Source organism: Lygodium microphyllum, chromosome 29, assembly GCF_053477565.2.
Source record: "Lygodium microphyllum isolate KBCC chromosome 29, Lygodium_microphyllum_v1.1.10, whole genome shotgun sequence".
NCBI lineage: Eukaryota > Viridiplantae > Streptophyta > Polypodiopsida > Schizaeales > Lygodiaceae > Lygodium > Lygodium microphyllum.
Genome location: NC_141163.1, coordinates 114,822,607 through 114,894,695, shown reverse-complemented (window position 1 = coordinate 114,894,695; position 72,089 = coordinate 114,822,607). Strand labels below are relative to the sequence as shown.

Genomic DNA, 72,089 nt, shown 5'->3' with positions numbered 1-72,089 from the left:
CACTCTGCAAAGATCCACCTCTTTCTCATCTTGTGGAGACTCTGTTGACATCTCTAGTCTCTTTCCCACCTTGTGAAAGCTCTACGTGCATTCTTCAAGTCTCTAGCACCTATCCCACGATGACCTATCCTTCCCTTGCAAAGGCATGTCTCATAAATGATCTAACTAGTCACTCGAGACAAGTAATAACACTATTCAAGCCTGATGAAGTTGGGAGCCTTGTACATGAGAAGTTCTCCATTTACAATGGCCCCAAAGAAGTGAAGCTCTGTAGTAGTGGGAATTGTTGGATCCACAAAAGAAATCACAAGCATGGACTAAGTTTTTCTCTTCTAGAATTTCAATTTGAATTAAAAATACAACAATGTTTCATTAAATTGTAACATGAGTTTCATATATTAAATAAATAAATTTTATGTGAAGGAATAGGATAATAATTATTTATATTATAGAATTAATTATTAAAATAGAAAAATATAAAATAATTTAAATACTAAAGTTTCATTCTAGATAATAAAAGAAAAAGGGATAGTAGAAAAAGATCAAAAAGTAGAAAATTTTGAAAGATATTTTACATTAAGCCAATCACATCAAAATTAAATCGAACAATAACCTTATGAAAAAATCAAATAGAATTGTATACAATCTCAACTTGACAAAAAAAATGCATTGAAAACTTAGGGCCCCTTAAGTTATTTAGAGATAGGAAATGGAAGGTTAAATCCAATAAAAAACTAATTTTTTATTTTGTTAAATGTAAGTAAAGTGTATATAAAACCAACCCCCTTTTCTTTTGATGAAATAAATTACACATGTTATTAAACAAGTTAAATCCTTCATGAAAAAATTGGTATTTTTACTTTAAGCCATTAGTAGACCTTAAGATAACTAAGATAGGCAATGGATGTACAATTCTTAAGCGAGGGGGCAAATACAAGGGTCTATTGATCCTTCCTCAAACATTAGAAACTTAAACCTCTTTGGAAACAAGTTACACCTTTGATAAATTACGTAGCAATGCTCCCTGAGTTCACACTAGAAAGACTCCAAAGTATTGGTTTAGCATTCCTAAAGTAATTTAAGACTTAGTCCTGTTATATCAAGACAAGAGAAATACATCCAAATCAAAGTTTGCAATAGATTGATAATCCAATCTTCAACAAGGGACTTAAGCTGAAAGAGGTTGTCAATCAAGCTGATAAGCTGACTATAGCTAGGAAAAATCCGATATGAGTGATTGGCTTGAAGCTTCAAAACTCCTAGGAACTTCCAAGTGAAAGAGAAACCAAGTTAAAAGGTTAAAAAAATACCTACTAGGTTAAATCCTACTTTTGATTGCTATCTTGTTTGTGATTTGATAGTGCTTTCGAAATATTACGTGATACACTTGGAAAGATTTGTTTGTATTGTACAATTTTTTATCCTAATTGAATCCAATTCACAACAAGATAAAAGAAAGAGACATACTAGACCTCGCCTTCTAGTGTAGATGATGAGAAGAGAGGAAGATGAGGTGTCTTGCACTACGTACTAGAAGATACATCATGTTGCACAGAGGGTGAACAATGGATGACTACCACTCAGGCACAATGACGGAGGGTTTGGAGATGGCATAGGGAGTGAGGGAGAATAGGTCTAGTCCACCAAAGAAGGGCTAGGTAGAGTAGGCGGAAGGGGCAAAAGAGGAGGAGCATGCAAGGGTGGACGCTGGGGCTGAACGAGAAGACGGACCTGTAGGTGGTGGATGGAGAGCTGTGGGGAAGATTGGGGGGCTGAATGGGGGTTTAGGAGTGGCCGAATGGAAGTGGACGAGGGTAGGGAAGATGCGAGAGTTGGAGTTGTATGGTTTTTTGAGAGGGAGCATGTGGAAGGATAGCATGTAGGGCACCTTGTATAGAGCACAACACCTTGAAATGAAGCGTGAGAGGAGAAGATAAAGGAAGAGAGAGATTGTAACCACCTCAACCTCTCACCTCCTCAAATCACCCAACAAGCCTCCTCCTTTTCCTTTCTTGATATTATAGATTTGAGTTTGCATACATTTTGGCTAAGGTCTAAAGACCCTTTATTTTTAGCATGAGACAAAAGGTGTTTGACCATCCATTTTCCTTTCAAAAATTTTTAAATGTGAGCCATTCGACTACACATTTTACATTGCTTCATAAATGACAAAAGCAAAGTATCAATTTGCAAAGGACGTTTCCATGCTAAGCACATTTTTATGCCTTTGTTTGCATTGATTTCCTAGTCATCTGTGTGTCATGACCTTAAATTACATAAACAAACCCTATGTCCTAAAAGATTAATTAAAGAAGCTAGCTTGACATGTTTAAACATAACCATTATAGGTAATTAATTAATTAAAGCTTACCAATTGAAGGTAGGGTGATCTCGATGAGTTGAGAGCTTCTCCAAAATTTCTTACATTAATTAGAAGAAAATTTTGACCATGTAGATATTAGTTAGAACCTTGATTTTGTATCGCTTCAGGGGATTGGAGTGAGACTATGCCCTATGGGTGAGGGATTGACATACCTATACTCCCCCTCATTCCTTACTCTCCTTGAACCAAGTGCAACATGGATCGACAAGTGATCTAGTGTAAGCAGACACTTAAAGAGTGATGCTAGACAAACTAATAGATGACCTTATCTTACTTTAGGAACTTGAATTTAGGTTGATCCTTATAGGTTATGGCCAAGAATCTTCCATTGTGAAGCGGACTCGAGAGAGCCTAGGTCACAAAACTCGTATTATTCTAAGGAGCACCAAGCAACATCGTGTAGGAAAATTCTCTCAAAGGACCACTAAATTATGCTGCTAATAAGGACTCCTTAGTTGGGCATGTTGCAATTCTACTAAGAGAGAAACTACAATAAAGATTGATACATGTAGGATAGGTTAATATAAGAGAAGTCCCTATAATTCTTGGATAGCATGATTTATTTTGTAAATTCTCTTACAACACATGCCATGTTTATGTAACATATTAGTATTTCGATGAATGATAGTAGATAGACTTACAAGGTTCATGATGTCAGCTACAAATAGTTGCTCATTGATATGGACCTCCATTTGAATATACACACGCATGCAAAATTTTGCGACATTGATATGAACCTCTATTTGAACATACACAAAAGTATACAAAAATAAAATTGCGTCAAGAATGTCAAGCTTTCTCTACATACATCAAGTGAATCTTAGCCATATCTTTGTCATAAAAGTCTTCTACACTCCACTTTTTCCTAAGGCCAAGAAGCTCAAACATTTACTTTATGCATGATGGCAAAGAGAAGCACTTGACATGGAAATTATGAACCATTGTGTGAAACTTATAATACATTTTCCTTAAAAGGAGTTGAACCCAAATCACATATAATAGTGTGCTACCAAGAAGTTAGCTTGCAAAATAAAACGAGACAAATACAATAGATTGTATTTGTGTCTCAATCTTAATAACAAAGTTAGTCTCTCCCAAGGGTCTACATTCCATGCACTGGTGTCTCTCTATCAAAGTCACACTCTCTCAAGGTTTTACACTTCATGCATTACTAAAAAAGTGGTAGAAGAAAAGTATATAGATTTTGTGGTTTAGTGTTGAATGCATTTGATTATGATAATTAAATCACACATTTAACCTCAATCAACTTTGGTAAGTTGTTGCCTTCTTCAAAACCTTCATGTTGGCACATTGGAGAGCTTTAAAGGACTACACTTGAGCATAGACTACACCTTTATACTCTTTTTCCCATGGCATTACACTAGAGTATTTACTTGATCATCACACACACTCTCTATGTGTCTTTTTTTTTCATTTCCCTCTCTCTCTCTCTCTCTCTCTCTCTCTCTCTCTCTCTCTCTCTCTCTCTCTCTCTCTCTCTCTCATTTTTTTCTCGCCCTCTCTCTTACCCTCTCCATCTCTCTATATGTTTGTGCATGTGTGTTGATGATGGATTTGTGCAAGTGAGTGCTTGCCACACTTTTAATGCGTGCAAGTGGCTTCTACCTCTCAATGGAGGCTCCATACCAATTAGAAGATCTAATGACAATGTAGCATCTCTTTTTCATATTGAAAAAATGTGAGATAGTATTATAACCATTTATGCATATTCTCTTTGCATGTCAAGCTAGGATGAGGTAGCAATAGTATCATAGGGTGGAGAAGTAATAATTGTCTATCTTTGCCATGGAGGTTGGTTTCCAAAGCTAATTATAGCAAATTAGTAAAAGGAAAGAGAAGAGAAAGCTCAAAGAGACAACAAATATTAAGGAAAAATGTAAAATTTTCCTTACATGGGTTGCTAGCATCTATGTTCCATATCATTTCATATAGAGGATATGAGGCCATGCGACAAAGAGATTAGTACAATTCATGGGACAAAGGGCATCAAGGTGTAGTGCGTTTGCAAGTGATGTCCTTTAAACTTCTCCATCATGGCCATAATGTGATGGTGATGATGTGGGAGAAGAAAATGACTCCCCCCTTAAGAAGAGTAGATTGACATTGGTTTTAAGCTTCAATTATTACTCAAATTCATGTAAGATTATAAATCAAACTTATACACATGTTTCCTTTACCATATTGAGAGAGAGAGAGAGAGAGAGAGAAGAAGAAGAAGAAGAAGAAGAAGCAGCAGTAGCAATAGTAGTAGTAGGAGTAGTAGCAGCAGCAGCAGCAACAACAGCAGCAACATCAACAGTAGTTGTTGTTGTTGTTGTTGTTGTTGTTGCTGCGTTGTTATTGTTGTTTAAGGGTGGAGTGGAAGCAAGAGCTATGGTGGGAGGAGCAAGAGCAAAAGAGAGAGAGAGAGAGAGACATGCACAATATGTGGGAACTCCAGTAGTCACAATGTGTGACCGGTCTTCCCTTTAATCAAAATTCGCTAAAAGAATAAAGAATGAAGTGATAGTGATGGGAGCCCACCACACGTGTAGTATATAGATGTGCAAGTATTGTTAATGTAGTAATATGCAGGCAACCAAACACATACACCTTTACTACTATGCCCTTTAGGTATCTCATGATACCCTTGACGACATTCCCAATTTCATCTACCAAGAACACCTATATAGGATGCCACAACTCCCACTACAAATGCTATGCACTACAAGATATAGGCCTTATACCGACGTTAAAAGTGACAAAAATGTAAATAAAAAAATTTACCCCCGTCGTTGCAAAAAGCGTCATTATTGGCGATACTGTAGAACAGTCGTAGCGTCATTAAAATAGCGACGCTGATAACGACGCTTTGCAACACTAATAACAATGCCAATAATGAGACGTGCAGTAAATTTGCGATGCTAATAGCGATGGTAATAGGGAAAAAAAATTTGTGGCAAGACAACAAGCTGCCCTGCCACATATAGCACTATGTACTTTATTTGGGCCATACAAAATAGTTTTTGCACTGTGTACAATGCTCTGTAAATAAAGACAGTGTACTTAAATCATAACACCGATACATGAAATAAATACATGATCCCATAATGAAAGCGACTAGTACAATCATGCCAAGATATCACTAGTACATAGAAAATGTCTACACAAATCACGTGACCAAAAAAGAAGGTTGTGTGAGCTCTAGGGATCCAAGGGAGAGCTATAGATCATCGCCATCCAAAAGCTCATCCCGCTACAAAGAAGCATCAAATGGACTCTGTAAAAAAAGAAACAATTGCACATAAGTCCACCATACAATAATGCATTCTAATTAAACATGGTAACTACGGACAAGAAAGATGAATGACTTACAGGGCCACTGCGTCTATACAATCAGTCTATCAATGCAGTGAGACCATGCCTCTGTCCATATCGAGTCTCAAGGCTGGTCAGATCGTGATTTGTATTGAAGTGCTACAAAGGAAACAAAATACTAATTGTTAGAAACACGATTGTCAGTACAAAGGATATTGCAAAAAATAAGCAAGCAAAACAAAAGAAAAACTTACAAAGTCCTCTAGATATGTCCTGTGATCGCCACTCCCAAGATGATGGACCACTCCACCTCTAACCATGCCCTTGCCACCTTGTGCTGTTGTCTCCAACGTCCTGGAGAATATGTAGCCTCCTCCCTCAGTTGGCACCAGTCGTCCATGTCTAGCCACTCGGGCTTTGTAGCCCCACTCTTGAGTGCCTTGCATGCGTCCGATTGTCTATGTGACATATATGCACGCATGCACTCCATCATCCAGCCTATAGAAAACCTATCTGCTGCGGCTGGTACCGAAAACTCCTCATGCAAGGATGCTACTATGTAGTCCTTGCTCCCCTCCGGTATGTTTTTCTAATGATCCAAGACATTGTGCCAAAAAACTTGTTGGCACAACTCTCTCATGCGAGCCATCACCCTCCTCCCCTCATCATTCATGATAATTGCTCTTGACCTATCATCTACAAGGTAGGCATACCCCTCTGGGATATGCCTAAGATGGATCCTCTCCCACCTACAACCACGCTCCTGGGCATATCCAAGAGACCCCTATACATCTGGTGTACCGACTGGGATAGTATCTATCGGAGTAGCACCCATAGGGATGCCACTTGCAAACGGCTGAGAGCAAAAGCCAGAGTGACTAGAGTAGATGTCCCCACATGTGTGACGAATCCCAGAGGTGACGCAACTCCAACAAAATGATGAGACGAAGACACCACGTCCATGCCTCCACAGCAACCACCTGAGCCACGCTCTCTGGAACCGCCACAAGAGCGAGGAGTAGCACTAGTATTCCGAGCCAACTGCAGGCTCACTGCATCCGGATCTCTGCAGCATCCCCCTGACCCTGAATCACTCCCTCTGTTTGGCCCAAGTCTGGAGCATCGACCTTGTCTTCTCGAAACTGAAGCATCTGATCGCGCCATAGTAGATCTAATAGAGCTGCCTGACGATGTCCGAGACAGCTCCTGGTCTGCCATGTCTCTGAATCTTGCCATCTGATTTGGAGACATGCGTGTGAAGATATCCTACAACTCCTCATCTCTCATCCCTCGACTCATCCTGATGATCTAAGTATCCACAAAGGTCACCTGCACAGACAAAAAATGATGTTAGCATAATCAATTTAAATCACACAAAGCACGGTAATATAAATCTTTAAAAAATGATATTACTTAAAATGCATATCGTATGTATCCTTATAAGCGATTAGTCAACGAATTGAGTAAGTGGATGCTCCAAGTATGAAGTATCCTATCTATACTTTGAGAAAATTTGGATGGCATCAACTTTGGTTTAGCTTTCTTTGAAAGTGGTCAGCATTCATTGTGTAAGCATGAATTGTGCATGTGTCTTGACTCCTAATGCAAAGTTAATAATTTTTTATCCCTTGATACAATACGTCATAATAAACCCTCTAAAATGCAATATCATTGTGAAAATTTATCAAGTTGATTGCCAGTATTTCAAAATCTACAACATTATTAAACACATCACAACCTTTTATCTGCCCTAAAACACCTGCCAATATCAAAATGTGCTTCTTCACAAACACACAGAATAGACAGAATAGGGAGGGAGGTGTTTATTATAAGCTTGATGGATTGGCTAGCACTAGAGGTTAGATGGGAAACTCGTTAAGTGTTATTAGAGTTGGAGAAGAATTCCACCACCGTACTCAGAAACGTATTCTGTCTTTGTATGTGAGTGGAATGGGCATTCTCAGGGAAAGTTGTGGCAAGCTTGGAGAGGCCAAGGTAGCGATTAGATTGGGACAATAATTCATAGCCTGAAAAGGATAATAATTTGCATATATCATGCTCAAGACATGCCCTTTCTTTTGTATGGGAGTAAGGAACATGATTCCCAGCTTATGTATTTACAGGGTTCTTTCTCAATCCTTTGTCTATGACTTTGTGCATATTTTGACCTTTCAAAGAAATGGCATGGTTCATTATGTAAAATGTAGTATTGTTTCTATAAAATGGTCTTCAAATATTCAAAGCCTGCAGCATCATCTATGAAACAAAGCGAGAGTGTGAGGGGAGGGGAGGAGGCATAATCACTTGATTTCTCCCTCATTGCAAGGCAAGAATATTTCTATGGCAAGAGAAGTTGAATACTTGTTTAAAATATCCAAGAGTGTTCAAATAACTAGACATACTAGACCCTCACGAGGTATCTGTAGCAAAATATACTGGGCAGATGAAAGAGCCCTTAAGCTATGGTACAATTACTTGGGCCTTAAAACAAAGATCAGCATTACTCCTGCTCTAGAATTGGATGAGAGTGCCAGTGAAGACTCGAGTGTTTTATGGCTTGAGACTCAATCTATGAATGGAAAAACATCATGTCCACATCTAGGTCCTATCCCACCCTTCAAGTTCAAAAATGGCATGAGTTTTGGAATTCCTGGCTTTTTTAAAGGCAGGCCAAAACCATTGAATAGTTTGATGGAAGGCCCTAGATTGAGCTGGTGCTTGGATATGATTGCGAACACACTCAAGACTGCTCTACCCTTTCAGATCGGTATGATGCATTGGGCAACTCATTTCAGGTCAATATTGTTGCGTACCATCTTTCACCACTGAAAGAATTATATCCACAAGGTTTAACAGTTCTGTCCTTATTCTCGAGCCTTGGTGGGGCAGAAGTGGCATCGCACAAATTGGGTATAATTTTGAAGGTTGTTGTTATTGTGTAGATGAATGATAAATGTAAAAACATAATAGCCAGCTAGTGGAACAAAACTGGCCAAACAGGCCAATTTCAAATGGAGGATGATGTTAGAGATCTTACTGAGATGATAAGTTGGCTGAGATTGTGGATGAGATTTTCTTTAATAAAACATATATATCTCTCTCTACAACTACTACCACTACCACTACCACTACCACTACCACTACCACTACCACTACCACTACCACTACCACTACCACTACCACTACCACTACCACTACTACTGCTACTACTATAATAAACAAGAAAAGAAGAAAAAACTACTACTACTACTACAAAAAATAAGAAAACTAAATAACAATAAACAAGAAAAGGAAAAAAAAAAACTACTACTACTACTATAACAATAAACAAGAAAAGAAGAAAAAACTAGAAAAGAAGAAAAAACAACTACTACTACTACAAAAAATAAGAAAACTAAATAACAATAAACAAGAAAAGAAAAAAAAACTACTACTACTACAACAACAACAAACAAGAAAACAACAACCTCTCCCTCATTCTTTCTCCCCCTCCCTCTCCCTCTCCCTCTCTTTCTCTCTTTCCCTATTATGTTTAATGTTTTCTCCCTCTCTCTCTCATTCTTTCTTTCCTTTTCTCTCTTCCTCTCCGTCCCTCACCCTCACCCTCTCTTTCTCTCTTTCCCTATTATGTTTAATATTTTTTCTCTCTCTTCCCCCTCTCTCATTTCCTGTTCTCTTTTCCTCTCCCTCCCTCTCCCTCTCTTTCTATCTTTTCCTATTATGTTCAATGTTTTTTCTCTCTCCTCTCCCTCTCTCATTTCCTTTTCTCTCTTCCTCTCCCTCTCTCATTTCCTCTCCCTCCCTCTCCCTCTCCCTCTCTTTCTCTCTTTCCCTATTATGTTTAATGTTTTCTTCCTTTCTCTCTCGTTCTTTCTTTCCTTTTCTCTCTTCCTCTCCCTCTCTCATTTCCTCTCCCTCCCTTACCCTCTCCTCTCTCTCTCTCTCTTTCTCTCTTTTCCTATTATGTTTAATGTTTTTTATCTCTCCTCTCCCTCTCTCTTTTCCTTTTCTCTCTTCCTCTCCCTCCCTCACCTTCACCCTCTCTTTCTCTCTTTCCCTATTATGTTTAATGTTTTTTCTCTCTTCCTCTCTCTCTCTCTCTTTCCCTATTATGTTTAATGTTTCCCTCTTTTTTCTCTCCCTCCCTCTCCCTCTCTCATTTCCTCTCCCTCCCTCACCCTCACCCTCTCTTTCTCTCTTTCCCTATTATGTTTAATGTTTTTTCTCTCTTTCTCTCATTCCCTCTATCCTTTTCTCTCTTCCTCTCCCTTCCTCACCCTCTCCCTCTCTTTCTCTCTTTCCCTATTATGTTTAATGTTTTTTCTCTTTTCCTCTCCCTCTCTCATTTCCTCTCCCTCCCTCTCCCTCTCCCTCTCTTTCTCTCTTTCCCTATTATATTTAATGTTTTTTCCCTCTCTCTCTCGTTCCTTCTTTCCTTTTCTCTCTCCCTCTCCCTCTCCCTCTCCCTATTATGTTTAATGTTTCCCTCTCTTTCCTCTCCCTTCCTCTCCCTCTCCCTCTTCCTCTCCCTCTCTTTCTCTCTTTCCCTATTATGTTTAATGTTTCCCTCTCTTCCTCTCCCTCTCTTCCTCTCCCTCCCTCTCCCTCTCCCTCTTCCTCCCTCCCTCTCTCATTTCCTCTCCCTCCCTCTCTTTCTCTCTCATTTCCTCTCCCTCTCTCAATACACATAAATTTTAACAAAAACAAGTAAAAGAGAAAGAGAAAACACAAAAACAAAGCAAGAAGGAGCAATGCACTCACCGTAAAGGCTCGAAGATAGATTCGGTGGCTCCTCTTCGCAACGGCAGTTCCTCTTTGGCCTCTGTACACTTCCTCCTCTTCTTCACGAACGGTGACGGTGAAAAGCTTTCATTCTCCCTCTTTCTCTCTTTCTCTCCCTCTCCCTCTCAAATGCAAGATGTTCGCTCTCCCTTTTTCCCTCTCTTTCGTGTATGCACACAAAATAATGTGCTCGGGTTTCGGCCCGCATTTTTTTCGTCTAAGCACAGTCACTATTTGTGTCGCTATTAGCGTCGCATTTGCGATACTAATAGTGTTTCATTTATGGCGTTAATAGCGATGAAAATATCGATGCCGCTATTTTACATCGAAAAGTGATGTCGCTATACCTCCATATCCTTGTAGTGATGTCAGGAGGAGTAGCTTTCATGGCATACATCAAACTACCCACAATAGATGCATAAGCGATCTTCACCATGTTGGCCTTCTGCTCATCAGATTGTGGAAAATTGACCTAACTAACCTTCACATGAGAAGATAGAGGACAATCAATAGGCTTACCATCTTGGATATGAAACTTCTCAAGGACTTTCTAGATATACTCCTTTTGTAGGGATAGAAGATATTGCGAATTGGTAAGTATTTTCATTCCTTTCAAAGAAATATTCCCAAGGCAATGATGCCAAAGAGATACATGTGCAATTCTAGCCATAGCCAAAACATGGTCAACTAATCCAGATACAAGCAAAGGATAGAGGCTGCAATAACAGGATTCCTACGAGTTATCTTCTATGAGGAATCACCAAAAGAGACAACATAACCTACATCATCCAAGGCGCATGTAGAGATAATGCTCTTTGTGAGATCCAATACATGGCATATATCATAAAGAGTGAACATGTTGCATGAACCAAAACGTAGCTAGATATCACCAATACAAACTATCTCCAATGCTAAGTCATTACTCAAATGGATAGATCTAGTTAGACTATGATAGGGGTGAAACCACTCTTTATGGGGGGTCACATGAAAGGAATCCCCTGAATCTATTAACTAACACTGCATATATCTTGACAAAGCATCAATCAGCTATGAAGCATCCAAAAAAGAAGTAGCCAAGATAAGATCATTAGATACATCAAGCTGCACCATATTAATATGCTCAATCTCCACACTAGACTTATTAGACACAATACTATGATCATCATTCTTATCTTACACTTTACCCTTTTCCTTTTCCTTTTCCTTGCGCTTGTCTTCATGCATTTTATGGCGTTGTGGTCAAATATGGCATGCTTTCCAACAATAATGATGAGTAAGACCAGACTTACACCATAGGACTTACTCCTTGACTATCCACTTATCCTAGACTGAGACCTGTTAGAGTCTCTACCATGGCCTTTTCCATTCTACAATCTCTCCACAATCAAGGCATATGGCGTACGAGAAGCATCCACATTCTTTCTATTTACCTCTTTTGTTAAGAGGACACTCAATATCTTGCAATTTCAGCCCATCCTTAGCACAAATAGTTGTGCAGAAAGTGTTCCATGACTCAAGTAGAGTAGCAAGTAGAAATAAAGAATGCAAAGTATCCTTTAACTCAATTTCTTGTGAAGCTAAATGAGTGATGATGGAGTGAAATTGATTCAAGTATGTAGACATAGAATTCCCTTCCTTCATGTGAAGTTCCATCGACTATTTCAACCAATACATCTAAGAGATAGGACTTTGCTTGTCATAAAGATTCTTAATATGTGTCCAAAGCTCATATGCAATCTGATTTTTAGTTATAACATTATAGTGAACCTGCTTAGAGAGTGATAAAATGATTATAGACTTGCATAGCTCATCCTATTCATCCCAATCCTAAGCTTTTAAACCAAATAGACAGATTAAAAGCTTTTAAACCTAAGCTTTTAATCCAGTTCATCCCAATCCTAAGCTTTTAAACCAAACTGACAACACCCAAATAGACATAAGTGCTAGGTCCAAGCCAAGAGAACAAATCATCCCATGATAGGGTGGCTTCATCTAATAAATATCAAGAGAGCATTTATAGATCACACAACAAATCCCATTATCTCTCTATAATAAGCTCAAGCTCAATTGCATAAACCAAATGCTCTGTAGTACATCCAAGTGTTAAAGTGGCTCAATACATAAAGCTAAATATCTCTCACTGACAAAAAATTTGAATGACAAATGAGCAAGAAAAGCTCAAAACATCATGGTGATGACATCCAAGATCCATAGAGCATACATTCGAAAGCAAAAAACCCAATATGTACTTTAAGCCCATAGCTGCATAAGCCATTGAAGAAACCAAGACTTGAACCATAGTCAAGATGAATATTTCCAAGCTCAGATCAAAGCTTAAGAGTCTCCAAGATTATATTCTAGTGCATAGACCAATGCTAAGTATCAATATATTTGTATGAAGCATTCAAATGACATCCAAGGATAGTAGGCATCTAGTATTCCTTGAGAAAATATTGCTATCCACTATATTACAATAGTGAAATCTTTGTTGAAACTAAGCCAATGTAAGCTCGATAAAAGCCCAAAATCATTCCAATACATGTACCAAGCATCCCTAAGTGACAAGCTAATAGTCATGCATCAATACCAAGCCTCGAAAGCATCAAATAACAAAAGGCATATCCTTTTCCTACATAAATGACATTCATCTTGAGATGACAAGCTCAACACATGCGGACATTGATGATGGACCGCCTAGTTAGATGGGTCCACACGTCTACACTTAGCACATCGATGGTTATTATGACTCTCACATGGCCACTGACTCATTACTTATTATATTCAGGTCATTACACCTATTTACAGCTGGCATAGTTATAGTGCCAGTCGACTAGTGTAGTCGGTTATGCATTGTTTGACTTAGTAGGCCACTTTCCTTTATGTTGTATCTTATCTGTACTTTGTGTACATTGTAAAGTGTGTGGAAGAAGAAGAAGAAACCAGCAAGAAAATGTTTTGGCTTCCATCTCTCTTCTTGTCTCTTGAGTGAGCTTCTCCTTGTGCATTCTGTGTGTGTTCGGCATAGTATCTTGAGCAAGTCCCCCCACCATACGATTCTTGACATGGTATCAAAGCCACGCCACTGAGAGAGGCTGATTTTGAAGGCTGAAGTGAAGGAGAAGAAGTAAGGTTCGAGCAAGCAAGCCATGGGTAAGAAGCTCTCCCATCCTTCCACTCTTTCTCTTGGATAGTGCCTGTGGAGGCACCGGAAGCAAGGCAGAGCAAAAATCTTAGATTGTAGTGAGATTTGGTGTGCACGAAGACCATGGTGTATTCTGCAAATAAGCTCTTTAAGGCTTTATCCACAGTTATTTTGGGCATCTGAGGCCGTTTCAGGCCCCGTTTTAGAGCTGCAAGGTTACGGACAACAGTTTCAGGGTACACTGTGATTTCGACTGTTTTGACTGAAAGTGGGTGCCCATGTTACAGATTGCAAATCTATAATTCTTGAGGTGGTTGCAGGAAGCAAACATAAGGTTTATCTACAAACAGGTTGCAGATTGCATGTATTGTTGAGCAGACAGTGAAAAAGGCTATCTGGTGTATTACTGTGCACTACAGGTCGAGGGTTGCAGAAGATTTGCTTGTTGTTTGGTATTAGTTTTGTGAAAATGGCAGAGAACAGTGGAAGCCCCATCATTGAGAAGCTCGACAAGAACAACTACCCTTCATGGAAGCTCTGTGTCACGAACTTCCTTATTGGAAAAGGCCTCTACGAGTTTGTTTCATGTGAAGAAAAGGAGCCGGAGGTGAGTGATCCTCCAACTGCAGAAGAGACAAAGGCACGGAAGGAATGGAATGCAAAAGACAAGAAGGTCATGTATTGGCTATCTACAGTAATTGACAATAATATGCTGGGACATATTAGAAATGCACAGAATTCATATGCAGCTTCGACCATACTTGAAAGTATGTTTTCCGTAAATACAAAGGCACGAAAGATTCAACTCAAGCAAGAGTTGAATACATTGAAGAAAGGGAATATGTCTATCAATGAGTATACACTGAAGGTAAGGAGCATTGCAAATGCCTTGGCAGCGATTGATGCAATGCCTGATGATGATGATTTGGTGTCGTCTACCTTGGGTGGACTTAACAATGAAAAGGGTTGGAAGTCTTTTGTAACTTCCGTATATGTCAGAAAGCCATTTCCAGATTTCGATGAGTTGGTCTCCCTTATGATCACTGAAGAGATCAACATGCAGAGTGAGACATCTGAAAAAAGTGGTGAACATGTCCAAGCTTTCTACTCCACTTCAAAAAGTGGACATGGCAGGTTCTCTTCAAGAGGCCATGGTACAGGATGTGGTAGTGACAACCAACAAAACAGATTAAATCAGCAATTTGGCGATATGCAGGTTTCAGGAGGTCATGGTAACTTTAGAGGCAGGGGGAGCTTTAGAGGAACAGGTGGACAGCAGAACAGAGGTTCTAACAACTCTAGTATTGTGTTTCACTACTGTGGCAAAACAGGTCATATTGCAACCCAATGTTATGCTAAGAAAGATGATATTCGCAGTGGCAAGTTGCAGCAAGGAAACTATGCATCGTCTTCACGACAGAATGAAGACAAAAATGAATATTTGTTTGTTATGCAGCATATGTTGAATGCTGTTACAGGAAAGGGAACATATGATGATGTTTGATATGTTGATTCAGGTGCATCCAATCATATGACCAGCCATGTAGAATGGTTTGGAGAGATGCAGGATTTGCAAATGCAGGTTATGTGCAGACGGGTGATGATTCATGCCACCCAATTTCACAGATTGGAAAAGTTCCCTTGTCCTTGCATGATGGTAAGACAAAGAGTCTTTCAGATGTATTACATGTGCCATCTATTACAAAGAACTTAGTGTCAGTCAGTCAAATGGTAGAGCAAGGGTTGCAAGTCAGATTTAATGCAAAGGATTGCTTTGTAGAAGACTTCAATGACAAGTGCAGGTTGGTAGCAAAGGGAAGTAGAGTTGGACGTATGTTTACTCTGGATACTGGAATTCCTACTATGAATGCTGCTATGTATGCTAAAGGAAAAGGTGTTGTTGCAGATATTGAAATTTGGCACAAACGTATTGGACATGGAAATATACAAAGGCTGAAATTAATGCAGTCCAAAGGGTGGTTACAGGTTTGCCTACATCTAGAGTTGCAGAATTTCATAAGGTATGAGAAGCATATCAGTTTGATAAGCAGGCAAAACAATCCTTTTCACATGATAGAGATGTAAGCAGAAATATCCTTGATGTTGTGCATATAGACATTTGGGGGCCTACACAAAATGTATCTCTTGGAGGCAATTCATACTTTGTCAAATTAGAAGCAAATGCTACATGGGAGTTGGTATATTTGCCTAAAGATAAGAATGCAATTGGCTGTAAGTGGGTTTATAAGGTGAAGCACAATGCAGATGGTTGTGTGAACAGATACAAGGCAAGATTAGTAGTCAAGGGGTATGCACAAACATATGGCATTGACTATGAAGAAACATTCAGTCCAGTTGCAACGATGCAATCGTAAGAGCAATCATTGCTATGGCTGCATCAAAGGGATGGTCTTTACGTCAGATGGATGTAAAGAATACCTTCTTGCATGGTGATTTGCAAGAAGAGGTCTATATGGAGCAGCCACCAAGTTATGTGCATGATGTTCATACTGAGTTTGTTTACAGGTTGAAGAAAGCCTTGTATGGCTTGAAGCAAGCACCTAGAGCATGGTCTGACAAGATAGGACAGTATCTTGTCACTATTGGCTTTCAGATTTCCAAGGCAGATTTCTCACTTTATGTGAGAAAAACAGAGAAATGTATTATGCTACTTGTCATTTATGTTGATGATTTGATTATGACAGGTGACAGTGATGAAGATATCCTTCATGTGAAAATGCTATTGAAGCAAAAGTTTGAGATGAAGGATTTGGGAGAGCTGCGTTATTTCTTGGGCATTGGGGTAATTAGATCACCAAGTGGGATATAGCTCTTGCAGAGGCAGTATGGATTGGACATGCTGTCCAAATATGGGATGACAGGCTGTAAGCCTATTTCAGTTCCTTTGGAGCAGAATGTGAAGCTGAGCGCAGATGTAGGTGAGCTTCTGGAAGACCCTACTATGTACAAACGAATAGTAGGAAGTTTGATTTATATGACTATTACCAGGCCAGATTTGAGCTATGCTGTTGGATTGGTAAGTCAGTTTATGCAAGCTCCAAGGAAACCACATTTGGATGCGGCTAGACGCATACTCAGATATGTGAAGTCCACACTGCAGTATGGACTATTTTATGAGACTGGGGTTCAGATACAGTTACATGGATACACTGATGCTGATTGGGCTGGTAGTATTTCTTATAGACGATCTACTAGTGGATATGTGTTCTCTTTTGGGAGTGCTGCAGTCACTTGGAGCAGCAAGAAACAGCCTACAGTTGCCTTGTCGAGCACAGAGGCTAAGTACAGGGGTGCAGCAATGGCTGCATGTGAGGTAGCTTGGTTGTATAAGCTACTTTATGATATGCATCAGCCTATAGATGGGCCAGTTGTCATTTCTTGTGACAACATGAGTAGTATACACTTGGCAAATAACCCAGTCTATCATGCTAGAACAAAGCACATTGAGGTGCATTATCACTATGTGCGGGAGAGGGTTTTACTAGGTCTTATTGATCTAGTTTATGTAAGCACAGAGGATCAGGTAGCTGACATATTCACGAAGGCATTGGGTGCAGAGAAGCTGCGCAAGTTCAGAGACCTGCTTGGTGTGCAAGAATTGGGATTGAGCTCGAGGGGGAGTGTTGAGATATCGAGCTCCACTCGTGATATGCCAGGGTGACCGTTGTGCATTTATGTCACCGACTTGTCAGTTGCAGATGCGGTTGGTACACCGCCCATGAATAATAGCTAGATGATAGCTATCCTTATCTACTCTAGTTCGTGGCTTAGTTAGTATGCCACCTTAGTTAGTTGTCTTTGGTTTGAGATCCATATATAGGGTTCTTCTATTTCTTTGTATGAGAGTTCTTTTGGCTTACACAAGTAAGAAGAGGAAAACTGTTTTTAGCCTCCACCTTTGTGTGTATTCCCCCATTGTGTAAGCAAGAAAGCTACAAGTGAGACTCCTTCCTTCTCTCCCACAAACTTGACAGCATAGTCCCTAATAGTGGGCACTATAAGCCAACTACCAAAGGAAGCAAATTCTTTGTCTATGGGAGAATACCTCCTACCTAAACCCGATTTGACTTCTGATTAACTGATCTTGTTTCCTATTCTCTCATGTCCTATCGCTTTCCTTTATATGTTTCCCTTCTTTCTTCTAGCTCTAATACTATTCCTCTTTTATCCTTTACTCATTCTAGATCCCCTCATATTCTTGTTTTTACTATTTGTCCTTGTATTGATGATCCTACATCATCTCCCCTCCCTTTTTAACTTCCTCCTATAGTTTCTTCTATTCCTTTTGTTTTCTTAGCGGAATTCCTTTAAACGTTTTTTATGAATTCTGTGCCTTTTCCATCTTTCTTATCCCTTCACTTACCTTCATTTTATAACTTGTCTTATCTACATTTGCAATGTTCCCCTCTTATTCCATTACCATCTCCATTTGATTCTATTAACCTTTCTCCCCAATCAGCGCTAGATACACTTGGATATGACAGTGATATTCTTCGTTGAAGGCGATGAACGTTGCATGATTCTTTGACAGGACTGGTGTTTAACTGGCCTTTTATTCTAGGGTCCTGGGGAACGTATGCTACCATGTTTGACTTCTTATCTTCATTTTTCTCAGGTGCATGTTCAATCTAAGGATACTTCTGTATGCCTTGATGCTCACTTTTATTGGTATCTTGCTTTCATGCATCAACAGTCTCATCTGAATGCTCAGAAGAGTATCTCGCAGTTGATCATAAATCCAAATGTGGATGTGATTGTTGCTCAAATGGATGTATTATATTACTTTGCACGTTTTTCCTACCAGGTTCCTTATTATATTGGAAAGGATGTGTTGTTTACAATACAAAATATACCTCAGTATTTTATAGATGAGAGTAAAGCTCTCGAGTGTCTCAAGCTTACCATGTAGTTAAAAAAGAAATATCTTTGTCCTACGTCGAAGTGAAGTCTTTTCTTGTTGTATTATCTTTTCTTAAGGGTTTTTTTTTTTTTGCTCTCCATTTTTTGGGGGCATGTGCCATTCAAACTACCGAGTATTGTGTCTGTATGAATTTTGTGTATGTTCTGTGATGTATGTGGCGTGGTGTATTATCCTCTTATGCGGAGTTGAAGATGAAGATGGACTTGATTGAGAAGTTGATGGATGGTGGTTATAAGTTGGGGTCATGGTTGGATGGTTTATTGGAGATGCTAAAGAAGATTGAGTTGAGCTATTTAATGAACTTTTATTCTCTTTTTCTTAGGTCACAAAGATGCTCCCTTATTAAGTGTGGGATATGTTGAATGCTGAAATGAAGTCTTGGTTTTTTTTATGATTTTTGTTGTTTTTGAGATCTAAATGGTTGATTTTTTATGGATTTTGAATTATGTTTAGTAGTTTTGAAAGCGTTTGAGACTGTTTTGGATATGGTTGATTATGTTTTGAAGGCTCATGGTGTTTTTTAGTAGAGATATGAGGCTCTATGATGTTCTAATTGGTTCTGATAGCTTCTGTTTAGCTTTTGTTTTGTTCTGTTTATATTCTGTATGAAGAATGAAGTGATGATTAATGAAGGTTGAGATTGTTTGAAAGATCATTGAATAGTTTTTGATAGTTTGGAATGGTTTTAGTATGAGTTATGTGGTTTTGATTCTTTCTATTGACCTTCTATAAATCCTCAGTTGAGCTTCTATAGAGCCTCTATTCCTATTCTGTTTTGTTCTATATGCCTCTATAGGTATTCTGTGGAATGTATGTATGACTTTGGAAAAGTTTTCTAGCCTTGGAAAGAGGTGAATGTAAGCTCAAAAGATCTCAAGAAAGTGGAAGAAGTAGTTGTTGAAGACTCAAGAGAAGATTGGAGTGAAGTGACAGTGATGAGTTATGAAGAGTCACTATAGTGGCTCTAGTGACCTTTCATATCAGACACACCTTTTGGGAGGGCAATCCACAACCAAAGAAGGATTATTATGAGTTCTTATTGAGTATTTTAGTGTGGAGATAATATACTATTGATGGAGAGAGAGAGAGTCAGAGGTAGCCAATTTTATGCAAAATAATGTATCTACATATGAGAGATTGTGAGAGAAAATTATGAGATCTTTGAAGATGAATCATATGTGATATTTTTCCATTCAAAGTGGATTATTCTTTTGTGTTTACTATGTCTATCAAAGAATTCTATGAAGAATATGAAGAGAATGATGGATTTTGTTAAAGATAAAGCCGTGGAAGAATTGTTTCTATGAAAGTGCGTGAAGATTTCTTGTTCCTGGTGTTGTTTTCTTTGTTGAGAACATATAAAAGATGAAAAAAATGGTTGTTGATGTTACAAGATATATTTTATTTTAGTGGAAACTCTATTTCCTTGGTATTCCTTTTGGGGCTCCATCTAGCTGATTAGAGAAGCCTACAGATCCTATCAAAGAATATAACTTGGTCAAGGACCTAGATGTTAGATATGCTCAATGCCCCACCCTCATAAGGTTCCACCAATGATCCATGGTGCTCAAATTTGTAAGGCCCCCATTATGAGGAGAAGCCAAATGTGAGCCCGGACATTGGTTGAGTCCTGACTTGTATATCAGATGAGGTCTATGTGATTGGATGGAAAAAAGGTGACCATTGTGAGTAAAAGGTAAAGGGAAGCTAGATGGTACAAACTATACCTTGTGGAAGTTCAAAATTACAACTATCCTTGATTCTTATGAGCTTTTGGAGACTGTGCTAGGGACTGACATAGAACCACAGCCTACCCCTGACCCATCAAATCCTAGTGTGATGATTCCTCCAAATGCAGATCTTCTACGAGCTTGGAAACGAAGGAATGCAGATGCATTGTGTGCCTTAGTTACAAGCTGTTCTGACAGTGTTCTGGCTTTGATTCGGCATACAACCAAAGCACAAGAGGCTTGGAATGTACTGAGGAGTCAGTATGAAACGTGAAACCAAACAAGGATTCAAAACTTGGAGAATCAACTAGCAGTGGAGAAGTTTGTTGAAGGAGAGACAACTGAAGCATTCATCACTCAGATTAAGAATCTGCGTGACCAAATGGCTGGTGTTGGGATACAAAAGACTAGCGAGGAGATAGCTCGAAGGTGTCTTCAGATTTGTCCACAAAAGTTTGATGGACTACTAACTGCCCTTAATACTTAGGTGAACCTCAAGCATTGAGTTTTGAGGAGTTTTGTGCATTATTGCTGGAGGAGGAGTTGAGGTTGAAAGCCCGAGAAGGAAGCAACAATGGAGATGCTGCATTCTCTGCCAATGCAAAAGGCAAAGGCGGTTCCTCCACCAAAAATGATGGTGACAAAAAGAAGAAGGGCTGTAAGAAGAAGTTTCAAAGAGAGTGCTTCTACTGCAAGAAGAAAGGACATGCAATCACAGATTGTTGTGTCAAGAAGGCAGATAAAACAATGGTACCCTTAAAAATAAAGGGAAAGAGACAGCCAATACAGCTAAAGCAGACTTGGAGTTATTCATGGCAACCATTGAGGAGGTGTGCTCCTTGGCCCAAGAAGAATCTACCATTGACTCATGGGTGTTGGATAGTCAGGCCTCCCGTCACATGACCAACAAGAAAGGTCTATACAGTTCTATGCATCCTCTACAAGAATCCATCACTGTGATGGTTGGGAAATGATGCAAAATGCCTATTGCGGGCACAGGTACTATTTCATTTGTTGCTCCAAATGGTGATGTCAAAAAACTTTCAAATGTGTTGTATGTTCTCGAAATTAGGAGAAATCTGTTATCAGTTTGCTGCCATAACTAATCTTGGTCATGAAGTGAGGTTCAAGAAGACAGGTGCAGGAATTCTTGACAGTGATGGAAAAGTTGTTGGCAAAGGAGAAAGAAGGAACAACCTATATGAGCTAAGTGCTCTTATAGCCACCGTTGGAGTGGGCACAAGTAAGCTTTGGCATGAAAGGTTTGGACACATCAGATTTGTAGTGTTGAAGGAGATGCACAAGCAAGGTATGGTTTCTTACCTACCTGCAATGACTGAATTGAAGGAGCCTTGTGAAGCTTGTATGATGGGCAAGCAACAGAGAAAGGCATTTCCATAAGAAAGCAAGAATAGAGCATATGCTTCTCTAGGGTTGGTGCATGTTGACTTGTGCAGAAAGATGCCTACACAGGCCTTGGGGGGATCTTCTTATTTTATGTTGATTGTCGATGACTATAGTAGAAAGATGTGGGTGTACTTCCTTCATGATAAGGCTCAAGCTTTTGGTAAGTTTAAAGAATGGCTAACACTTGTTGAGAATGAAACTGAGAAAAGTGTGAAGAAATTTAGAACAGATGGTGGTGAGTTCAAATCATCGTGAACAGATGGTGGTGAGTTCAAATCAAAGGAGTTGAAGGGTTTGATTTTCAAGAGTCATTTGCCCCAATTTCTAGAATAACCACTATTTGCACAGTACTTGCAGTGGCCGCCCACAAGCAGTGGTCGGTTTACCAAATGGATGTTAAGTTAGTGTTCTTAAATGGTGACCTCAAGGAGGAGGCTTACATGGCTCAGCCACCAGGGTTTGAGGCCCCCCATCTAAGAACAAAGTGTATAAGCTAAAGAAGGCATTGTATGGACTGAAACAAGCCCCCAGAGCATGCTACCAGCGGATAGATAAGTTCTTTTTAAGCTTAAACTTCAAAAGATGTGCCTCAGATGCTAACTTGTATGTTTACAGGGATGGTGAAAAGTCTATAGTGATTGTCCTATATGTGGACGACCTTCTTATTACAAGTGACTATGAAGATATGATTAATCAAACTCGAAAGGCTTTGAGTTTTGAGTTTGAAATGATAGACTTGGGCTTGATGCACTATTGTTTGGGAATTGAAGTTTGGCAAGAGCCAGGAAAGATCTTCATCTCTCAAAAGAAGTATGCATGGGAGATCTTGAAGGCATTTGGCATGACCGAGTGCAAGGAGATAGCTACACCTATGGAGGTGAATGCAAAGTTATCCATTAAGGATACATCAGCAATGGCAGACATTGGGAGGTATAGGAGGATGGTCGGCAATCTGATCTACTTGTGTAATACCAGACCAGATATGAGTTTTGATGTTGGTGTTTTGAGCAGGTTCTCAAGCAAACCTCATGAGAGTCATTGGAAGGCTAGGATGCGGGTACTTAGATACTTGAAGGAAACTCTTGACTATGTAATCACATACAGTTCTGAAACTTCTGTTGTGTTGAATTGTGACTCAGATTGGGCAGGAGATAGTGATTCTAGGAAGTTAGTTTTTGGTTATTGTTTCTCTTTGGGTTCATGAATTTTTCCTTGGATTAGTAAGAAGCATCCAATAGTGGCATTGTCTTCTACCAAAGCAGAGTACAAGGTAGCTTGTTTTGCTGCATGTGAAGCAATATGGTTGAGAAGGATCCTATGGCATATGGGAGTGTAGGATGAAGAACCAACTGTGCTGAGATGTGGCAATCAGAGTTGCATCACCATTGCCAAAAATCTAGTGTTTCATGCACGCACCAAACATATAGAGATCCAGTATCACCATGTGCGTGATTTGATGGAGAATGGGATAATGGAACTGGTCTACTATCCAACAGAGAAGAATGGAGCAGATATCTTCACCAAAGCACTTACAAAGGATCTGCTTCAAGTTCATCTTCAGAGACTTGGCATTCGGCCGAGGAGATAGTTCACTTATAGGTGGACATTGAGGGGGAGGGTGTTAAATATGCCCAATGCCCCACCCTCATAAGGTGCCACCAATGATCCATGGTGCTCAAAGTTGTAAGGCCCCCATTATGAGGAGAAGCCAAACGTGAGCCCGGACATTGGCTGAGTTCTGACTTGTATATCAGATGAGGTCTATGTGACCGGATGGCAAAAAGGTGACCATTGTGGGTCCAATCTTTGGGTTGGACTGAGTAGTTAAGCTGGTAGCAACTCGAGGCACATTGCATCGAGTTGCGGGGTAAGGGAGTTAGAAGGGGTCCCTATTTTGGGGTTCGGGGGCCATGGAAGTGGCCCTGGTTGGGGGTCCCAAGGGGGCCAGCGGCCCCCCTGGTGGGGGTGTGGGGGTAGTGCCCCTGGCCCAATAGTAAAGGGAATATTCCCTAGAATATTAGGGAATATTCCCTGGCCGACTAGTGGAGGCTCATATGGTAGGTCAGTCATGCTTGGGAAGACCTTGGCTTTTTGAAGCAAGAGCATAGACAGATTGGTTCAAAGGAACCCTAACCCTAGGTAGAGGAGCCAATAAGGTGATATTGAAGTTGTATGGATCACAAAAAGGCAATGGATCCACTTCCATTGAAGTTGTAACAGACTCTTCCAATGAAGTAATAGATGGTACATCAAGAGAGACAAAGAAGCCATCAAACAAATCTTCCCTAAGAAAGCAGAGGCATAGTCCCTGAGACAGAGAGCACTGTAGGCCAACTCCTGAAAGAAGTAAAGTCTTTGTCAATGGGTAATTAATACCTCCTGCCTGAACCAAATGTGACTTCTTAAGTCATCTTTGACAGCGAGATAGAAGCATGGATATTGTTCTCCCTGTTACATGGCCATAGTAGAGACAGAGACAGACACACACACAGACACAGAAGCAAAAGCAAAGGATAACAATCAAATCTCTGTTGACATCATTGACCCAAGACGAAGCCGATCTTCATCAAAAAATCTAGAGCGATGTGAGCTTTCATCCTAACCGGATGGGGATGTGAGTATGAGTTGCCCTTCTATATTAATCAAAAAAGCATAAGATAGAGGGTGGGGTGAGTGACTAGTCCTTGCCCTTTCTATCCAACTGAGAGGCGAGATGTGTAAATGGAGTGTTGTATACACGAGATGGGCCTCTCAATGCACAAAGCACAAATTTGTTCCTGTGCATGGCACTATAAGGCTTTATGGCCTTCCTTCTCACTGTATGCTAGCACAGGGTAGGATGCACTATTCCACCATCAATTGCACACAAGACATACAATCTTTGTACAAGTGGCATTGAGGATTCAATCAACGAGATGTGAGGAACTTGATTGCCCTCTTGTAATCATCAACAAAGCATGAGACAGAGGGGGGGCTGAGTGTGATGGATTTTCCCTTTTATCAAATAAGAGGTGAGGATTGAGGGACGTTTTGACATTTGGAGACATATACATTCTCATTTCCATGTGTACACAGGGGATAGGTCTCCTCCACCATCACAATACACCTCATTCTTCTTAGCGCACTAAACAATAAGGCTCCATGGCCTTCCTTCTTACACCTATGCCAAATGTGTTGGGATGCACAGATGCACCATCAACTGTGCACGTTAGCATACTCCCTCTGAAACATCCCAAATGTTGATTTCTAAGCCGAATGTGAGCTATGGGTTTCAATCATTATTTTTCGAGCGACATGCAGCATGGGGTGAGGATCTATCATTTCAACATGAGTGATTGTCGAGACTGAGTGCTGTCTATCCCGCCATCAACAACCTAATCAATGTTTCATCAATAAAGCTACCTCCATGGGTGCTGCTACATGGTCCCTACCATATTGGACGAGTGTGTTGTGGCAAGCCCTAGTATCTCTTGCCACGAGGACTACGATCCTTCATGCAACAATGACAGTTTCCCTTAATCATCTGCAAATTGGGCTAAGTTTTTCTAACCCTATCCCTTTTGATTGCAAGATTCAGTCATGTTTTAAGTGTGGGGACGTATGTGTTTGGGTTATGATCCCGTGTTAGGACCCTGTTACGTCATCAATATGATTTATTAAAGTCTCAAGTGTGGCGATGCATCGTTGTGCGTCTATTGTGCATACTCTCATGGACACATTCCTATCAGATGACTTAAATATACCAAGTTCTAATCTTGCCCTAATGGGTCCCTTCCCCACCCATCCATCCTCTTTTCAACCCGTCTTGGGGTTGTTCCTTGACTGTTTGCCTTTTTCCTTTGTTTTGTCACTTTTCCATGTGATGTAAAGAACTGAATTAGGGGCATATAAAAGGGCAAAGGACACATGTACATGTAACCAATTTTTACACAATAATACATCTTTGTCCTTCCTCTCTCTCTAGCTTCTCCTGTCCTTTCATAGCTTCCAGCCATCTCTCTTCTTCTTTCCTATCTTTCTCTCTCCGTTTCTAGTCTTTCTCTCTCCTTGTCACTCTCTTTACCTCTCTTTTGCAATCTTCTCTCTCCTCTTTCTCTCTCCCCAGTTCTCTCTCTAACAAGTGGTATCAGATCATTGTTCTTTTATCTATTTTTCCTTCTATTTTTAGTCCTATTTTCTCCATCAAAAATCAATTTCAGACAAGTACTTGGTAAAGATAGTGACTAATGGAGGGTTACAGACCATCTACAATTAGTAAAAGACTACATCTAGAGATCTTCAAGGTCAGATATGGCGGAAGAAGACTAAAGTAGTAGGTCATCATCAAAATTTCATGCAATTTAGAGGTAACAAGGCTAAATGGTAGTTAACCGAGCTTAGATAAAGGTTAAACTCTAGTTACTTTTCAAAAGGGAGATTCTCTTCTCTCTCTTCCAAGCTTTTCCCTGAAGATTCAATGGTGTTTGTCAAGAAGTCCTTCAAGATCCTTCTCTACTAACCATTTTCCTCAGCCAAACTATGGGGCAAAGATTCCTTATCTCATGCTCATTAGATGGAGCAACATTATTGAAGAGGTTTTAGAGTGTAAACTTTTACTATTCTTCTTCTTCTTCAAGGCTTCTTTCCAGCATCTATGGTGTTTTCAACAACTCTTCCTCACAAATTTCAACAAAATTTGGGCAAGCTCAGCCTTAATATAGTGCAAGCTAAGGATCAAATACGGCATAGGTCATCTAGCTTCATGAGCTCAGAAGGAAGGTGATCTTCACTGAAGCAAGCATTCAGAAGGAGCAAGCATTCAAAGGCCATTCAACACTACAATAATAGCTGAGTCAGTAGTGTGTCATGAGGGCATGGACAACACCAAACATTAAGATGATCCTCCACACGAAGTCTATCTAAGGAGGTTCAGAATCCTTGAATGCCACAATAAATGGCGGGCATGGATAAGCGTTGTTGAAAGCTACAAAGACAACTTATATTCATGATTTCCTACACAGGTGCACTCGCAATGTATTTGACGTTGCTTTCGTTGTACAGAAAGGCATCAAGGAGCCAAAGACTGGCCCAAGGGTGCATTGCTCAAACACATTTTTTCAGTTCTCCACTACTTAGTCAATGATGTCTGCATCTGGGATACCTCAGCACGCAAAGGGCTATCTGACCATGATGACTGGCCCAGGGGTGAGACCAATGGCTACTGCTTCATAGCTGGCATTACCTATGGGAATCAAGCGAGAGGCCATTGGCCCTCCAAGAAACATAAAGGGACATTCCACATTTCAGCCACAAAAGGATATGTCTGATCCAATTTCCCTTCACCATTCTTGAAATGCTTTTCCTCCTCAAGTCCACAAGTTAGAAGCTCCCCAGAGTTACCTACGCAATGGAAAGGGTTTGATCGAAATCTCATGGTAGCACTGTGATCAAATTTTGCTCGATAATTTGAGCCAGTGTATGCATATCTAACCTTGCAAAATAGGCTTGAACAAAGCCCAAGCTTCTATTGGATACTAGTTTTCACATGTCCATTTTAACGTCCAAACACATTAGGTCTCCAATCATCACCTCACCCTTACACTTTTCAGCATGTGGTGGATCAACAGAATGTGTACATGAGCTTTTAACTTGGGGTGCATATCAAATGCAAAGAAATTCATAAGGCCACACTTTTTTCTTCATAGCTATGAAGTACAACATATAGCTTGTGAAGCACATTTGAATCTACTTTTTGCTGAGTCCTTGAATTGGATTTTTGGAAATATTCTATATTCATAAGATTGTGAAGGTGTGGAATCTCCCTCTAGCAAGTTGTGCTCAAATCTCCTTGGACTCGTGGGACACAATGGTTATGCCAACAATGTTACTATCTCTCCTTTTAGTTCGCCCTTGATGTTGAGGATAGAAAGAGCTCATCAAAGTGCATGGTGGTTGGCTACCACATTGGACCCTAATTTGCTTGCTAAATTTGTAGGCTTCTACAGTAGACTACTGGCTGAAGTATGCCAAACCCCATCATCTGACCAAGGCATCTAAAAGGCATCACAAGCTTTATCAACAACTCAAAAATGGTCAAAGCTCTATGTTGACAATTCAGAGACACAGGTACAGCAATAGTTGAGCCCCTTCTTGAGGCAAAGTGCGGAGGCTATCTCTGCTACGCTTGGTCCATATATCAATATAGTAAAAGGGAAAGCAGTTGATGGTCACTCTCCTTGTCATTCTGAAATCTGTGGAGAGCCTTGACAGGAATGCTAACACACACGCTTGAAATTGTCATCTTATTTGTGTGACTGAGCTGTCCTTCTACAAATGCATTGGAAATTCTCTATGAATGTAATTGAGGAGTGAGACAAATTTCTTGGATGCAAAGCTCCACCAGAGCAGGCATGCGGGCACCCTTCAGAGGCTAAGAAGGACCAAAGTCCGTGTGGCAAGACATAAGCTAGGCATCTCAACCTCTTGCCTTGGTTAAAAGCTCCCAATGAGGAGGCACCAGTAATAAAAGTTCTAATTTTTCTAAGGTGCATAATGTTAATGGATCAGATGAGGCGGCAAACTGTGGCGACAATGTTGATTCGTATGATTTTGATTTGTCTATTTTTGACACATTGACTCCATGTGCCAACTGTTGCTAACCTTGAGAGGCTATCTCAATTACCAAGCAACTGGATGTCTTGGACACTGAGAATTCTTCTTGGGAGTTGAGAAAATCCAATATTCATTTAGCAAACAAGACTGCATAATGATCAGTTGCTTTGCTGAACATAACCTTTGTATCACAAACAAGTGAAAAATCTACCCAAGAACCTGGTACTAATCTAGAGGATGAGAGCACCTGCTCTATATTCATTTGGCTATTAGCCAAAAACTCTTGAACATGACAAGTTGATTTTGAGGTATATTTAGTTCGCTTTAGTGGAGCCTCAGCCAAAAGCTAGTAATTTCATGTGGGATCTCATCCTTGAGAAGCTCATAAGAAGCCACAAAAGCAATCTAGTGATGTATAGACATTGAGTTGATTTGCTACATAAAATGTTCCAACATTCAAAGACTCGAGATTATTGATGCATGGCAAACAACATTATTGTAGCAGAATCATTATCACCCTTGACATGGCAGCAATAGTTTCCAGGTTGCACAATGGGACCATAAGCAACTACCTTGTCTAGATTGATGCTCATCTTTGCATCCTGGATAGCAGCATGCCTCAAGGGCTATCTATTACAAGCTTGAACAGGTTTGACCTTTCCAACAAGCTTAAGGACTTGAGCAAGGATTGAGTGCAACTATTGATAGCTGATCTCTTGTTTTTATGACAAGTTCACCCTTGTCAAGGAGAGGACTAGGGAGAGAGAAAGAGAAGAGAGAAGAATGCAGAAGAGAGAGAAAGAGAGTGACGAGGAGAGAGAAATACTAGAAATGGAGAGAGAAAGACAGAAAAGAAGAAGAGAGATAGCTGGAAGCCATGAAAGGACAAGAGAAGCTAGAGAGAGAGGAAGGACAAATATGTATTATTGTGTAAAAATTAGTTACATGTACATGTGTCCTTTGCCCTTTTATATGCCCCTAATTAGTTTTTACATGTGAACACATCCTATGTTCACCAAAATTACAATCTAACCTCACGATCGAGTTTATCCCTTCGAACTTGCCATTTTTCCTTTTTACCACCCTCCGTTCCTAGAGCCACGAATCATGAGTTGTTAGTTTTTAACAAAATTTGTGTCCATTTTATGTGTTTTCATGCAAATGCACATTTTTTGCTTCAATTCAACAATCTGATATGACAGCCCTAACCTATACCTTCCTCTAGACATTTTTCCTTTTTATTATCCATCATTCTAATGTACTATTTGTTCATTATTAAATTTTCCGTCTTTTCAAGTATTTTCGTGTGCGTTTTTTACATTTTTTCATGTGAACTTGTCTTAGCCACCTCGAAATTCATTTTAAATTTGATAGCCCCATCCGGCTTGTTCCCTTATACAATTTTTCCTTTTTCCCATCCTGTTTTGACCCACCTATTTTATTTTATTAAAATTTTCATGAATTTTTGTGCTTATTTTTTCTATTTTTTCATATAAATGCCCCCTACTGGCCTCGGAATTGCATTCTAATTTGCCAAACCTGTCCCACAAGCTTCCCTTGTCATTTTTTCTTTTTATTGCCCTCCATTTTGACGCACTAATTTTTTCATATTAATTTCCACTTCCATTTTTCTTTGTGTTTTTGAAGTTTTTTTCATGCGAATGTGCTCTATCATCCTCGAAACCACATTTGACCGTATCTATCTTGTTTGACATCTCCCTATGGACATTTATTGTTTTCACCCCACCGAGTTTCGCATGTCAAATCTCTCTGTATTAATTTTTCTTTCCAATTTTGGACCGTTCTACATTTCATTTCGACAGTCAGATTTTTTTAAATTATTTTTTCTATGAATTCACGTTCTGATATTGCAAGTGTTTGCATGCAAACATCCCTAATTATGGCTTCTAAGGCGCATCGATGCATCCGTCATGCCGTCCTCTACCCGCTCGCATGTGTGCATGCTCTATCAGTCCCAAGAACACATATTTCTTACCCTCACCCCATATACACATGCGAGACGAGGAGGACAATGGTCCTTATGGAAAAAAACAACAACAACAAACATAAACAAAAAGACACACAACACAACACGCCACCCCCTTTAACCCATGTCCGCCCCTCCCCCGTTATGTACCCGCCTCTCGCATGGACCCCCCTTCCCACCACCTAACCATCTGCCCAACCCACCCCATCCCCAACTCCATTCTTCCCTCCCTCCCCCAACTGCTTTCCTCCCCTCTCCCTCCTCCCCGCTCCTCATTCTCCCCTACACTACCCCCACCTGTAGTTTGGCCATCGACCCCCACCCAAAATCTCTAGGCCGCCCGCCCGCCTGCAACATTGCCCGCTGGCCGCCACTGACGTTCTCCCCGCCTGCTCGATTGTCGTCGCCCGCCGGTCGCCTATGATGCAACCCACCCGCAGTGGCTGTTGCCCCAGCTGCACCTTGCTGGCACCTGCGGCTGCGCCGCGCCGCGTCAGCGTCGAACCTCCCCAACTGCTGGTCTCCTTCTTCCTCGTCGAACCACCTTTTAAAAACAAAAAACAAAAAAACACCACCACTTAAAATAACACAACCACCCCATAACCATATATATATCTATACATGCAAAACATGCACCACAAAACACCGACTGCCCCCACTCCCACATTTTTTTTCACCTAGTTTACTATTAAATTAAATTTTAAAAAAAACAAACGAACAACACACCACCCACATACCACATACCCCATAATCCTCCCCACACCCTTCACACAAATGATTCAAATTTTTTTTAAAAAAAAACCCACAAAACCAACACACAAACAAGACACGCAACCCACTTACTCCCACATTTCCCCCTAAATCCCCCCCCCTCCCCTCCCCTCCGGCGCATGTCTCTTTTCTTCTTATGCGTGTGCATAACCACCCTGTTTTTCCCATCTCATGCACATGTGTGCCCTCCTTAGGCCTTGTTCGTGTGCGGGGTTTTGGACGTCATTACGCGTGGTCAAGATCGCGGTCGTTCATGCGGCGTGAGGATGCACGTGTGGTTTTGTCCGTGTGGCGATGAGCTTGCAGCTGTTCACACGCAGTCCACATCGTCTCTGATCTAGTATCATATTTCTCACCTTTTTATTTTTCAAAAATAAACCATAAAAACATTAAAATTTGTCTAAAATTCATAAAAAGTCAATTAAAATGCAAAAAATACCCAAAAAATTGTAATTTTCTTTAAAAATTAGAATATTTCATATAAATAAAAAATTAAAAATTATTATAATATTAAACAAAAGGGTAAAAATTCACAAACCTTCAATATGTTATATAATTTTCTTAAAAATTGAAAAAAGTAGAAATAAATAAAAAATTTCAAAAAGTTATAGTTACATTTCCATTATGATTATGACTTGTTGAAATTCCATACAAATTAGTAAATATATTCTAAATGATCTATTTGAAAAGAAAACAACTTCAATAATAAGACATTGCGAAAATTTCTCAAAATGGTTGTTTTCATGCCTTACAACACATCAACCATATTTCTTTTTATATTATTTATATTTGTTACTATGAGGGTAATCATATATATTTATTCATTTCTTTATTTGTTTATAAAAACCAAACAAACAAATAAAAACCCAAATCAACAAAAAGAGAGAAAAAAGAGAGAGAGAGAGAAAAAAAAAGAAACAGAACCAACCCCAACTTAAAATACATATACACAACTATTTTTAAATTAACATTAAAAAGAAAAAAAAACAAAACACACAAACCTAACACATAATTACCTAAATGTCAAACTCTTTTTTGTCCCCATTCATTTTTATATTTGGATGTGGTTTTTTGTAAATTCTAGGAGGCCGATTGCTCCTTGGTCGCCTTATTGGTTGTGTACAAGGAATTTTCTTGTCTTTTGAATTTTTTACAAGTGGGATTTTGCACAACAAACCTTGTGGATGCCCACACATTGCCAGGTTTTTCTCTTTTCCTCCTTCACATGCACAGTCATACACAAGTAATTATAATAAAAACCAACCGACCGTTGCACCCACAAAATTAACAAAATGCACATCCTAAATTTTAAATTAAAATGAGTGGGTTGTTCAATTATAAAAGGAACCCCGTCGTTGCATGAGCACAATTGCACCATAACTCACTTAATTTGGTAACTTAAAATCCATTCACATGTGCATGCACACATGTGCTATACACACAACTAATTTGTAATTAATAATAAACTCCCCAAAGTCACGCATGAATGCGCTTTGTGACAAAGATCATGTAATTTTTAAAAATAAATTGCATTTGTAGAGACCACTAGTCCAGTCACGTCAATATTAGTTAGGGTTGGGCTATGCAAATGACTCACCATGCATTAACGGATAAATTTAATAATGAATCGAGCATGATTGATCATCTAATAAAACAAATCATATATTTTTCACCCACCCACTTCATCGCACCGCAGGTATGTGCCTTACGTTTACGGGAATTGGGATTTTTCTTGGTCAAAGATAAGAGCTTGTCTATCTATATTTATTGATGGTCATAGTCTATGATAATTTAGTCTTACTTTGTGTATTATGTTTGGAATATGGAATGCCTGAAATTTTCTTTCCTTTTGAGTGCCTGATATGGGGTTTATGGGTGCTTGAATATATGTATCGCATGAAGCTTTTGGTCACATATGTACGTAGGTCATGTTGAATTTTTTGTAGGATATGAAATGCTTAGGGAAGTCTGGTGGTCCAATCAATGTGTTGTTATTGCTATTTTTGTTTCTCCTATTATCTATTTCAATGGTGTTATGTGTGGGTTTTGCAAGAATCTTTCTTTTTTTCCTAGTTTTGTGTGTGTGTGGATACTCTAGTAGTGTGGTCTAAATGGCTTCTTCTTTCACTCCCCCACTTGTTATTCAGCATGTGCCATTATCAGTCCATGACTATTCCCTTCTCTTGGATGTTGAATGTATCCGCAAGGATGGCCTTTATCTTTTCGTGGCCTTAAAGTTCCCTCCAATGGATGCAAAGCTTTGTCATTCTTTCTTGGGGACTTACAAGAAGCAATCAGGCTTGATTTATGGCCAATGATTCTACCTATCTCCTATTTCTATCATGAAGCCTTGTTCCTGCCTTTTGTAGCTTTTTCTGTACCCAATGGTGGCAATCAATTATTATCCACTATGGAAATCCTTGCCTTGTTGCAAAAGGAAACCTCTACTCTATTGGTAGCACATAAAGTTATCACTAGCTCAGGAGTATCAATTGCCCATATTACCCCTCTATTATGGAGGCAATTATGCCAATTCCTCTGAGATAGATTCATGTCAGGCAAGCCTGCTTCCAAGTGTTTGTCCAGAGAACTCTTCACAGTCTCTGTTAGGATTTTGGAAGGGATTAAGCTTAACTGGACAACTTTTATGTTGGCCAAGATGGATCAACATTTTCAATGAGTCACAAAAGGTCAACTTAGTAATGTGTCCTATGGAGTTTTCCTACAGAAAATTATTCAGTTGGCACCTCCCCTAGGTGGCATTCCGATGCTTGATCCTGTTTCTTTTCCATAGTAGTCTCCTCCTACCAGATTCATTTGAAAAAAGTGCCGCACACAAGGTCCTTTTGATCCTCTACTTATTCCAACCCTTGTGGTATAATTTTGATTTGTGAGGTGTTTTTGGTAGCTCCCTTCCCTCATTCCTATCATGTACCAATCTTTTGGCTGCACCAAGGGAAGGACAATCAGATCCACATATGCCTCCTTCATTACAAACATTCTTGTCTAGATCTATGTTGTCACAGCTAATTTCAGGTGTTCAAAATGCTTTGGAGACTTCTATGACTTCATGTCTTTAAACCATTTATACGAGAGTGTATACTTCCTTGCAAGATAAGATGGATTCTTTGACAAGTCAGCTTAGCAAAGCTCTTGTAGATTTAACCTCGGGAAAGACTACTTTAAGTGACATACATACCCAAATGACTGCAGCTACGACTTTGATGGATTCACAACAAGCCATGATTAAAGAGTTAGAGCTAAGGTTGCTACTTTAGAGGAAGCAAATGTGTCCTTAAGTAATGAGAAGGATGCCTCCCTTGAGGAAAGGATTGAATCAGCTCATAAGCTTGGTGTTTGTGAAGGCCAATCGCAACATTCTCAAGAGACTATAGAGTCACAGAAGCAATCTATTGAAGAACTAAATCAAAAAGTTGCCACTCTTTCTGTTCCTTCTCCAACTCCCATGATGTATTCTTTGTTGTCTAAAGAAGAACTAGACCATTTGCGACAAAAGGCTAAATTGTGTGATGGATTTTGTGCAAAGGTAGATCGCCTTCAACAACGCATGAATTGTGTCTAGGAGGATTTTGCCCATTATGCTAAATTGGTGTCACCTCCATCATCTTTTTGGATTCAGTATTAGCAGCAATGCTTTGCGTTGTATGTCTCATTGAGTAATGTGGATTTAGAACCTCTAGAGGATGTGTGGCTGAATATGTGGTCAACAAATTTACTGAAATCAGTATTTGACAAATTTATAGATGACTTAATTTCTCATGAAGCTCAACTCTTATCTTTCATGAGATATAGGTCAAGGTTGTTACATCAGATTGTTGTTCGGAAGTGAAAAATGCATGCTCACATGGAAATACATTAAAGGGACAAAAAATTCTTTAAAAATTAATAACTCATGGTTCGTGGCTCGGAATGGAGAGTTCTAAAAAGGAAAAGTGGCCAATGCATAGGGACAAAGAGGGATGTGAGGTTAGATGTTTATTTTAGTAAACGTAGGATGTGTTTACATGAAAGAACGTCAAAACAAAGGATAAAGCCACAGTCAAGGAATGACCCCAAGACACGGTGAAAATGGGACTGGTGGGTGGGGAAGGGACTCCATCAGGGCAAAATCATGACATGGTATGCATGAATCATCCGATAGGGATATTTCCATGAGGGTATGCAAAGCGGACACATAGGGACGCATCCCCACACTTAAGACTTTAATAGATCAGATGGACTTGATCAACATGGACCTAACACTTGATCACAACTTGTACACGTATGTCGCTACACTTAAAAAATAATTGACTTCGGTAAGCAAAAGGGATAAGGTTAGGAAAAATTGGCCCAATTTGCATCAATGTGTCCCATCCCATTTGACATAGGTGGAAGAAAGAAGGCTAGGGAGCATTGGCGGACAATGCGCCAACAGAATGAGGTGTATAGTGATGGCAGAGAAGGCCTAGTCCCGTGTGCGCATAGGAAAACGAGAATGTACATGTCTCCAAGTGTCAGAACGTCCCTCAATCCTCACCTCTCAAGTGATGAAGGGGAAATCAATCACACTTAGTCTTCCCTCTGTCTGGGTATTCTCATGTGTGTTTTTAGCTCTTTTTCCATGCAAACCTACTCTAAATACCTCAAAACTTAATTATGAATAGATAGCCTTGTCCAAGTTGCTTCCTTGCACAATTTTTCTTTTTTTTTTCCATATTGTTTCGGTCCACCTATTTTATTTTATTAAAAATTTTATGAATTTTTATGCTCATTTTTCCTATTTTTTCAATGTGAATTCCCCTTAACACCATCGAAAATGCATTTTTGACCTGCCAGCCCTATCCCACATGTTTTCCCTGACATTTCCCTTTTCGATACACAGATTTTCTCATAGTAATTTTCCACTATATTTTTAATAGTATTTTTACCATTTTTTCCATGCGAATGTGTCCTACTACCCTCGGAATCGCATTCTACCTTACCCATCATGTCTGTCACTTTTGTATGGATATTTTTTATTTTTATTATGCTTTATTTTGACTTTCAAAATTTTTCATAATAAATCTTATTCCAAAATTTTAGTGTCTTTTTACCGATTTTTCCATGCATATAGGTCTTATCCCTGTTGGAACCACATTCTAATGTGACAAGGTCTCCCACATCATCCTCGATATTTTTCCTTTTGACTGCCCTTCATTTTGGCTAACAAATTTGCCAGTATTAATTTCTGTGTGTGTTTGCATGCCCAGTTTTCTACCTTTTCCCATGTGAACGCCCTCAAATTTCCTTGGACATCCCATTTCACTTTTCCTCCCTCTTGTCCTTGTCCTCTGCCATCTTTTTTATTTTTAATGTCTGTTCATCCGGTGCTTGGTTTCATTGTTATTAATTTTTACGTATATTTTTATTTTCACAATTTGCGTGTTGCCGCACGAATGCCCGCATTTTCACAAATTTCTATGCGTTGCTGCATTCATGCTGTCATCTTTCTCCTATGCGTTTGTCTGGCCACTATGTTAAACCCGTCATTGTAAAATTTTTTAAAACTTCCCCGCCGCGTTCATGTGCGATACGGAGGGAGGTCTCTCCATTTTTCTATTAAAAAAATAAAAACAAAGAAATCCAATTTAAAAAAAAAACGCACACACACACACATACAAACACTAACACCCCCCCTCTCCCCCCCAAAATCAAACCTTATTTTTTAAACCTAAAAAACAAAACACCCAAAATCACAACAAAACACAAATAAATGAAACTAAACACAACAAATTAAAAAAAAAGAAAACAAAAACAAAAAAACCCACACACCACTCAACCAAACAAACAAAAAAATAACACACCTATTTTAAAAAAAAACCAAATTAAAAAAAAACAAACAAAAAAAACGCAACACCCCAACCACCCCACACCCACACCCTTCCTCAGCACTAACTCCCACGGGGTCTTTATGACCTCGGGGAGTTGGGATCAACGGCTCCTCTTGACCCCGAAAAAAGGCTCTCATCAGAGCCGCTACTTTATGCAGAAGTAAACCCAACCAACTTAACAAAACCCAACCAGCCGGAAACTTGGATCTGACGGAGCAACGACGTCTCGAAATTCGGGGATGTTCACTGCCACATGCAAAAGTAAACCCATCCAGGACTATAAATGCACCGCCAGTCGTTGAAATTGATTGCATGGACTGGCAGTAAGAGATAGTAGATTCTGCGGGGCCCACTATCTCTAATACGTATTTTTGAATCGTGGACTACAAGTAAACCCAGCCATTAAAGTAAACCCAGCCATTGAAGTAAACTGTGTTGACCTAGTACCGAAAGCCGAAAAGCTCTCGGTATTACCCACAGGAAAATCTTGCACGCAGGGCGCATTCGTGTGCTGTTGTGAATGGAGGTTGGATGCCCATATTCCAAGCGCATACAAGCTCACGAGATCATTGGAACAAAGGTTTGAGGTTCATATTACGATTTCTTGGTCATGACTTCCACTACAAGGTGCATATCTCTCTCTCTTTCTTCCTCTCATATTTGCATTGGATGCATTGTGACATTGGAATGATGTTTTGGTGATATATACGTATGTAGTCAACACGCATGGATTATGGAAAGCGACATTGAGATCGATGATCTCGACGCGGATGAAGAGACATTAGATGGATCATCAAGCGACGAGGTTGAGATGCTTGATTTCTTAAGTGGAGACAATGATTCGGCACCACAAGAAATCACTATCAATGCACCAAGCACAACTACCTATACCTCATCGAAGTACTTCTCTTTTAATAGAGAGACTTATAGCTTGATGGTCAGTGATTTAAGCAGGCAGAAGGCCATCACATTGGAGGTGCTCAAGCAACTCCACACGAGGGAGTTGCTCGACTTGAAGAAGTGGAGAAGAATCAGAGAAGGTCTTTGCATTGGTAGAAATGGCGATGGACACATTACATTGTCCTTGAAATCGAAGCCATCATTGCGCATTGCATGTATAGAGGAGTGGGAGAGCATATTCCTTGAAAATCACATAAACAAGGTTACAGGTGCTCACGAGGGTATCAATGTCACAATTGATTCCATCAAATCCACGTGGTGTACTGACTTGAGAAGGCATGGCATTCCTCTTGCGTATGTGAGAGATCTCATCAATGGGTGTACTTGCAAGGTGTTCACAAGGCCCCATGGTTATAAAGGCCCATTGTTCGTTCATGGGAAGGTTCAAGAAAGAAGAGCACCCATCTTGGAGTTTACTATAGATAGATCTCTTGTTGAGCGGAGACTTCAAGAAATCATGCTTGAACACAATGTTAGGTTGGGCAAGGTCCGCTCAACCAAAAAGCATGGTTTAGGGAAGACAATAGTGGAATATGCATGTCATCGCAGTGGTAGAGCAACTCGAAAGGGCTCCCAAATCCGCATGTTGCGAACATCGAAGAAATGTGGTTGCCCTTTCAAGGTGCAAATCGAGTACAAAGACGATCTCCATGATGTCACTATACGAGTCCATGGACCACACGAGGGTCATGTACTTGGATCTCGTGCCGACTTGTATCACTTGCCGGTGCATCCAACTGTGATTGATTGTTGCAAGGATGACCTGTTTGACGTTGGGACATGTTGCCACATCGCGAAGATGAGCCTTAGCAAGGAGCGGTTTCATTTGAAAAATGCCTCTCCATTGGATCGTGTCATTTATAGGTTCTTCATGATACCAAGGGAGGTACAGACACTATCATATCAAATTGGAATTGAAGGTATGCTACCTTCTAAGCCTTTGTCTATGGTATTAGGTTGCTTTGAGCGTCAATGTTCTACGTGTCGTCCTGCTGCAGGCAAACTTTCGAAGGATGATTGGATGGCAATGTATTTGGAGGCTCTCCATCTACGAGATCAAAATAAGGTATTTGACATATTCTCATAAATGTTTATAAGCTGCGAAAATTAGTACATCTATTTGATACTATCATCTACATGGTCTTTTAGGTACTCTATTGCCAACCATACAATCCTCATGCCATAGAGGACAAGGACAAACCATTCGTACTGATAGTCCAGGACGAATGGATGTTGCAAATGAGTAAGAGGTTCTCAAAGAACAATGCTTGGGCAATCGACAGCACATTCAAGACCAATGTGTTTGGTCTTCCGCTTTATGCGGCGGTTTTACCAAACCAACATGGGGTGGGTATCCCTATTTGGTTTATGCTATGCACTAGTGACAATGGGTCAAACCAAGAGATTATGGCTTTGCAAATCACCATGAGACTAGTCCTCTCTAGGATGGGAGATATTCGCCCTACTGCCCTGATGATTGATAAGTCCCAGCCAGAGCTGGAGGCGCTCTCGAAGGTTGTTCTGGAAGACCCTCATTGTTGGACCACTGACTACCTTGGTGGCAACAAACGTCAACGAGCATGCCATATTATTCTATGCTGGTTCCACACAAAGAAAGCATGGGTTGAAAATCTCTTGCCACAGGTACACCTTTTCAATACCATTTTACTTTTAAGCATTGCCTTTTTGTGAGTTCCATGAGCTTGACAGTGAGTACTTTACATGTTCTTGCGTGAATCAAGGTCCCTACAGATGAGCGCGATCATGTGTATGCTTCTTTGTCCAATCTTATGCATTGCCCTACAGAGTCGCAGTTTGATGATATGTTTGAGCAATTGCTTCATCATTATTCCGCTCATCCAAACGTGGTCCGATATGTTACCAATGGATGGTGTGGGAAAGATTGTATTTGGCATGCAAGATGGCCCAAGTTTGGTCGCATGTTTCCACATGCCAATGTCGACACAAAAAACCTCATCAAGAGACTTTGGCAATATATCAAGTACACTCTACTTGATGCTAGGATCAACAGGTCCATTTTGGATTTGCTACACGCCCTTGTTGGTGACTCATCATCGGGTTCTAGAATGGGTGGATCGGCTTTGGAGTTTTTCAAGCAAAAGCAAGAGATAGGTAATGTGGTCAGTTTCCTTTCTATTTGCACATTTGACCTTTCCTTGAAACACATTGTTGTCTTATACATGTTTTTTATGCCAGCTGATTCTGAGCGCTTCAAAGTCTATGGGTCAAGCAAGAGTCATATGGCTAGATTGGCAACAGGGGAGAAGATTCTTCAGCGGTATGAGCAAGATCCCTCCTCTCTTCAAGTCATTAACGAGGGGACCATGTTGTTTAAAATAGTGAGCACCACCCAACATGCAAAATGGTATCATGTAAGTGTACAATCAAACTACTGTGATTGCCCTGATTGGTCGACTGACTGTAAACATCTTCATGGTTTGAGGATCATCTTGAAGAGCTATTTTCCTCACCTTCATGAGGTTCTCCCCATCATCGATAGTGCACATGTATTTGATGACATAAAGGAAAGACCAGGTGGCAATGAAATCACAGGATTGGAGAGATCAGCTTCCGATGGTGGCGTGCAGGAAGGGGAACTCGTGTCCTCCATCGCAGACTTTAGAGGCCTCCTTCAAAGGATCGAGGATGGGATTCCATCCTACACAGCGGCACAGATGGATGCTTGTATGCGCCAACTGGAAAGTGCTAAAGAGTCTCTTGTTCACATGTTCACACCACAGGAGATTGACATGCCTAAAAAGGGCGGGATCTATCAGATCCAGGAAAATGTCACACAGACGCGCCTAGGGCATGGCAAGGATCATCGTCATCATCCAAATGAGAGGGGGGAGTCCTCATCACAACCCAAGCGTCCATCTATTACAGAAATGTTAAGGCGTAAGCATCAATGAGGGAGGGGTTGTGTAAGGTTTAGCCCAAAACCGCGGATATATTGTCCTCATTGCTACACCAAAACATTTTTGGTGGACCCTCTCGCAGTGTATTCATGCAATACTTGCCATGCACTACTCCCTCTATCCATGCGGTATGCTCCTTGTCCAGCGGATTCTATCTTGATCGGCAAGGCGGTGCGATTGTATGGTGAGTCTTACATTGGCACTTGTCGTATTTTGTATTGCACCTACAACAGTGAGAATGAGGAGCGTCAATTTTCTCTCTCGTTCCCTGATGGGTCCACGATCACAGAAGTCTTGGCATTTAGGTTCAGAATGTTTGTAGTGTACACGTGATTGTCCATCTAATGGATAACATTCTCCTGGATTTTATCTTGCTCTATTTGCAGGAATTAGCTAGTTTTTATGGTGGTGTCTTGGATTTTATGGTAGTGTCGTATTGGATAATTATCTGATTTTATTATTTAGAAATTAGTGTGTATATTTGGCAACACATCCAACATGTTATTTCTTATCACTACATGTTCATGTAATCCAAATGTGACATACTTTCATATTTAAAGAGTTGCGCAAATATTGATAGCTTAAGTTAGTAATGATGGGTGCATTGTTGGGAAGCATAGTTGACACATGTGATAAAGCAAGTTGAAGCTATGTTATATTTTATTATTCATGTGTGTAGCACCAACTAAGAGAGAGGGGTGTGTGTGTGTGTATAGTAACTCTATTGAAAGGGCTACTATGAATTAATGAGATGAAACACTTACTGGATATTAGTGACTTTGTTTTCTAGTCATATATGCCAAAAAGATGCACTCCAAAATGAAAAGTATCTAGATGGAACACACTTTAACAAATTGACTCATGTGATAAAGCAAGAAGCATTAGTAACATTGAATCATTGGTGACTACACAACCAAAGAAGCAAATATTTATGAGTTCAATTCATGTTTCAAAGGTCAATTTGAGAGAGAGAGAGAGATAAGATCAATTAATGATTTCTGAACCACACATCCTATGGAATAATGTAACGAAGTGCTATGGTGCAATGAAATCGTGAGATTAGTAACATTAAATCGTGAGATTAGTAACATTGAATCATTAGTGACTACACAACCAAAGAAGCAAATGTTTATGAGTTCAATTCATGTTCCAAAGGTCAATTTGAGAGAGAGAGAGATAAGATCAATTAATGATTTCTAAACCACACATCCTATGGAATAATGTAACGAAGTACTATGGTGCAATGAAATTGTGAGATTAGTAACATTAAATCGTGAGATTAGTAACATTGAATCATTAGTGACTACACAACCAAAGAAGCAAATGTTTGTGAGTTCAATTCATGTTCCAAAGGTCAATTTGAGAGAGAGAGAGATAAGATCAATTAATGATTTCTAAACCACACAAAGAATCAGAATAATGTAACGACCATAAGTTCAAAAAGATGCATGAGTTCAATTCTTAGTACATGTCTGCCGCAAACCAAGTACATGACCATAAGTCCATGACTGCCACAATCTAGCTAAATGTTACAAACCAAGTAAAACCACACAAGATCACCTCTCCAACACTCCAAGTGCCCACTGGTAAAGGTCCTTCTTCAAGTGGTAACGTAGGTGGCATTGAACCATTTTCTAGTTAATTGCAATACAAAAAGTTGATTATGGATTGACGTATGCACACAAAACCATTCAAAGTCGCATAGCAAAAGCACTTATACCAGTATAGGCTTACCCAGTTTTTGGTTGGTTTCCCAACCACACCACCCTCGATGAGTAGTCTTATGAAAGCCATCACATAAAATCCACAATCCACCGCATTTGTCTGTTGAGGGGCCTGCGAAAAGGGATTATAGTCGTCTTTCCACGTCCAATAAAAACCTTGCGCATACTGGGTCAGTACAAAGCCTCGATAGTGCAAACACGGCCCTGAAACATAGACACAAAAGAGATGAACATAATACATATGTGACACAACGTAAAGCATGGATGCATATAGAATGTTAGGATACCTGTGCACATAAGGTAGACATGCCGTGAAATCAGTGCATTCCAAGGAGTCAAGGCATAGGATGGCTCCATGATCACTAGGTAAATTTTTAACCCTTCTTAGCAAAGGGTTGAAGACCACAAAAAGACACCAATGTGACCTACACATCAAAGAATGCTATTAAAACTAGCGCATCAAAGGGCTATGATAAAGCATTTACAATAAGTATGCATAAAGGGACTACAAACCTCACAAGCACAGGCAGAAAGATAAATGTGGACATCGTGGGATCACAACTATTAAAGTAATTCCTCAACGAAACACTATCGTCTTGTGGCTCAACCATATTGATGTATGGAAACCACAGACTATCCACAAAGCATACATCATGGACGTGCTCTCTCCGCATCAAATACTCCATCCAACTATGAATAAAAGCACAAATTAGTTCAGTAGAATAACAAAACCCCTAGTCGTAATCATTAGGCAACAACCAATAGAGCTATAACTAGTTTAACAAACTTACATGGCGAACAAATTCATAGTACGGGTGGATGCCTCCTCCACGCACCGCAATGCATCCAACAAAGCCCGGTCGACATCCACACGGAGCTTTGAGCATAGAGACACGAACTTGATATTTGCGGAAGTCTCTAACCTAAAATAATACCAAAAAACAACCACACACAATGCAGCCAATCACAAGTACAAGAAATACAACACAATGAAAGCATTGCAAACCAAAAAAACGCACCTTGAGGTGGCACTTTTTTGCCCCTTCATCTTGACAGGAGAGCCATTCACCTTGGTGTCAACCGAATTGCATCCAATGGTGAATATGCAATGAGGAGCATCACTTGGATACTCAAGAGGGGAGGAGATGGTGATAGGGGTGGGTCGAGGTGATAGGAGGAGCGACGTGAAGCGCTTACTCCCCTCGCCCTACAATGCCATAACAATAACCATAAACAATGCCATAAACATAATATATATAACAATAACCATAACCATGATACACATAACAATAACCATAACCATAAAATACATAACAATAACCATAATATACATAACAATAACCATAACCATAAAATACATAACAATAACCATAAGACACATAACAATAACCATAAACAATGCCCATAACAATAACCATAATATACATAACAATAACCATAAACAATGCCCATAACAATAACCATAAAATACATAACAATAACAATAAACAATGCCCATAACAATAACCATAATATACATAACAATAACCATAAAATACATAACAATAACCATAAAATACATAACAATAACCATAATATACATAACAATAACCATAACCAATGCCCATAAACTACACAATGCCCATAGCCATAAACATAACCATAACCATAAACAATGCAATAACCTTGCCCATAAACAATAACCATAACCATAATATACATAACAATAACCATAAACAATGCCCATAAACTACACAATGCCCATAGCCATAAACATAACCATAACCATAAACAATGCCATAACCTTGCCCATAAACAATAACCATAAACATAGCCATAAACACAACAAACATGCCCATAAACATAACCATAACCATAAACAATGCCATAACCATAAGCATAAACATAACCATAAACATAGCCATAAACACAACAAACATGCCCATAAACATAACCATAACCATAAACAATTCCATAACCATAAGCATAAACAATAACCATAACCATAATCCTAACTACACAATGCCCATAAACTACACAACAAACAATGCCTATAGCCACAAACATAACCATAACCATAAACAATGTCAAAGTCGGTAAGCATAAACAATAACCGTAACCATAATCCTAACTACACAATGCCTATAAACTACACAATGCCCATAGCCATAAACATAAACAATGCCATAACCATAACCTTAAACAATAACCATAACCATAATCCTAACTACACATCGCCCATAAACTACACAATAAACAATACCATAACCAGAACCATAAGCATAAACAATAACCATAACCATAATCCTAACTACACAATGCCCATGAACTATACAATAACCATAAACATAATCCTAACTACACAATGCCCATAAACTAACCTGAACCATAACCATAACCATAACCAAAAGCCACAAAATTGTGATAAACTAACCTGGGAGTCCATAACATCGCCAGTGGATGGAGGACCAGCCTGCAATAAGCCATCCAGGTCCATCTAGAAGTTACGCTCCACTGTTTGCAACTCCGTATGGTGGTCTAGGACTTGACCCTCATCATCAATATGAGGCACATCCTCATACTCTCGTGTGCGAGGTCGTTTCTAAAGAAGACAACTTGTGAGTGTATATACATATAAAAAAAATGATAAAATTAAGGCCAAGGTAATAAAATTGCATTTGCATATGACACTATAGAAGAATAAACAATATCAGGTAAGAGACTTACATGTTTTTGGTAGCCATCCGCTATTCGACTCTGCGTTCTCCGCACACGCTCATCTCTTTTGGAGTCATATTTGCCCATTTGTCTATTTACAAATGCCTCCACATACTCCTGCCTGTCCATGGTACGCTCAGCATCTTCGAGTAAGTCCCATAATGAGCTCGCTCTCGCATGCTGATTCTTCACATACTTACTTCGGGCCAAACTCAACTTTCGCTCAAGGTTAAAGAACCGAGACTCTGCCTAGCGGTGCCAAGCACCAACAGGATGACGAGCATGTTGTGCGCCTATGGGACGGCCGGTCTTTCGACATGGAATATCATAATGGATACCATGCTCATCCTTCAGATGTTGTATCATCATTGCCCGTCTCTTTATGTTGACATGTATTTTCGGACAAAGAATGTCAACACGGCATTGATGGGCAAGAGACCCATCAGCTAGTGTGATCTCAATGTATGGTGGGTTTTCCTATGTAAAGTGACATTCTATTTATAAGTATCACATCTTAGGTGTATGCTTACTAACAACAGAAAGTAGGATAAACACTTACCTAAGAGTAGCTCGGCACTTCTCTTTCGATGGATGTCTGAGACGCGCCTGCCGCCCGAGCCCCTCTACGAGTACGTCGAGGAGATGATGCAACCTAAAAAAAAAAGAAACGGAACTACACAATATGTGAGAAATCAATAATGAACGTCAAGAAAACCCTAAACAAATATTAAAAAGGGCATCTTACTCTGGTATTTTTTCGCGAATGGACATCCGACGAAGGATGGCTGTGAGTGCGTGGAGCCATTTGCTAGAGGTGAAAGCATGCACACCTACTCATAACCATTGGATAATCCATGTCACAAAACAACAAAAAGTGAGAAGTTGATAACCATTGGATAATCCATTAAAAAATATAGAATATGCTCGATGAAAAAATATAGAAGTTGATAACCTACTAAACTTTTGTGGACATGCTTGATGAAAGACCAAATATAGAATATGTCATGATTTATGACCAATGGTGGATGCCACATCCAATCTAACGATTAGATGTGTTCAATTTAGTAACAATAAAAAAGCTCTATTCAAAAAATCGGTAGGCTATCAATAGTAGGTCAGAAACCTCTAATGTCACAATTCTTCACCAAGCTATCACCTCACTACAACACTTCCAAGTACTAGTGCCTTGCCTTATTATTCCTAGTGCAAATATATATTTTGACATTGTAACATGGTTATTGGGCTTCTTATAGGATTCCAATCAATAATTTTTGCGAAGGATTGAGACTCAACACATTCATACAATTCCCAATACTCGCCAAATTTGACCTATATAGATGATCTATAGGTAGATCTGTGCTTTGCACATGTATTAATTGCCAAATTTGACCATTAAGTAGATTTTGGGGCATGGAAAAAGCTAAAAGTGATGATTGGTGGGCTTGCAACTACATCAAGGATAGTCTCATTAATGTGGCTGGAACCAAGATTGAGGTTCTACAACCACATGTAATTGGCAAGGGTATTCTCTCTTGCCCAAACTTTAGAGAAGTAGAGCTAATTTATTGTGGTGTACCAATAGCTACTTAAATCTAAGACTGTTAATTTTCTTAGAAAGACAAAAAGGAAAGTAGTGCTTGAATAATTAAATTATGAAAACATGTAGTTGTGACCTCCTCAAAGCTTGAGCCCAAAACCACTTTCACAATTTGCACATGAATCATAGTTTATCTTAGAAACTTGAATTTGATTTAGCTTTCCTTTTTGGTTATCTTAAATTTTTTGCACAACCCATTCTCCACAAAGTGGCATGGTTCAAAAGAGGTTGAATGCGAAGTGATGATTGTAAGCTTAGTGACATAAATAGAGTTGTAACTCCCTTTGTTATTTTCACATTCATTTATTGGGTTCATATATATGTTAGCCACAGTATAACATTATATATCAATCGAATATAAAAGCTTATAGGAAATGCATGCATGATTATCATACTTAGGAGCGGACACGTATCAGACGGAGCACATATTTTAATTGCAAATTGATTGCGACGTAAGCAACATAGATAATAATCAACAAACTCTTCCAACATCAATATGCTTGCATCCAAAGAGAGCATTATTTTGAGATTGTTGTGAAAGTTTACAAAAGGATTGAGCCTGAGATGGGAGATAGTGCCTCCCACACACGTGTCACGCTGATGAAGATGATTGGGCCTCCCGAGATGTTGCAACCTCTTGAGTCACGGTCACACTGCAGCCTCCTGAGTCACGGTCTCACCGACTATGGGAGGGATGAAGACGGAGGCGCATACAAAACTGGAGGCGTCGAATTGTCTCACTGAGCAAAAAACGCCGACTTGGGAGATGCTATTGTGGATGAAGACCAGCACGCATCCGAATGGGCATGGGATGCGCACTCTGGGAGAGACAACCACGCCGACTTGGGAGATGCTGATGTGGATGAAGACCAGCTCGCATCCGAATGGATCCGTGGGTGGGTCTCGAAACTCTGGAATGCACCGCCGAGTTGGTATTGTGCCGCCGAGCTGGGAGGGATGAAGCCGCAGAGAGCTGAGGGATGAAGTCGTCGGCGAGTGCTGGGAGGGATGAAGCCGCAGAGTGCTGGGAGGGATGAGGCCGCAGAGTGCTGATGGATGTGAGCTCGCAGGGAGGGATGAGCCGCAGAGCGCTGGGAGGGATGTGAGCTCGCTGGGAGGGATGAGCTCGCTGGGAGGAATGAGCCGCAGAGTATGAGTCCCACGGGGTATGAGAGAGAGAGAGCTCACGAATTTTTGAAGACGGTGCAAATGGGAGGGATGAAGACGCATCTGGGACTTCGCATGTTCCCAGGGCTTGATATCACCCTGTTCAACGGCGGCGGCACATTCTGCGGGGCCCCTTCCAATAATGAGGAGTTAAGGCGTCTCCAGTTCGCATGCCAGACACGTAGAAGACGGCCAATCAATGGCGCACTTTTTTGGGGGGTCTGGTTTATGATCTCGGGCGGGATGACCATTCGGGGATGGGTTTAATCTCCCACCAGATCGACGATGGCGCCGTGGTCGTGAGGAGGGGGATCAATGTGAGCCGTTGATCCCAACTCTCCAAGGTCATAATGACCCGTGGGAGTTAGTGCTGAGGCACACCCTTCCCTCCCTGCCCAACCATCCTCCTACCCCATCGACCATCCCTTCTCCAACCATCCTCCTCCCCCATCGACCCATGCCCTCTCGCCATTCTCCCTTCCGCTCCCCACCCCCTTCTCTCTCTCCCTCGCCCCCACCTGCGTCCTCTTTCTCCCTCCCCTTCATCCACTCCCTCCTCCTACTCCTCCCTCCCTCCTCCCTTGCCACCCACTACCCCACGGTGGCCCCCTCCTTGCCTATGCCTTGTGCCGCCGCCGCCGCTCCCTCTGGACCGCTGCCATTGCGTATGCACCAACGGCGTGAACGGTTTGTTGTAGAGGCCGCCCCTCTATGCCCTCTCTGTTGCCTCCTCTCCCATCCTCTTTGCTGCCTCCTCTCCCATCCTCGCCAATGCATGCCGCCCGCGACCTCACCGTCACCACGTTGCCGATGCCCGCAACCTCGCCGTCGATGCACTGGCGACGCCCGCGACCTCGCCCTGCAGCACTCGCGGTCTATGGAGCACCCACAATCGTCGTATGCCACCCACTGTGTCTCTGATGCCCACGCTTGTCGTACATTGCTCAGCGTGTCTCTGACGCTTGAGCCGCCTGAAGATCAATACCATTGTCGCCTATGAATATGCCTGCCGTGCCTGCCTCGATTGGCGTTGTCGCTTGGTGAGCCCCACTTCGCGTCGCCTGACCGTCGTCATGTATATATATATATATATATGTATGTATGTATGTATGTATGTATGTATGTATTCTTTCCTAATTTCATTTCAAACAGACATTAAACAAAAAAACAAAACAAAGATAAAACAAAATAAAAAAACAAATTCCCACCCCACACACAACCACCCTTCATCAAACCCACCTAACTCAATTTTCCCATTCCCTCGTATCTTTTATTTTTTCACGTGTGACTGACCCTTTTTTACCGTCGTGTGTGTGTGTTGCCTCTTTTAAGGTCTTGTTCGTGTGCAGGGTTTTAGACCTCGTAGTGTGCGCTCGTAATTGCAATCGTTCACATGCATGTGGTTTTTTTTTCGTGGGGTGGCGAGCTAGCTATTGTTCACATGTAGCTGACGTGCAACCCATTTTTGGGTACATTTTTCTGAATTTTTAATCTTTCAGACTTGAAAAACTCTAAAAACACACTAAAAATTATAAAAAACCATTAAAAATCCATCAAAATTCCAACTAAATATGAAAAAATTCTTGAAAATTTTGCATACACAATTTTACACTTTTTGAAAATTTGAGAATTTTTCTCATGTGAAAATGCTGACATAAAATTAGAGGAAAATTAAAAACCTTCAATTTCATGAAAATTTACCCCAAAATTCTTTAAAATTATTTAAAAATAAAACTTTTTTCAAATTTTCAAAAAAATCATACTAAATTTCCTTTGTATTTTTGGATCATTCACACACTCTGAAATTATCCAAATGAATTGGAAACTAGTTAATTGAATAATAAATCTTTATTAACCATGTAACTTCTTTTATAAAAAAAATTCAACTCCAAAAAATGGCTAGAAAATTTTTGAAAAATCTAGTGGACTTTTGTGCTTAGCTTTCAACCTACATTGTTGAATGAACAAAAGAGAAAAAATTTAATTACACATCCATATTAAAACTAATTAAGAAGAAAGACAAAAATTCACAGAAAAATCCCAAATTGATAGACAAATTGAAACACACATAGTAAAACCAAATTGAACATATTTCATGGACATAATTGAATGAACACATGACCAAAAAAAAAAAACACATCAAAATGTATTGAAAAATATTCATTATGGTGTTTGATTTGTTTAGCTTATATTGTCAAAATTTTCTAGCTCGTTGGATTTTCTTTTTAGATTCTATTGTGGTTGCATCACATCAGTTATTATTACTGATTGCACATTCAGACTATACTTGCATACACACCCTCCTCCAGATACTCCATTCCTTTCTTTATTTTCCTTTTTGCACAAACATCACAAATAATTATCAAAATGAACTAGTTGATCATATTTTCCACACGCATTCACACTAAATACAAATTTTACTTAATTAAAAAGAACCATCCATTTACAAAGCACGTGCTTTTTGTTCGCCAAACACACTTATTAAAGGTAGAACGTAGTCTTGGTACGTTAATAAGCATCGTCAACTTAATAAGATTTTAATGGATATAAATTATCATTTTCTTATTAAGCTTTATTACCTAATAATAATAATTCACCCTTTGATAAATAATTTGTAAAATGAACATGTAATGAAATCCCCCTTTCCCCTCACATTGCACATTTCCCTTTTCAATAAAGTGTTACGTGGGATGGGTGACGTTCTAGTCAGTAAAAGTTCCTATCAATTGTCTTAGTCAGTTAAAATTTAGTCAACAGTTGATTTTGATTTTGGTTTAAAATTTTTATTGATTATTTGATTAGAATCAGGGATATGGTATGCATTTTTTTTTCTTTTCTACCCAATACGGGGATATTGGGTGCTTGTATATATGCATCACATGAAGCTTTTGGTCGCATGAGTGTAGAGGTCATGCCGAAATTTTTCTAGGATATGTGGTTAGTCAGTTTGTCAAGTCTGTGAGAGTTTTTGTGGTCGATATCTCATCTCCTATTATTTTGGTTGTTTTGTAGGCATTCTTTGTGATTGTTTGTGTGTAAGTGTGGTGTGTGTAAACCATTTGAATGGCGCCTCGTACTCCTCCCCTAGTCTAGTATGTTCCTTTGGTGTCTCATGACTACTCATTATTATTGGATTTGGATATTATCAGTAAGGTAGGATTATCCAAGTTTGTGACACTTTCCTTGTCGGTTATCCCAGAGGATACTGATGTCTATGGATCAGCTTTTAGCCTCTTATAATAAGAAGTCATGTCTTGTTAGGGGAACAGTTATCCATATGATGCTTGAAAGCAAAGCTCTATCCTTAGCATATCGAGGAGATCCTTTTCATACCACTTGACAATTGTTCTCTAATGAGGATATTCTCAAGTTGTTGCAAAAGCAGACCCAAGATGTGTTGGACCCTAAGAGGGTTATCCTTAACATATCGAGGAGATCCTTTTCATACTGCTCGACAATTGTTCTCTTCTGAGGATATTCTCAAGTCGTTACAGAAGCAGACCCAAGATGTGTTGGACCCTAAGAGGGTTATTACTACTTTAGGCATTAGTGTCTCCATGATCTCCAATCCTATCTAGAAGCAATTATGCCAATTCCTTCAGGACAGGTTTATGCTTGCCCAAACACCTTCTAACTACCTTTTGAAGAAATTATTCACAACTTCCCGAATGGTGTTGAAATGAATTACTATTGATTGGAGTTCCTATCTCTTGGGAAAGATGGATTAGCATTTTGTTAGAGCATAAGGGGTAATGTGACTAATGTCCCATTTGGTTCTTATCTTTCTGTTTTCTTGGCATATGATGCTGGCTCTATAAAGGAAGTTCCTATCTTACCAGTTGATCATTAGAGGTTCCTCTTCCTCCTACTAAAAGCATTGATGTTGTCATTGAGGACTTGATCCCCTCTCGCCTGTGGTAATTTAGAGGAAGCAACTTAAACGAGTGGCTGAATCAGCCCCACATCCTCCTCTAGCTTCCATTCATGTTCAATCTAGTAGTCAGTTGCTGCCAGCTTTCCTCACAATGTTGAATCTTTTTAGAGCACATTGAGATAGTACTATGAAAATTTCTATTCCCTATGTACAATGCTTGGGAGACAGGAGACACAATTTCTTTCTTATGCCAAGACATCCAAAGCTCTATTGAGCTCTCGGTTATTGCATGTATCCAGTAGCTTTGTTATTCTTGTTATGAAGAAGTTCAGCAATCCAAAGAAAATTTGAATAAAGCAAATAATGAGCTACCTTCTGCTTAAGGAAGGTTTTTTTATCTTTGTATCTAGATGGAGTAGTAGAATAAGATTATTGATGCCCAAAAAGTGGAGATTTCTAGTTTACAAACTCAGTTGACTGACACTAAATCCCAAGTGGTTACTATGATTGAGGAGAGGGATAGATTGTTGCAAGAGTTTCAAGATCTTAAAGCTTTGATAGCTGTCTAGATAGAAGAGCTTAAATCAGCTAATACCACCCTAAAATAGAGCAACACTAAGATTCGCCAACTTAAGGAACAACTGGCTCAATCTCATTCTACTTTGGAGAGTCCTATTGTATAGCTAGTTCCTTCCTTATCCCCTGTGGATTTCGTGGTCCTTCAAAGGAATGCTACCTTATGCCCCTTATTCCAAGCCAAGGTGGAAAGGCTTCAGTCCTCCAGAATGGATTTATTGTGGACTTCATTTGAGCAGTTTCAGAAGTTTGTTCCTCCAAATCAATCTTTCTTTGTTCATTATTAGCAACACAAGTTGACATTCTATATCAAGCTTTCAACGATGGATTTGCCTCTTCTAGAGGATAGTTGGAGTGAAGCTTGGCTTACTGATTTATTGATTGAAGTGATTAGAATGGTTTTTGAAGACTTTGTGACTACAAGCACTATGTTGATGTCTTATATGTACTTGAGAGGTGATTTGTTAATACCAGATGATGAAGATTTGGCTTGGTATGTAGGGGATGTGGTATTATAAGCTACATTATATGTCATATATTTGGAGTTGAAGATTGATCAAATGTTCTAGGTCTATTCTTCTAAAGTGGTTGATTGGCTTGAAACCTCTTGGCATACAATGATTGACTCTGTGATATTGAATCAGCGAGACAAAACAAAGCCTCTGTTCATGTGCAAAACACTTATCAACTGAGGGTGGACCTCTTATCCCACCTTTCAAAACAATATCATTCCAATTCATCTTTCTTTGATACCTACCATCGACGATCATCTTAGGTCCATCAGTTCCTGGCTTATCTTCTGTAGATGGCCCATAGATATGATACTTATCTTTCCCTATATAAATCTAACTCACAAGTTATTTTACCTCTTCTTTTTCAACCTCAAGGTACCACTTAAATTTCTATTTTCAATTAGTGTTCCTTTATTGGAGGATCAAATATTTTCCCCTCCTCCGTCTTGTCCTTCCTCGTCTATAAATATTCCTTCCACTTTTCCAGCTTATTTATTAACATCCTTTTTAATAGATTCTCCTAAGTTCTCAACTAATCCCTCTTTATCTCATTCTTTCTTTTATGATTTTACTTACCCATCCCTTTATCATCTTTCACTGGTTCCTCTTCCCTCTCCTACCACTTCTATCCCTCATCCCCCTCAGTTGGTTAGTGGCTATGCAGGCTTTGATTAGAATATTCCTAGAAGATGAGGATGGAGTGTAGGAGATTCACTTACCAAACCTCAGATCAATTGGCCATTGACTCTAGGAGAATCGATGACTACTAGCCAAGCTTTTTAGAACTATCTTTATTTTGCTCAGCAACATTCACAATCTTCAGATCCTCTAGTGAGATTGACTGCTCACTTTGCCTGGTATTTGCCATATATGCATAGGCATTCGCATAATGATTAGAAGTTGATACCAAAGCTATCCATGAATGTGAATGTGACTATTGATCCTCAACAACTGGATATTCTATACTTTCATACTCTTTGTTTGTAGTGCATAGATCGGATGCCGTAAGCATGCATAGTGAGCGTCAGAAGGTCCCCAAGAACAAAAGAACTCTACTTTCCACAAGTAAGGTAGGTGCATCTTTTGTGGCTATACCTAATCTTCTTGCATAGACTGGTGAAATGAAGGAATGTGTACTGCCACAATCAATCAAGGTTTTGAAGCTTTTACCTTGATAATTTGATGGAGTTTGAATCACCGAGAATTGGCGATTCGGGCCTTTCTTGTGAAGAGCGGCATGAACTGTTGCCCTCTCAATGTCAGCTTCCATGGATGGGTCTTCATCATCATCGAGCTCCTTGTTGGCAATGCTGGAGGTTCTTCCTCTGGCCATGACGGTGGCTTCTTGGCCATGGATGGCTCCTTGGGATGGCCCTTGACGTTGTCCTCTGCTAAGCTTGGGACATTGCCTTTTAAAGTGACTAGGCTCATTGCAATGTGGCATACTTGGCAAAGTATCCGAAGTAGCACCAATGCCATCATCATCTTCCATAAAGTCAAGCATTTCCTCACGTTCTTCTTCTTCCATTGCTCCAAGATAATTGATATGGATAGGTGGCTTTTTCGATTGACAATTGGCTGCTAGATGTAGGTTGATGGCATTTGTAACAAACTATTGGTTTGGCTTTAAATACATTGTTGGTAATGGCAGGAAGTTTAGGAATGTTGGGATTTGGCTGTGGGAATGGCTTAGCGTTTGGATTGGTGTTTGATGGAAAAGCAAGTGGTCGTGTCCAAGACTTACGAAATGAAGATGGAAGAAAGCGACTTTGATTGAATCTTTGAAAATTTGAATTGAATTGTTTGGAACCATAGTTACCATTAGCTTGAAATTGTTGTGGACACTTGTTTCTTCCGCGAATCTTGTCTTCAGTGTCATGAGCCAAGGAAATTGCATCTTCAAGGGTTGTTTGCTTGAACATATTGACTTCAGCATAGTAATGTCCGAGTAGGCCAGACATAAACTTGCATTTGTGACATATAAGATCTTCAGGTTGCGGTCCATCTTTGTCGGTGGTAGATCGTTGCAGATTGGCCAATTGAACTTGCAAAGCTTGTCGGGCTCTTCGTTCTTCTTCGAGCTGCATCATAATCAAATCCAACTTTTGCTCCATCGTTGGTTCGGGTAAATCACCTTTAGCCATTAAATCATCCATGTGTTGTTCAGTCATCCTGTAAAATCCAAAAGACCTCACACTCTCGAGATCTGATTAGCAAGATGAGCGTAGCTCAAAGGCAGGTATACAAGGCTTATAAAATTTTGTTTGGCTTTTGTAGTCTTTCTCTTTTGCGATTGCGGAATTCGTTATCTGCGTAAAAATGGTGTATAATCTTCGTATGACCTACGTATGACCTTGTGCATTTGCTGAAACTGGTTCAGCAAGTCTGCAAATAGGAATAGGGTCTTCTAGAGAGTAATAAATGGTTTCTATGCTTCTGCATGTGAACAGCCTTTATGGGAGTTATTGAGTAAGTCTGTAGTGACTTCTGTGACTTGCAGGACTTGGAGAAGTAAGTAAGCTTGGAGGACTTGGTAGACTTAGGAATTTTAAAGCTTATATGATTAAGCTTAATAAATCTAATTGTCAATGAATTCGATTTTAGGGGGGGGGTTTCGCCGCCGACTCAGATGTGAAGATGCCGCGTTACCAGTCGAAAAAAAAAAGGGCCCTTAAGCTTTTTAATAAGCTTATTAAGCGTTAAGATAAAGCTTTTGAACTTTTGAGATATGGAGCTTACTGTCAGTCTGGTTGAAAAAACGACTTGTAGAAGGAGATGTCTACATGGTCCTCCACCTCCTCAGGCCGGTCCTTCGCGATCAGAGAGTGCAGAAGGGGGTTCTTGACCGCCAGGAACATACCGGTATCGACCGTTCGCGATGAAACTGACTGTAGAGCTCGATCGTTCCAGGAGCTCTGCCTTCGTGCAAGATGGTAAGTGATTGGAAGCTCTCGATCTCAGCTTCTCTTGATGCCACTGGTGCACAGATTGGATGCCGTAAGCGTCCGTAGTGAGCGTCAGAAGGTCCCCAAGAACAAAAGAACTCTACTTTTTGCACACAAATCAATGTAGAAAGCTTGCACGATATGAACAAGAGACCAATTGGGTGCAATCTCCCCCCATGCCTTGTGTGAGCACTCCACAAAGCATGTATTTCATATATTAATCATCTTCAAGCTCAAATAATAGCCCAAATTACAAAATAGCACGCTTTAGCTTTTGAGTTTGCTTTTGTACCAAATAGAAATAAAGCTAATGGGCGCCCAAGAAGTCAGGCATACCCAAATACAATGTCCAAATACAAATATCTAAATCGTGCACCCATGCACATACAAAAATAATAAATAAATATCAAGCACCTTGATAAATAAGTGTAACAAAATATAGGTGCCATGCATAAGGTATACGCCCATCAAAATATTGACGATAACTTGAATACATGCTATCCTCCAATGCTTTCCACTGCCACCATTGCTATCTTTACACATCAACTGAAGCATTCACAATCATTAGTAGAATAATACAATTAAACTGACAAAAGTGAATACCTAGCAGTCTTCAGCTACATAAATAAATTGGTTAGAAATCAATCCTAACCTTAATTTATCACGAGTGCACACTCCAAACTCATAAACGTTTATTAATTTAAATATGTATTTTGCGAAATCACCCGCTATGGAATCACCCATATACACACTAAATTAACAAAACGCCCGAAAAGGATAGGTGTCCCCATCGAGTTCTCGCACAAAGAATCCACTTTGTGTATGAGCCCCGGTAATAAAAGTTTACGAAATCCATCATAAAACCTCACCGAATCCATCATGGCATGGAATCCACCGTGGAATATGCCTCCTGGCATCAGTTTGCCTAGCAGATATCTTGTCTTGGTGGAGTGGTGTGTTGTTTGCAATTTTTTCCAAAATCCTCCTAAGAATTTTGTAGACAAATCTTTATCTATGGATCGCTTCCGTAATCACCGTTCCTTCAAGAGGGATCATCTTCATTGATACCCATGAATGTAATTTTTTATTATTCATAATGATATCTCTTTTGGAGGTGCCATTCAGATCGTTTTTTGTGTAAGTGTGTGTGTGATGGTTATTTTGTTCTATGATGGGGTTGTGGTGTGGTTGGAGATTCAACAACAGTTCAAGAAGTTATATTTTTGAAGATTCATGGTGATGATGATACTAAATGGATAGCTCAAGATGCAAAGATGTATAACCTCTTATATCCTTTAACAGTTTGTCATTCTTTTATCTTTTAAAGTTGAGATAATGGATAAAAGTGTTTTCCTTTCGTTGTATTCTTTATTAGCAGGTTATAAGTTGGGGTTATGCTTGGATGGTGCTTCTTGAAGAAGCTAAAGAAGATTAAGATGAGCTATACTTTGAACTTCTATTCTCTTTTTCCTAGGTCGCAAGGATGCTCCTTGATTAAGTGTGGGGATATGTTGAGGGTTGAGAGATTTTTGGTGTTTTTGTGGACTGAATGGTTGATTTTTTATGGATTTTGAATGATTTTTAATTGTTTTGGAAGTAATTGGGAGTGTTTTGGATGAGATTAATTATGTTTTTGGAACCTCATGATGTTTATAGTGGAGATATGATGTTCTAACATTTTTGTTTGATGTCTTGATAGTGTCTAATTAGTTCTATTTGAGTCTGTTGACCTTCTGTTTTGCTCTATTTTTCTTCTATATGAAGGGTTAGAATAATTATTTGATGAATTTTAAGAGTTTTTGGAAGCTTATTGATTTATTCTTGATGGTTTTGAATGATTTAAGTGATCTCAAGGCTTTCTGATAACCTTCTGTATAGTATTGTAAACCCTCCAATGAGCTTTGTAGAGTCTCTATCTCTATTCTGTTCTATTCTATATGCCTCTGTAAGTGTGATGATGGATGAATGCATAGCTTGGGGAGTTTTTTCAACCTTGGGGAGAGATGACTATAAGTTCAAAATATCTCGAAGAAGTGGAAGAAGTAGCTGCTGCAGACTTAAAGTAAAGACTAAAGTGACATTAACATTGTTGAGCTCTCAAGGGACACTGTACTGGCTTTGGTGACCTTTCATAACAAACATACCTCTTGGGAGGGGTATTCATGACCAGAGAGGGGTTATGAATTATTATTCTTGATTATCTCATTGTACATTTGAGAAAGCATGTATGAGAGAGAGTGTGTGTGAGTAAGAGATAGCCAAATCTATGCAAAACAATGTATCTATGAGTGAGAGATTGTGAAAGAAAGCTATGGAACTTTTAAAGAAGAATACTATATGATGATTTCCATTCAAAGTGGTGTATTCTCTTGTGTCTTTGTGGTATCTTGATGGATTCTATGAAGAATATGAAGAGCTATGGGAGAATTGTTCAAGTTAAAGCTGCAGGAGAATTGTTTCTATGAAGTTGTGTGAAGATTTCTTATTCATGGTGTTATTTTCCTTGTTGTGGACACATAAAATATGCAAAAGATGTTTGTTGACGATACAAGATAGATTTTCTTGCAGTAGATTCCTTGTTTTCATGGTGTTTCTCTTGGGGCTCCATCTACAAAATCAAGAGACACCAAGGAAACCATATAATGAAGTAGTGGTGGAATGGTGTGGGTCAATCCTTTACACAGTGCACCTTTTTAGGGTTAGCCTATATGCCAATCTTACCAACCATGTGTCCCAAGTACTCCACTAGTATGTGCATGAAGATACACTTACTTTTCTTAGAAAATAGCCGATGCTCCCTTAACATACTAAATACCGTTTTGACATGTGCCAATTACTCCTATTGTGATTTGTCATAAATGAGAATATCATCAAAGAATACAAGCACAAACTAGAACATGAAGGGGTGGAGGATTTAGGCCCTGAAATGTGGCAAGGGAATTAGTCAAACCAAAAGATATCATGAGAAAATGATAAAGCTCATGATCAATCTTGAAAGCTATTTTGATCTCGTCACCCTCCTTCATGCGTATCTGATGGTAACCAAAGCACATATCAATCTTAGTGTATAATTGTGCCCCTTTCAACTCATCTAGCAAGTCATCAATCCATCGCATGGGATATTGATTCTTAACTGTGATCTTGTTTAAGCCCTTGTAGTCAATGTGCATGTGGAAAGAGCCATCTTTCTTCTTGACTAGCAGGATTAGAGATGCATAAGGGGAGGAACTCGGTTCAATAAACCCCATCTCAAGTAACTCTTTGACTTGCTTTGCAACTTCTTCACGTTCACAATTGGAGATATTTCTTAAACTCCCTTTTGAGTTGCTTTGCTGTAATTAGCAAAAAATCAGCATTATCATGAACTCCCTCTAAGCGAACGAGTTGTCCATGCATCATAAACTCCATCTAGAGCTCATCTCGGGAGTCCAGTTACTCACTAGCTACCACTTATCCTTTTACAATGGCTTATTATTCACTTGGAATCAACTTGGAATCAATTAAAGACACACAAAATCAAATGTGTTAGGGTCAGAAAAAACCAAAGAGGAAGAGTTAACATGATGCATTGAAAGGCAAATGGGGAGCAAGTAGGTTACTAATTCCATGTGGACAGCATACATGCAATGAAGGACTCTACTAGAAAGGCAACGTGCATCCTTAATCTCTCCAACAAAGGGACTAAGCTCAACAGGTGGATTAAAATGAGAGATTAAGATTGAATTGACATACCTCTTCAGTGTGTGAGGTAGATGGATGAAACATGATCCCACAATGATGCCAACCTCTCCATCATGTTCTCTTGGGTGAGTAAAGCACTCCAATGGGTACAATTTTCTAGAATTTGATGCTTCCTCTGATGGTGGGGTCTCCCATGCTTATTCTTGAGATTGCTCTTCAAGAATAGAAAGCTTCAAGTGGAGCTTTCATGGCCACCCACAAGAAATCCCTGCATGCTAAGCTCCATGTTTTCAATCTAGTTAAATGTGGTCAAGAATGGTTGAAGGAGCTCTTGAGGGCTGAGATTTTAGAGGTGGGGGAGTTTGAACTGAGCTTTGGCTAATTAAAGTAGGGTACAGTAGTGAACTGGGGTTTGCAAGAGAGGGAAGCTCAAATGTTGGGGAACAAGGGCTAAGATCTGGTTAAGAAGATGAAGGATGATTGCTTGAGCCTTGGAGGAGCACCAGAGGAGGTGACAAGTGCTGGGAATGGGGCAGGAAGGCTAGGGGATACTAGCACAAAATGCACTGCAATTTGCAGGATGTTCCTTAGGGCAAGTCTTGGGTAGTAACCCTTCACAAGGATGTTTAGCTTGGTCTTAGGGAAGAAAGGGAAACTCATGTGATCTCAATTGGGAACATTGAGGGCTTCTTTGGAGAAGAAATGGGGTTTTCTTGTTTGAGTAGCCATGGCAACTTGCATGAGAAGAGAGAGACAGAGAGAAAGAGTCTAAGCAAAAAGTAATTGGGGTTTTGACCCTCCTCTAACTTTTGAGACTCCAATTTTTCTTGAAACCCCCTAAAAATTACGTAGGAAAGAGTGATGACATGCTAAATCAACCATTTTACCTCGAGATGTGTCAAAAGCTCTAGCCATAGCTCCTGCTTGTCTTCAAGAAAGTAGCCACTAACTGTAGTCCTACTTGCTATACATGCACCTATTTCTTGAGTAACTAGGGTTTCCAAATTTGAAAAGGGAACTATATTGAGAGAAGGGAAGGAAAAATGACCAAAGCCTATAGCCCTGATACCACTTGTAATGAATGAGGTTGAGAGTAGAGAGGAGAATGAGTAGAAGAGAGAGAAAGAGAGGAAGAGAAAGAAAGAGGAAGACAAAAAGAGGAGAGAGAAAGATAGAAAAAGGGGGAGAAGGAGGAATGAAGCCATGGAAGTTGAAGGAGAAGGTAAAGAGTCTACTCTTGATTACGTTTAGATCCCCTAAACTGGGCCTCTTACACCTTATATACCTCTATCAATGTAATTAGGTATCTAACGCCTAGTTCTCATGTATCCCACTCGTTACAAAGATGTACAATGGGCTTCTTTTGCATTGTGCCTTTAGCAAATGATACTCAAGTCTAGTGTGAAGACCTATTGGTATAGGAGTTGATGGGACTAGGCGAGGTGAAGCAAAGGAAGGCATGACACCCCATTGCATCATCCAACCTAGGGTCTTTCAAATAGATGGTGGGATGTCATTTCACAAATACTTTGCTTTTACCTCCACATCTGCCAAAAGTTTGATTATCATTTTGAAGTACCTCAACTTGCTAAGAACTCGCTCCATGGTGTTGCTCAAGAGCTTGAAAGGGTTTCACAACCAGAAGCCACTTGGGGTCCTCAAAGGAAGTGCCCATTGAGAAATCAAATAAGTCTTGGGTAGGGGGTCTTTGTGGTGCTTCATCATCAACAAGGGGGATGGCCTCCTCTTTGAGCACCTCCTTCCCTCCACGAGATGATTTGAGCATTAGGATTGTTTTGCCTTGGCTGCTTGCAAGGCATTCTCCTCCTCCTCTTGAGTTTGATCTCTATGGATTAAGATAGGCTTTAGGCCCACCCTACCATAATCTACAACATATGTGGTAATCAAAATGGGCATCGGGGTGGTTGTTTCCTTGCCAAGCTCTATGGGCACATCTTGGGAAACACAAGTGGTAGTAGGGATCTTAGCCTCTTGCTAGAGTTTAGACACTAAGCATATTTTGTAGAAGGAGAGGGGGACCAAGGCTGGAGAAGAGGGAGCACCTACCCTAAGAGTAATGGTCAATTGGGAAGGGGAAACCAGCATCATCTGCATCGGAGGCTGGGATTGCACATTCATATCTAGATCATCATCATGCGTTTGAGGCTACAACTAGGAAGTGCCACCTAGAATTGATGCACCACCTCATCTTTGGCTTCGTGCATCTCTACCTGGGAGGACTCTTACAACTCTTGCAAGGTGTTGAGAGAGATATGCACAGATTTGTCAACATTAGTGGTGGTTGCCACATATTCTTATAGGAAGATGGACTATGTTTGTGCCCACTAGAGTTGGTCTTGGATGGAGTCTGCAAAGTCCAACTAAGCTTCATGATGGGCTAGAAGGCACTATTGTTGCTCTCAAAGTTCCCACTACTACTGTGAAAAACTTGGGCCCGAAGGGCTGCATTCTCCTATTGCACCTGTTCCATTTCTGTCTAGAGTGCATGAGGTTGCTCTATTGAAGCTACTAGTGTTGACAAATTTCTACTGTCATATAGATAAGGCAACATTGAGATTTTGAGGTACAATTCCACCGGGATGTCAACATTGGCAGGATGAGATAAAAGGTGTGCTCTAGGCTAGGGTTGGGACAAGTAAATGATAGTCCCAATGAAAATTGCAGTAGACTAATTGAACATTTATGAAATTTCCTCCCAACTGTCGTAGAAGGCCTGCATCAACAAAGCACAATGTGACTTGAAGGGAAGCTTTATTTGGACAAAAAGGGAGGATTTTGCTACTAGAGGTGGGGTGAGGAGTGACTTGAGTTGCTTGCAAGGTGACTAGCTTGTTCTCACTGGCATCATTTTTGGGATATCTAGTAGATTAAGCCATGTTTGTAGGCTCGTATACTGTGTTGGGTTTCATCTAGCTCGCCGGCCCATGCAGTATCATGTGAGGAAAAAGGGGGAGGGTTGTTAGCATCAATGATGGGAATAGAGTGACAAGGAACCACAATGGTAGTAAGGGGAAATAGGAAATTGAAATGCTAGCCACACATGATCTGCAAGGATTTCATGTGTGAAGGGTAGGTGGCCACTTGCTTGCACTACACATACAATTGTTCCAGAAAGGCTCATGCCCAAGCTATGGCTAGAGTGTTGGATAGGAAGAACATAGAGGCAACCCTATAGGAGATTTTGAAGGCCTTGCAGTAGTGCAAATACAATGCTTTCAAGAAAAATTTGAGTACCTCCTATTTTGATTTGCTATTGGCCGCTATGCTATTGAGGCAATAATTTTTTTTGTGGTAGGCCTAAAGATAGCTTCCATGTCTAGGTTGGGAAGTAGAGAACGGGTCTCGCATGCGCCATCCATACGAAGGTGCAGCTGCTCCTACATGCATTGGGAGGCGAGGTCATAACAATGCCTTGCCGCTTTGACCTATGAGTTGTGATGCAACTCTTCAAGGACAAGGACAAGGGTGCTTTCCCAAAGCAAAGCGAGAAAGGCGTTGAGACACAGGTGGTGTACCAGAGGACTGATAGCGTTCTTATGCTCAGGGAGCATTGGTGTTACCCTATTGAGGCGAAGGTGGGAGGGAGGTAAACATGGTTGTTCAATAAGAATCTAACAATGAAGGGGAAGGGAAAATAGACAAAGGGTGCCGAAAGCACAAAATGGAAATGATAAGAATAGAAGAAAAAATAGAGCAAAAGGTAATGAGCAAGTTGCTTTTGGAGGGCATTGATGCATGGGGGTTTAGGTATTTGAATATGGCCAATGCATGTGTGCCACATCAACAATTGTGACCACATGAAATCATGAGTGCTATGCAATTCTCAATACATCGTACCACCATCAGTGAGAGTTGCTAGGTGAAAAACATTTGAGAGGGGCCATGTCACCATGAGTTGTGGATTGGGATCAAATTTAATCTAAACTCCAACAATCATAAGAGGGGCCACATCACCATAAGTTATGGATTGGGGTCAAATTTAGTCTAGAGGACTTGGGCAATCATCTGAGTTTTAGAACTCCGCTCAGAGTAATCGGAATTAAATGTGGAAGGGGCCACTTCTAGGCCTTGAGGGCACTTTGGAGTGATTGAAAAAGAGCACACCAATTCGTCTACACAACAGTGCAATAATTAGAACCCATTGATCGGATGTGGAAGGAAATTTCCATGTAAATCAACAAGGTAAAAGGAATTAGATATGGATTGCATGAAAAATCCAAAATAGGCCCCTCCATCACATCTTCAGTTTGCTGAAAAGCTTGCCCATCCAAATCTTGAAGACCAACACCAATTGTCCTCACTCCAAGAGCCACTTCTTGGAGAGGCAATCCACTTGGTGTTTCTACTAAAATAGGACTTTAGACAACAATAGGTAGGAGCTCCAAATTTGATCTTCATCTAGCTGCTCTGCTAGTCTCTCAATCTAGAAGGGAGGGACTCTTGCAAAAAAAGGCAATCTTTCATAGCAATCTAGAGACTTGGGATAATGAATCCTAGAGGTATGATTGCCTTGATGCCAAAATTAAGCTTGTAAGCGGTAAAGCTATGTTGCCACCTTGAAGGATGTGCAGTAATCCCATAATGCTATTGGGATCTTTGTATCCCAATATTTTTTTGTGTTGCTCCACCAGCTTGGTAAAAATTTTGCACAGGTTTTTGTTGGTCAATTCAACCATTTTCTTGTGGGTAGTACAGAGAGTATTTCTTATGAATGATCATGAAGAAGATAGTCATACGTTTAATGAACTTATTGATAAAGTGACTACTATGATCGCTTACCAATTCCATCAGGCAACTGTAGTGGATGAAGATATCCTTGAATAATCACTTAGCCACTACTTGGGCTGAATTGTTCGAGAGTGCCCAACCTTGTACCCACTTAGTGCAATAATCTATTTTAGTGAGGATATATCTATCCCTGGGCTAAGATGCCACCAATTTGATGGGATCCACAAAATCTAATCCTCAGTTTTGAAAGGGTTCCATCAGCAAGATCGGATGAAGTGGTATAACTAATCCTAGGGAAGGGGTTGACGAAGCCCCTAACAAGTGTTACACTACTAGACAAACTTGCGGACATCCCCATGTATCGTAGGCCACCATAATCCTACTTGCTAGATTTTTATGTTAGTGATATAAATTTCAAAGTGACCCCTTGCAATTCCTTGATGAGCTTCTTCCACACAGTATCTTTCTGCATGGGGAGAACCAAATGATATGGTACTTCAAACAGGGTTCGATGGTAAAGCTGGTCCAAAGTAGATTCAAAAACTTGGCTACTACAGAGAGATAATCATTTAGTGTCCATCAAAATGTGGTATGGGACTTGTCTTGAGTCCAAGAAGATCACCATTTCCTTGTGCAAGTCTAGGGAGGGTTACGTGGATTAGGTTTTGGACCTCAATTTTGTAGAAAAGAGTTGAGCATCTGACATATCATTATTGAATGCTAAAGAAGCTTCTCTAAAATCTAGTTCGGAGAGGAAATCTACAATGACATGCTAAGCTCTCGGTGTATGACAGAATAGTTTTTCTCAACAATGAAGAGCCATTTGCTAGCATAAAAGATGGGTCAAAAACATCCATTAGAATTCTACTACACAATCACATTACCAATTGCAATATCCAATGCATCCACAAATACATGGAATGGTTTGGAGGGACCGAATTTGGGACCTTTGAAAGTAATAATCAAAGACATTCGAATGACAAATCCATCACCCCATTCAAGGTGAAGGTCGATTTAGGAATGTGGGACAATTGATTTAGAGGGATGGCCACATGTGCTAGGAGGCATAGATATCATCCATGCCAATGAACTTGCCTAAGAAACTGCAACATAGTGGATGGGGAATCTAGAAGTACAACTTGCATAATAGCAACCACCTTGTGGGGGTCCATAGTAATTCCATTTCCTGAAATGACATGGCCCAATAAAACACCACCTTTGACAACAAAAGCACACTTCATGGGGTTAAGACTAAGACTTACTTCTCAACATCTAGTCAAGCATAGCCAAAGAAGATGCAAGTGTAGGAATAATGTGCCAAAGCTACTATTGTCATCTAGAAATACTCTCATGAAGTTTGGTTAAGTAGGGCCTAAAGATTTCTTGCATTTCTCGTTGGAAAGGGACTTGAGGATTCTTCAAGCTAAGCCACATCATAGTAAAAACAAATGCTCCCCATATCACAATGAAGGTAATCTGGGGTTGATATTTAAGAGCAAGCCATACCTAGTTGTATCCATTGAAGCTATCCACAAAAGAATACATTTCGTGGGGGAAATGGATCTGGGATAGTGGCAACATTCAATTTCCTATAATCCACACGGATCCATAATTTCTTGTTTTTCTTGGGGATAATTACAATTGGGAAAATCCATTCTACATTATCTACTAGTACAATAAATCCAACTCAAAGGAGTTGATCCATCTCCACCTTGACTAATTTGGCCATGTGCAGATTCATGCAATACCTTTGCGTGCAAAGAATTGGAATAGAATGATGTTTGAACAAAATTCATTGATGATAAGACCTAGAATCCAATCCTTTCATTTTTTAGTAATACCATGCAAATAAGTCCTAAAATTCTATCATGACGACAATGAGTGAAACTCAGGATGTAGGTGAGTACTAATCTTAACTGTTCTAGTATCTTTTGAACCAAGATAAATTGTGGAAAGTGCATCCTCTGTGACCCTAGTCACATTTATCATTTGTACTTCGAACTCCCTTTCTTATCTCAATACTTTTGTTGCATCCGATTTGGCTTGGGCTGCAACTTGAGCCCCTTCTAGTCCAAAGTTTGAAAATATGATTTGATTTATGTACCCTTGGAAATCTAATTCTATGCTGGTACTAGCTCTAGGGGTAGGATAAAGTGGGGAATGTGGGTCCAAGTATTGTTGACTAATTTGCATGACATCCACAAGATATAAGGGTTCCAAATGTCCATTTGATACTAGGAAAGAAGCTTCCTCATCATAATCATCTAAGCCATCCACCATGTTGGTTGTCTCACCTACTACCACTGGTCTACAAGCTATTGATGGAGTTAGGAGTGTCCTTGCATGCAAAATAAACATTATTTATATAAGACACGGTAATTTCCTCCTCATCCTCCATGGCCCATGCTAGGAGATGAATAATCCTATTGGGTGTAAGGAACTCTCAATGCCACTACTATAGATGATCCAAGGGTATTCTAGTTGGCATGTTGCGGTCCTCTTGCACCTTGCCTTGCCCCAATATGTCCCATCTCACTCCTAACATTGTACTGACAAGCCTCCCTTTTGCATCACTAGATGACTCAGATTGTTACACTTGGTACACCAAAGGGTTTTGATTACAGGTTTATGAGCACCCTCTGAGGGTTTGCGGGCCTTGTCCATCCTCTTGGACTTTTGCAAACTTTAAGTATCTCTCATCCTCAAAGTCCCCTTCCTCACTACTACTCTCTTCCTGTAGGTCTAAATCTGCATTTGAGTCATTGGATTCCTAATGGCAGCTTTTGTCAGCTAATTTAGTCAATTATAACCACATAGCTCTTCCCTTTTTCTAACTTCTCCTTAGCTAGAAACATTTCAATGTAGACAATGCACTAATAAAAATATTCTAGATTATGACTAGACACATCTTTCAGAGAAAAAGCTTTATAGATATTTCGATTAAGCCTTTGTGCATGTAATGAGTGTAACATTTCACCAATAGGTTGTGTGTTTGAAGACATTCTTTCTTTTAGGACCTTAAATTGAGCTATGTAGCTATGGATTGTGGCATCTCCTTGCTTGAGATTGTAGAGTCTCTCCAACTTCTAGGAATTAGTTCAATCCAAGTTGAAACCACAAGCAGAATGCTATCTTGGCATCATAAAAATTTTCCCAAATATTTTCCATTGCGAGCCTAGAGCCATGATTGAGATATAGCCACCTTGTGGATGGGATCCAGCTGGGTGGAAAATTGACACTATATACCACCTCAAACTATCGAATAAAAGCATTCAAGTCCTTGGCTAATGAAGAAAAAAGATTAGGAAATGGAACCCTTGCCTGGGTAGCCATCTAGGTATAAATTGGGATACCACAATGTGAAATGGGTAAAACCACAACCAGTTTTACTAATGCAAATAATCACCCTACTAGCTTCAAAGGCATCGTAGAAGTGATTTGCCAACTTGGGAGCACATCATGAGATCACAGGACAAAGTGCAAGCAATATTTGTGGTGTTGTAGATTAGACTTCTCCGCTAGGAATTTGTCATTACTAGAGAATGAAGTACCCTTAAGAGATAGCACCCAATGCCACTACTCACACATGGACTACCGTGTAAGCACGCGTTGGATGTCCTCTAGCAGACCATGAGAGCACATGTGCATGCATACCTATGCACATGACAAAGATCAATGTGGTCGCCATGTGTAATCAAGTCCCAAGTTTGGCTTGGTTTCCATGTGCGATCTAACTACACCCTCACTACTAGACTACAACATAGTCCTAGCATAAAACTCAACACAAAGATATGCTACCATTACAAATGCATCACTTGTAGCACATCAAATAGAACATATCTAGATAGACATCATAGACATAATGACATTAAATAGAATACTCGTATATTCCTATAGTTTAGTTTACACGTTCCATACAATGCACCATAGTCTCTCTCAAAGATAACAAAAAGAAATGGAAAGATTTAAATCAATGGATACATATAAGGATTGACTACTTGAAACTATAAGGCATAAGCTAAATAACCATGGTTGCAATAGCAACACAACAATGCAACTATATGTGTGTGTAAAGATCTGCATGTAACCATCTATGCACGTGTGTCTATTAAACCTTCATCTCTTCCTCTCTCTGCATGTAACCATCTATGCATGTGTGTCTATCAAACCTTCATCTCTTCCTCTCTGCTCCTTATATAGCCATTTTTCTTGTGATGCCTTGAAGTCCTTTTTCCGCCGCTATCCTCAACTACACTACCAGTATCATTTCATTACTACACCATTGTTGTCATCTTTAATTGACATTAGCCACCAATCTGCACCTATGCTTGACATGCATTAGCAACATAAAAAACTAATCGACAGACCTTTTATCCTATATTTTCCAAAACCCACCATTCAATTCTACTTTCTTTGATGCTTATTCTTATTGTTCTTCCCTAGGTCCAATAGTTCATTCGACCCTTTAATTCTACTTTCTTTGATGTTTACTCATTGTTCTTCCCTAGGCCGAATAGTTCATTCCACCATTTGATTCTACTTTATTTTGTGCTTATTCTTATTGTTCTTCCCTAGTCCCAAGAGTTCCTTCCTTGATATATTATCAACAATTTGCTCAAAGATATGAGGCCTACCTTTCTTTGTTACAAACTCAATCTCAAGTAATTCAACCTCTATTATTTCAACCTTCTTCTAAAACCCATGTACTTTTTCTTGTACTCTTCCCATTGAAAACACCTACTATCCTAGTCCTATCCACATTTCCTGCTTATGTCATAACTCCCTTTCTTTCTAGATCCCTTTGTCTTCTTGATTCTCTTTTGTTATTGTTATCTTCCTTCTATGATTTTTCCTATCCCCTTCTCCATTTGTTAGCCTTGGTTCTACTTTCTCTTTGCCATTTCCTTCTCCTTGATCCTCCATGGAGCCCCAAGAGGGACAGAAAGAAAATGGGGAATCTACTGCAAGAAAATCCATATTGTATCATCATCAATTATCTTTCTCATATTTTGCGTGACCACAATTAGGAAAAGAACACCATGAACAAGAAATCTTCACGCAGCTTCATAGAAACAATTCTCCCACGGCTCAAGAGAATACACCACTTTGAATGGAAATCACATAGTATTTTTCTTCAAAAGTTTGATAGCTTTCTCTCACAATCTCTCACTCATAGATACATTGTTTTGCATAAATTTGGATATCTCACACACATACACACACACTCTCTCTCTCTCATACATTCTCTCTCTTAATTGTACAATGACATAATCAAGAATAATAATTCATAACCCTTAGGTTGTGGATACCCCTCCCAGGAGGTATGTCTAGTATGAAAGGTCACCATGACCACTATAGTGTCCCTTGAGAGCTCACTACTGTCACTGTCACTTCAGTCTTTACTTCAAGTCTTCAGCAGCAGCAGCTAGATCTTCAACTTCTTTGAGCTAATTTGAACTTATATTCATCTCTTCCCAAGATTGGAAAACTTCCCGAAGCTATACATTCATCCCATATCACACTTACAGAGGCATATAGAACATAACAAAAACAGAGGCTCTAGAAACTCTCAACATAGGGTTTACAGAAAGCATCAGCAGAAAGCCTCTATCTCAACTAAAATCATTCAAAACAATCAAGAATCAATCCAACAAGATTTGAAACACTCTCAAACTATATCAATCCTTATTCCAACCCCTCATACAGAAGGAAAACAAAGCAAAACACAAGGTCAACAAACTCAAATAGGCATAATCAGACACTAACACGACATCAATAGAACATGTTAGAACATCATATCTCCACTATAAACCATCATGAGCTTTCAAAGCCTAATCAACCTCATCCAAAACACTCTCAAACACTTCCAAAACAACTAAAGATAATTTAAAATCCATCAAAAATCAACCATTCAGTCCTAAAAAACAACAAAAATCAACCAAAAAATCAAATCATTTCAACCCTTAACATATCTCCACATTTAGTCAGGGAGCACCCTTGCGACCTAGGAAAAAGAGAATATAAGTTCAAAATATAGCTCATCTCGATCTTCTTTAGCATCTTCAATAACACCATCCAAACATGACCCTTCCTAAACCGTAAATGCGAGACCAGGGGGTTCTTTTCATTTTTTTAAACACAAAAAAGAGAAAAAGCACAACATTGAAAAAAAAAAGAAAAAACCAAAACCAAAACAAACTCCAACCCAATTACCTCTCCCAAGTATCCCCCCCACCCCATTTCCACTCCCCTCCCTAATGGTCCCCTTCCTATGCTCACTCCCCCAACTATCCCCTCCACCCCATTTCCACCCCCTCCCTAATGGCCCCCTTCCTATGCCTGCCCCCCCAACTACCCCCACCCCATTTCCATCCCCCCTCTAATGGTCCCCCCCTCGTGACCCCCCCACCCCCTAATTCCCCCCCTCCTACATGGGCACCCCCCTTCCTATGAATACCCTTCCCTCCACCTCCCTCCTTCCCCCCCTCCCTCCAATTGTCCCCTTCCCTCCACCTTCCTCCTCCCTCTCTCTCTCCCCCCCTCGTGTGCCCTTCTTCCTATCTCCTCCTCCTCTCCTCTCGTGTTTGCTCCTCCCCATCACCACTTCTTCCGGGTCATCCCGCCCTGACTGTTGCCACCCGCTCGACCGCTGATGTGTGTGTGTGTGTGTGTGTGGATCCTCTCTTAACACAAAAAAACAAACCACCTAATAATAATCCACACAAAAAAAAATTACTCTCCCCACCCCTTGATTTTTGGCCCCTTGCATATCTTCTTCCACACGTGACCATCCATTTTTTCGCTGTCGTACGTGTGTGCCCTCCTTAGGTCTTGTTCACGTACAGGATTTTGGACCTCGTTACACATGTTTGTGATTGCAGTCATTCACGCACAAGGACGTGCATGTTGTTTTCTCCACGTGGTTGCGAGCTTGCAGCTGTTCACGTGTAATCCACATCATCTATGATCGGGTACCATATTTCTTGCCCTTTTAAAGTTAAAAAAACCATTAAAACACTAAAATTTTTATCTAAACTCCATAAAAGTCTATTAAAATGCAAAAAAAACTATCAAAAAATCAAAGGAAGAAACTTTGTAATTTTTTGAAAAATTTGGAATATTTTCCATTAATGAAAAATGCCAATAACAAAGTAAAATTTATTATAATATTAAACAAAAAGGGTAAAAATTCACAAAGCTTCCATATTTTATGTAAATTTTTTGAAAAAAAAATACAGTTACATTTCCATTATTATTATGACTTGTTAAAATTACATTAAAAATTAATAAATATATTAGAAATGATTTATTTAAAGAAAAAACAACTTCAACAAAAAGACATCATGAAAATTTTCCAAAATGGTTGTTTTAATGCCTTTAAAAAAATAGAATTCCCCCCAAATTCTTTTCATATTCCTAATATTTGTTGCCATTTGGGTACTCATATCATTTATTCATCTCTTTATTTATTTTAAAAATGCCCAAATCAATAAAGAGAGAGAGAAAAGAAACAACAAAACTAAACCCAACTTCAAACACATACGCACAAATCTTTAAAAAAAATAAAAATAAAAACAAAAACAAAACAAAACGCACAAACCTAACACATAATTACCTAAATGCCAAACCCTCTTTTGTCCCAGTTCGTCTTTATATTAGGATGTGGTTTTTTGTAAATTGTAGGAGGCCGATTGCCCCTTGGTCACCTTGCTGGTTGCGCACAAGGATTTTTCTATTTATTTTGG

The 72,089-nt window shown here is 39.8% G+C and overlaps 1 protein-coding gene across 1 annotated transcript; it reads right to left on the bottom strand.

The window, feature by feature from the left end:
* Window positions 1-42,671: 42,671 nt before the first annotated feature.
* LOC148011061 (uncharacterized) lies at window positions 42,672-45,115 on the bottom strand. Its single transcript, XM_087671609.1, has 6 exons — window positions 44,960-45,115; window positions 43,566-43,753; window positions 43,338-43,469; window positions 43,060-43,236; window positions 42,834-42,971; window positions 42,672-42,750 (listed from the first exon to the last, which is right to left on the bottom strand). The coding sequence occupies exons 1-6, from the start codon at window positions 45,020-45,022 to the stop codon at window positions 42,672-42,674; spliced, it is 777 nt and encodes a 258-aa protein (XP_087527735.1). The 5' UTR covers window positions 45,023-45,115.
* Between the last annotated feature and the right edge of the window lie 26,974 nt (window positions 45,116-72,089).

Excerpts from the sequence above, each read along its gene's own strand:
- LOC148011061 (XM_087671609.1), bottom strand. The coding sequence starts at position 45,022 with ATGGACCTGGATGGCTTATTGCAGGCTGGTCCTCCATCCACTGGCGAT. Across the intron at positions 43,237-43,337 it reads ACTATGAATTTGTTCGCCAT|TTGGATGGAGTATTTGATGC; the intron begins GTAAGTTTGTTA and ends TTTTATTCATAG. Across the intron at positions 42,972-43,059 it reads TTTCTGCCTGTGCTTGTGAG|GTCACATTGGTGTCTTTTTG; the intron begins GTTTGTAGTCCC and ends TTTGATGTGTAG.